Source organism: Canis lupus, chromosome 3, assembly GCF_003254725.2.
Source record: "Canis lupus dingo isolate Sandy chromosome 3, ASM325472v2, whole genome shotgun sequence".
Lineage (NCBI taxonomy): Eukaryota > Metazoa > Chordata > Mammalia > Carnivora > Canidae > Canis > Canis lupus.
In genome coordinates, this window is record NC_064245.1 from 30,607,246 (window position 1) to 30,674,983 (window position 67,738).

Consider the following 67,738-nt stretch of genomic DNA (forward strand, 5'->3'; position numbering starts at 1 on the left):
ATGCAATGCAATGTTATTTTAAGAAGATAATGTGTCAGCATTGTGAAGCGTGAGTTGTAGAAAGAAGAAGCGTGAGTTGTAGAAAGAAGAAATGAAAACATGCAACTATAGAAACAATCCAAGCCAAATTCACCAACAGCCAAATCTAAAACAGTGATGATTAAAAGAAGATGAAAGATTATTAGAGCAGAGGTTCAGAATTTAGGGCACCTAAAGGCCCGGAAAGGTCTCCATATCGTTAAACTCATTAGCCACTTCACTAGCATTTTACTGAAGCCTCTCCAGGTTCTCCTCCCACTTCTCTGGCCTCTCCTTCTCAGTCTCTTTTGCTGCTTCTCCATTGACATGTAAGGATACCAGCCCTTAACCAGTAGCTGACTCCAGGGTTTGGTTCTGAACCCTCTTCTCTACTCAGCCTACTCTCCCCAACCCCTGCTTCCCCCAGGGCTGTCTCATCTAGTTCCTTAGCTTTAAATTGCATCTTATCAGTTCTCTCTTATGAGTTAATCTACATAACAAACCACCCAAAACACAGTGGCTTTAGACAATCAACATTCACTGAGTTCATGGCTCTGGAAGTTTACCTGGTGGTCTTACCATTTTTTATTGGACTTTCACCCCTGTCTGAATGTCAGTAGGCTACAGACTGATCTGGGATGGCCTCCACCAGGATGACAAGGCACCTCAAGTCTAATACACATGTCTTTCATCTTCCAGCTGGCTAGTCTAGGCATGTCCCCATGATCAAAAAAGAGGGCAAGAATAAGCCAAGTCAATCACACAAGTGCCTTTAAAGCCTCTGCCTCCACCACGTTTGTTAAATCCCATTGGCCATTAATGAGAGGGCATGGCAAAGGACATTGATACGGGAGATATGAAGAACTGGAGCCTTTTTGGAGTCCTCCACATATCTATATCCAAAGCATACCCCCCCTTTTTTTTTTTATGAGTCCAGATCTCTTTTCTGGGCTCAAGACATGTATGTCAAATGGCCTAAAGGACAGTGCACTGGGCTATCTCTAGGCATTCCAGATAGCATATTTAAAACTGAACTTTTGGACAGCCCCAGTGGTGCAGCGGTTTAGCGCCGCCTGCAGCCCAGGGCATGATCCTGGAGACCCAGGATGGAGTCCCACGTCGGGCTCCCTGCATGGAGCCTGCTTCTCCTCTGCCTGTGTCTCTGCCTCTCTCTCTCGCTCTGTGTCTCTCACGAATAAATAAAATAAAATCTTTAAATAAAAAAATAAAACTGAACTTTTCCATCTGACTCTCTGTAATGCCTTCATCTTCTTCCCTATATCTCTCTCTCCAAAAGGACACTAGTTTTGGATAGGCCCTACTCCAATCCAAAATGACCTCATTTTAACTCGATTATATTTGCAAAGACCCTATTCTCAAGTAAGATCATATTCACAAGTACAAGGGGTTAGGACTTAAATATCGTTTTTTGGAGGACACCATCCAATACATAACTGACATGCAGTTCCCAACAGAGCATACTGAATGATAAGAACATGGACTTGGAGTCTGGACTGCCTCCATTTGAACACCAATTCTGTTCTTATTGGCTGTGTGATCCTAGGCAAGCCACATAAACTCTGTGAGCTTCAGTTTTCATATCTTTAAAACAAGGATGGGTACAGCATCTATATCATAGAGATAATCTGAGAATTAAATGAGTTAATGAATATAATGCCCAGAACATAGTAACATATGTGTCTTTATTAATAAAATAAGTTCTTTACGTGTTCATCTTCAGGTCTCAGCTTAAATAAACTTTCTCAGTCAGGCATTTCCTGCTATCCCTTCTCTTCAAACATAATTCATAATTTTTTATTCACATGTGTGGGGTTTTTTGTTCCTCTTTGATGTGTCCTTTTTCCCAAGAGGGCAGACTGTGTCTATTTTGTTCACCACTCTATTCCTAGCACCAACAAAATGTTTTACATCTGATGAATGTTAGATTATTATTTGTTGAATGAATAATTATGAAGGTTCAAGCTGGCAATTTAATTATGAATTTGCAGGTGTTTGATTCTCTCTTTCTCCATCTCTCCCCCTCTCCCCTTCTCTCAGAATCTTGGGAAAAGAATCAGTTTTAAATTCCTGATATCCATATTAGGTTTGGTCTCTTTCTCTCTGTACCCTCACAGAAGAATGGAGATGATCTACCCAATGTTTTTCTATGAAAATCTACCCCCCAGGACAGAGAAGACAGAGAAGAGCAACATGGGGCCAAGAGGCAGGAGAGAAAGGGGGAAGTCCAGCAGTAAAAATTACAGTGTATGGAGTCATTAGTTGCATTTCAATTCAAAAACATATTTCAACCAGGTATGAATTCATATGCATTAGTAGGAATTTGTTCTATTTATGATAACCACGGGAGAGGGCGGGGGAGAGGAACACAAGCATAGCTCATGCCAAAGAAACTGCTGGCTCCTCTGACTTCATTGTTTGTACACGTAGAAGTCTGGCTCTGCCAACGGGAAGGTAGACGGGGCCCAGGTTATGCCATTTCTATCTACAGAAACTAACAAAACGCAGACACCTCATCCTCCCGTAACAAAGGGAGCCTGAGAACAGCCAGAGCTCATTACTTGGTCCCCAGATGGGGCTCCCCCTTTGCAACCTGGATCCTAATGTGGGCAGCATTACCCAAGGTGGCAGTGAATAGCTGGTAGGGCCAGGATACAATTATGACCCGATTATTCTAAGGTTCATAGTCACTTCGCCAGAAGGGCCTGACCTGAGGTCATTAGTAACACGCCGTCCAGCAGTTTCTTACAGTGTGGTCCGCTGACTCTTCCACCAGAATCACTGGTAGTCCTCGTTAAAAATTCTGATTCCCTGGCGCTAAGACGGAAGGAATTAAGCAGAGGGGTGGGTGTCAGGAATCCGTACTTTTAAAAAGCACCTCCAACGATCCTGTGGCAGGGCATTACGGACAAGAGGATTCTTATGCACAAGGGCCAGCACGGGCTTTGGGGGTCATCGGAGGTCATCAGCGCAGCTGGGCGCCCTCTCACCCAGCCGGGCCCAGGGCCGAGCCGAGAGAGCCCGCGGCTCAGGTCCGCGGGTCCTCATCCGCCCACGGCCCCGCCCCCTGCTGCCGCCGGCGCCGGGGGCGGGGCTCTCCCTCCAGAACCCCGCCCCGCCGGGTGCGTCCCCGGCGGCCAGGGCCCCGCCCCCGAGGCTGCGGCCAATCAAGCGGCAGGTTGCTGAAGCTCGGGGCCAATGAACAGCGCCGTCCTTTGTTCCTGTGGCTGCAACTGTCGGGCTGCTGCCGGGAGCCGCTGCTCGGCTGCTGTGGCGGCGGCTGCCGCGGGACGAGACGCGGAGTGGAGCGTCCGGCTTCGCGGAGAGCCGCGCCGGTGGGTGGCGGAGGCCGTGCGGGGCTGGGGGTGCCGCGGCCCGCGTGTGTTTGCGCCGGGGCTCCTACGCCGCGGAGCCGGCGGTACCGGGGCGGCGGGGGGGCGGTTCCGGCCCGTGAAGACGCAGGGGAGAGGCCCCCGTGGCCGACGCTTTCTTCAGGGAGTGTGATCCGGCCAGGGCCGGTGGAGCCCCCCGCGCGTCCTCCCCGCCCCCTGCCCCTGCCGCCCCCCCGCGCCTGGTCCCCTGGATGCGGCGGACGCGCGGGGCGGGGGGCGGACGCGTCCCGAGCCGGGGCCTGACCTCCCTGCTCTGCGCTTTCCACCTCGATGTCCTGGTCTCATTTATGTTTCAGGCTGCTGTGATGGACACCTGCTTCATCTTCCGCCGAAATTACTTAGATAGACGTCAGCTACTTCCTTCCATGTTCAGGAGCCCCCAGTTTTCATCTTTCTTCATAAAAACTTGAAGGGCGAGGTGTTCCCCAAGTTTCTATGATGCTTTTCTTTCTGATAATTCTACCACTCTGACTTCCTTTTCTTTCAAATATTTTATTTATTCATGAAAGAGCGAGAAAGGCAGAGACCCAGGCAGAGGGAGAAGCAGGCTCCACGCAGGGAGCCCGACGCGGGACTCGATCCCGGGACTCTGGGATCACGCCCTGAGCCGAAGGCTGCGCTAAACCGCTGAACCATCCGAGCTTCCCCTGACTTCCTTTCCTGTCTTTGCCTTTAAATGTTCCTGTTTCTAGTTTTTTTTTTTTTTTTTTTTTTTTTCTGTGCGTGTGTTTCTAGTTTTTAATCTCATTACAGTAGTAGGCCTTTAACTTGATTAGGGCTATAGGCCCCTCTGAACACATTTGAAGCTGAGGATCCTCTTACTAGATGAATACACATGTGCATTTATACTAAAAATACTGCATAATAAGTTGGGTGAATGGACCTCAGAATAAGAACTCTTTCTCACACTCCTCTTCTTGGGTGATCTTTTCCCCCTCCCTTTTTCAGCACTTCCCATTATGCTGCTGATTCCTCTTACTGTACCTCCAGGGCAGAAGAGCTCCCTCATTGCTTAACTCCAGAAAGCAGCATTCACATCGTGGACATAGTCCTTGTTGTGCACTGTAAAGGGTGTATACACAGCTTTACTGCAGTGCCTCACACCCAGCTGGTCTGATTTTGAACCCATTGTCTGCCCTCCCAACCTGCTTATCTTCCTAGGATTCTCACCTTGGTGAGTGGCACTACTATCCGTCTGATTGCCCAAGCTAGAAACCTGGAGGCTTTACAAGAAGAGGCTGAGCATGTCATGACTTGTTTGAAACATTTCAATAACTTCTCTAGAGGGAAGCCCACATTTTTTGACTTGACACAATGATCTTCCATACTCTAGCAGCTCCTTACCTTGCCTGTTGCATCCTTAGCCAAGCCTCGCTTTGCACCCTTTGCTTCAGCCATGCAAACTCCTTATGTTCCTGGCCGGCGCACATGCCCCTCTGTGTCTTTGCTTCTGCTGCTCTAATGCCTAGCGTGTCCTTACATCTATCTCTCTTTCAGATCTCAATACCCGGTTCATCTTAATTAAAACATTCTCTGACTCCATTCCCATTTCTTCACCCTCATAATCCCACCCCATGAAAAATAGTTACTCCTTACTCCCTGCTTTGTACTGCTGTTGTTTTGGGGTCTACTAGCTTTTTTTTTTTTTTTTTCCATTTTGTCATTCATATTCTATGTGTGTCTGGCTATCTCTGCAGATTCTAAAGTTTGTGAGGACAGAACTTCATCTTAATTCCTCACCACTGTTTTATATGTAACTCCTGTTCAGGGAATTTGAATAGTCACTACTTGTCTTTTTTTTTTTTTTAAGATTTATTTATTTTAGAGAGTGAGTGCATGTGTGTGCAAACAGATAGCGGGAGGGGCAGAAAGAAGGGGGGGGGGAGAGAATCTCTAGCAGACTCCACACTGAGCGCAGAGCCCACATGGGGCTTAGTCCCAGGACATGAGATCATGACCTGGGCCAAAATCAAAAATCAGATGCCCAACTGACTGAGCCTCCCGGGCTCCCTACTACTTGCCCTTTAAATTTATTTACTTGTTATTAAAAATACTTGTTTTATTTTTTTGGTTAAGACTTTTAACAATTTTTCTATGGTGTATAAGAATCTTTCGTTCTGTATAGTCTTGCTTTTCTTAAAATAATATTCCCAAATGGTAAGTTTCCTTAAGCAGAGAATTTGCCTACATTGTTCATTCTCTCTCGGTTCAGTATCTTATAGGACAACGAACAGCATACAGGTTGCCACACATTGCTGAGGAACATTGGTCGCAGTCTATTCTCAACAGACCCCATTGTGGATGTGTCTGAGGAGCTTCCATTTCTCTTTAACGTTTCATGTATTTGTGTCATCTCCTTGACTACATTAAAAACTCACTGATGCTGAGAATTGAGTCTTTTACTATTTCCTTCCTTGCCTACTTATTTTGTCCGTGGGTGCTCAATATGTTGAAGGATTTTAACAGGATTATTGTTTACAGGTTAGGATGTATGTATATAGAAAACTAAAATGTTTAAATATCAAGGGAAGAAAATTGAAGTGAGTTTTTATTGTTTTATAGTGTTTGTGCAGAATGTCATCAGATGAAGAGAAATGCTCACTTCCCGTTATGCAGAAAGACTCTGACCAGCACAGTTCTGTCTCTTCAGATCTTCAGGTAGGAAGACATGTCTAAGTTTGTCATGATTTATTTTATTTTGGTTTTTAACGATTTTATTTATTTATTCATAAGGCAGAGACCCAGGCAGAGGGAGAAGCAGGCTCCCTGCGGGGAACCTGATGTGAGACTGGATCCTGGATCCTGGGGTCACAACCTGAGCCGAAGGCAGATGCTCAACCACTGAGTCACCCAGGCGTCCCTGTTGTGATTTATTTTAAACAAGTGACAATATGAGGGAAAACTAGGAATACATTTTTCACTTATTCACGCCACGTACATTTTATAATTACGTTTTGTTCATAGCATATGATGTAGGTCAAATTATAATAAAATCAAACTTCGAGAATTATTGCACAAACTTTGGGACATACATGCCTTACATTGTTTGAACCTTTCAGAAAACAGTCATGAGCTCTTCAAATACTCTGCAAAAGCTTCAAACAGCATAACAAGTGAAGCTGGAAATCCCAAGAAACATTTTTTTCCTTGAGATTTTCTCATTGTAGCCATCGCTGCTGAATGTTGCTTTCACTTTAATGCAAATTAATACGCTGTCAAACCGCCCAGAGTTCTGGGGCCCTAGATTCCCTAAAGTTCTACTCTAGATTCTAGTCCCTGTTGCTACAACGTTCAGCACATTCTGCTGCCCAGGACCTGGATGGTGACAGATAGATGGTGTGGTTTTTGCATGAACTGTTTTAAATTTCTTTTATTGCTATATGTTTTATTATCAGAAATATGGATTCAGATTTCTAGAGTAGATTTTAAATGAGAGAGTCTGACATGGTATGTCTTGAGTTTTAGAATTGTACCACTTAAGAGGGGGAAAAGCTGGACATTATGTTTATGCCTAAATAGAGTAAGTTGTTTTTGAAAGTGTATAATATGAGAAGAACTTTAGGAAGATATTTTATGAAACATATGTTTTCCTTTAATTGAAATTACAGATTTAGAAATTGGGAAGCTATTGGGGAAATACTGTGAATATTTACTAGGATAAAGATAGTGTGGAATTGTGACATAGATGTTTCCTCCTTGCTCTAGCTTTGGATGTACTTCTACCTTGTGCCGTCTTTGAAGGCAGCAGGGCTTTCCTGCATTTTTTATCTCAGCCTTTTTCAAACTTGCTTCAGGAGAGAACTGATTAATTTATACTTGTGATATTGCAATTTATAATAAGAAATATATTTCGATCTTCATCCCCATTTTGTGTACATGGTTTCAAAAGCCTTTGAAATTTCCTAAATAATGAGAGTGATAAATGTGTTTGTTATGCTAGCAAGGTGGCTTTTGGACCCCACCTAAGGATTGGGGCTGGTTGCTGAAGAGCTAGCCACAGGTTTAGAAGGTTGGAACTTTCCATCCCACCCACCCTGAGCTCCTGGAAGGGGAGAGGGGCTGGAGATTGAGTTCTGCCACCAGGAGCCAATGATTTAATCAGGCTTGCCTGTGTCATGAAGCCTCCGTAAACACCCAGTGGGAGGGGGTTCCGAGAGCTTCCAGCTTGGTGGCTGTATAGAGGTGCTGGGTGACTGGCTTTCAGGAGAGGGCATGGAAGCTCTTCCCCTCTACCCTATACCTTGTCCTGTGTCTCTTGCATCCTTCTATTATATAAACTGATGATCTGGTAAGGAAAATGTTTCTCTGAGTTCTGTGAACTGCTCTAGCAAATTCATCAGACCTGGGGAGAGGGATTTTTGGAACCTCCAGTCTGTGTAGCTGGTTAGTCATAAGCTCAGGGGGTAACTTGGACTTGGTCCTGGTGTCTGAGTTTTGGGCTGGGGGAGGTGAAGTCTTAGAGGACTGAGCCCTTGCTTTGTGGAACCTGATGCTGTCTCCAGTAGATAGTGTCAGAATTGAGTTGAATTGCAGGACACTCAGCTAGTGCCTAAGAATAGCTTGTTGCTGGTGAGGGAATCAAAACCCCACACATTGTCATTGTTGGGTTCAGATCCTTTTAATATTAAAATGTAAACACCTTGTAAGATCTCAAGTTGTCATTTTGCCTGGAGACCAAGCTTTATATCAAAAAAATAAATCTCCAGAGTAGAATTGGAGAGAAACATGCCAGAAATAATTTTGTGTTACTGGTTACCTGCTTAGAATGTCAGCCCACCTGAGATTCTGTTTATTAGTAACCCTCAGCTTACGACCCTATTGGTTCTTGATGACAGTTGAAAACTTGGCTATATTTCCATTCCTGGAAACATTTCAAAATATGAATACTAAAACATGTTAAAAATAAAACAACTATATGCTTTTACGTAGATAACAAATATGTAAAACTAAACATTTAATATAAGAGCCCCTTACAAGTCAGTACTCCTTCTAAGGGAGTTTTCTTCACTGTCTCAATTGTGTGAATGATTCCTAAAACTTCGTTGATGAATGCTGTGGGATGGGCAGCATCCGTGGTGCTTACTGACTGGTAACTCCCTCCAAGCACAACTCCAAACTGCCAGCCAGCTGCCCTGACCTTACATGGTATGTATGGGTTCACCTGTAGTTCAGGGTCACACCAGTCCAGCTTTTGTTGGTGGGGAGCAAAATTACAAGTTTTGGTTGTTAGTTCAGGATTCTTATTTACCTGAAGACAGGTTATTTTTAATAATTAAGAAACACAATATTATTTATTTTGATCCTTAAATTTAAAATAGCCCATTTGGCCTGTATCTACATATATGAAAGTATGATAATTATTTAAATAACTAATATTTTAGTCTTACCTAAGATAAATTAACATATGTTCATAGAATACTGTTAATATACACCTACTTACCTCTGCTCTAAGTCATAGTGCTTGTTGTGGGGACTTTGAAATACATGTCTGGCTCTTTTTTTCCCCCCCTTTTCTGATCCAGAGCAGAAGTCAGATTAGAGAGGCTACAAGTTAAAGCCACTGACTTCTAATTCCCCTCCTGTTATAGGCTAGAAGTTGTAATAAATTAAGTCTGATTGAGCAATGCTGATTTGGCTAAATGTAGTTGTAATTGTCACCAATTAAAAAGTTAATTGACATCAAAATATAAGTACAAGATAGCCAACTGTATTAGTTGGATTGGGCTGTCATAACAAAACACCGTAGACTGGGTGGCTTAAACAACTGAAATTTATTTTCTCATAGTTCTGAATGCTGGATGTACCAAAGCAAGGTCTGGCAGGGTCTGTTTCTGGTGAGCTCTCTCCTCTTGGCCTGCAGACAGCTGCCTTCTCACTGAGTCCTCAACATGGCTTTTCCTCAGTGCGTGTGCATGGGCAGACAGAGAATTTTCTGCGCTCCTTAAAAGGACACTAATCCTGACTTATCAGCACCCCACCCTTGTGACCTTAGGTAACTTTAATTACTGTAGAGGCCCCATCTCCAAATACAGCTGCTCTGGAGATTCCGGTTATCAATATATGAATTTGAGGAGGACACTGACATTCAATCTGTAACAGCCACATTTTTATGTGTTCTTAGTCGAAGTCAAAAGTTTATTTTGGCTGTTTGGGAAGTATAATAGGGTATTATTTTGGCCACTTTAACAGGAACCAAGTAAAAATTGTTAAGTAAATTATTTAAAAGCTTGAGTGAGTCGTGCCTGGGTGGTTCAGTCAGTTAAGCATCTGCCTTCTGCTCAGGTCATGATCTCAGGGTCCTGGGATCAAGCCCTGCAGGGCATCGGGCTACTTGCTCAGCAGGGAGCCTGCTTCTCCCTCTCCCTCTGCCTGCTGGCCCACCAGCTTGTGCTCCTTCTCTCTCTCTCTCTCTCTCTCTCTCTATATATATATATATATACTAAATAAATAAAATCTTAAAAAAAAAAAAAAGCGTGAGCTGATACATAGTCTCTTGTAAGTCAGAGCTGGTAGGGAGTCCTGAGGTCACCTAAAGACTCTGGCTCTTCTCTCCTGTGGCTGTGCCATGCCCTAGGGTGTTGACGAGGTTCGCATCATTGGGTGCTAGCTCACTGCCGTCTCTAACCCATGGGAAGAGCGAGTAGGAGCAAGCAGCTTCCTTTCCAAGGACGTGCCCTGAGGTTGTACACGCCATTTCCATAGACCAGGTCTCTTGGCCATACCTGTGAAAGGGAGGTTGAGAAATGTTGCTGGGGGGTCATTTGCCCAGGTCAGACCCTGAGGTCTTAGAAACTTAAAGGAATAAAGGGAAAACAGATACTGCTGGACTGTTAGCCTTTTCTGTCATAGAGAGTATTACCCTTGAAATTTTATATATGTTGTTAGGACTGACTCATACATTCGAGTATATAGAAACCAGTGGATTATCTTGTATAGGGCTTCAATTTATCAAACTCTCTGGATATTTCCTTTTATTGTAATAACTGGAAAACTGATGTGATTCAGGAATTTATTTTTTAAATTTAAGAATATTTAAATTTAAAGAATTGTAGTTATTTTTGTCAACATAAAAATGAAATGTATCTGAAATTCTAAGTTACTTTTTCTCTAATAAGAGCCTCCTGCCTCAGTAATAACCATAATGTGAAATATTTTTATTTTCTGTCAGGAAATGTAAGTTTAAAATTCAGACATGGGGATCCCTGGGTAGCTCAGAGGTTTACCGCCACCTTCAGCCCAGGGCTTGATCCTGGAGTCCAGGGATCGAGTCCTGCATCGGGCTCCCTGCATGGAGCCCGCTTCTCCCTCTGCCTGTGTCTCTGCCTCTCTCTCTCTCTTTTTCTCTCTCTGTCTCTCATGAATAAAGTCTTTAAAAAAATAAATAAAAAGCAGACATGTGTTTATTATCATAAAGGGGATATATCTAAGGAGTTGACTATAGCCATATGAAAGGTTCTTTTTTTTAATATTTATTTTAGAGAGGGTGGGGGAGGGAGGGACAAAAGGAGAGGGAGAGGGAAATCTTAAGCAAACACTGCCATGAGCAGAGTCCTACTCGGGCTTGATCTCACTATCCCAAGATCATGACCTGAGCAGAAACCAAGAATTGGATGCTTAATCAGCTGAGTCACCCAGGTGCCCCAAAATCTGATGATTAAGTTTTCTTTCTAATGATTCTCCCTTTGGAGTATCTCTTTCTCTTCTGCAATTAGCCTTGACATGTAAAAATTTGAGCTTGCTGTAACTAAATTTACTGTATATAAGTAATCTATATTAAATATGCAGATCAAGGCTGAAACTAAAACCAAGTCACTTTTTTACATTTAATTACCCTAAAGACCAGCAGCTTTCAAACAGCTACCAGCATAAACCCTGTTTTCAAACAATTTTGCTTCAAATTCCAATAGGAAAAGGTTAAAGCAGAAATATAATTGTGTAGATTTATGTTATAAATTCCAAATTTGTGACATTTACTTCTCACAAAGTTAGCAAAAACAATGAGGCTGCCTTTATAAATGCAGATTTGACATTGATGAATGATAGAAGACCAGCATAGTTTGATAAGCCTAAGTGACCTTTTTGCATCTGTATTTTATTTGGGCTACATGATATTAAGAAAATTCTGATTCTTAACATAAATGGTTGAAAATGGTAGCTTTTTTGTTTTTTTGAGTATAGTTGACACACAGAGTTACATTAGTTTCAGGTGTATACCATAGTGATTCAATTTCTCTGTGCATTATGAAAAATTGGTAGCTTTCTTTGGGACGCCTGGGTGGTTAAGTGGGAACGTCTGCCTGTGGCTCAGGGCATGATCCCAGGGTCCTGGGATCAAGTCCCACATCGGGCTCCTTGCCTGTTGTTCTTTTCCCTCTGCCTGTGTCTCTGCCTCTCTCTGTGTGTCTCTCATGAAAAAAAATAAAAATCTTTTAAAAGAAAGAAAAAAAAATTGGTAGGTTCTTAAAAATGTATCTCCTCTTCAAATAAACTGATCAAAACCATAAAAAAAATTTATAGAAAATTTTTGATTCAGTGTGGAATCACCAACAAAATTGGTTGCTTCTTCAGACTTTTCGTAATATAAAAATCATGCAAGAAACACCTGAAAGATTCAAGCTTGGAATAAGTGCTAAGACTCTGTAATATGATAAGCATGTAACATGATCTGAAGTCATTTGCTGCTGCACAGCTTCTCACTCTCATAGGGAGGGACTGGTTTCCTTTGGGAAACATGAAGACACTTACTTCAGCTAACTGTGATACAACCATGGCTGGAAACTTGGGTGTGGTGGGCAGTTAAATATTCTTACTCATAGAAAATCATAGGGAAAGAGTAAAAATTGCTAATTTCCAATACATATACCATATAATGATTTTATTAAAGATAATTCATTGATTTCGACAATTCACTCAGTTCGCTTCAGCAGGTCTTGACTATGACCCTTCAAAGAGGTAGTTTTGAGCATCGGTTATCTTCATACTGAAGATGAATCCAGATAATAAGACAATTAGGACTATTGAGAAGATAGTTCTGTATCTGAACTAAACTTCTTATGGAGAAAAACTAACACAGAATAATCCCATGGAATAATAACATTTAACATTCTTGAAAATCTTCCCCCCAATTTTTTTAATGCAAAGATATTCTGTGGGTCCATGCCATACTCTTAAAAGTAACTGCTTCTTAGGAGGAATATTGATTACATCATACCAATACCTTGTGAATAGAGACTAAATTCCAGTATACTTTTTTACTTCACAAATAACATTTTTTGATTTGGCTAAAGAAATAGCTAAGTATTTGCGCTAGGAAATTCTTTTTTTTATTTTTTATTTTTTTTAAGCCTGAGGAATTTCTGTAAGGTCTACACTTCGTAACCTCTTTTTTATCGCTCCTTTCTCATGTGCTATGAAGGTGCCAGCAGATAGAGTGAAACAGGTTTACATTCATGGTCTCTTTATCGTCAATATTTGTCCTTTTCCAGTATTTCCCTTATACTCTTTTCATACTGTGAAGAGAGACCCAGAGTTGTTGCTGAGTGGCTGTTGTTGGATGGTGGCTGTCAGTAAGCAGTGTCAAAACTACTTTTCATCCCTAGACTATCCTATTGTGGAGTCTTTGGGAGCAACATCTTCAAACTAAGTTTCAGAAAAGCAGAGAAGTGGCTAATGGTGTCTCTGCCGGCCTGCAAGCAGCTGCTAGTTGAGGGAGGGCTCTTCTGTCTTGTAGCTGTTGGTTGGCTTCAGGCAGCTACACTAGGTAATTGGTGTCACCACTGCTAAATTGACAGACACGCCGAAGGAATTTGTGTACTAAGGTACTATCACTGGAAGAAACTTGGATTGGTTTATTTGTTGGATTTTATTGTTTTTAAGGAATACACATTGCTTATGACATGGGAATGCTATTTTGAGAATTGAAGTAGAGAACATGTTTAACTGTGTCTTTGTTGTTCTTTGCCTGAACGTGTTAAAATAAATATATTCTTTGTTATTGGCTTCTCATAGGAAGAATATGAAGAACTGCTTCGTTATGCCATTGTGACTCCAAACATTGAATCAGATGCTTCACAGCCATGTCATTCTAAGGGAGAAGTGGTACCAGATGTTAGGGTTCCTACTGTAATTGATGATATTCTTCATAATCAAGGTTATGTATATTTTTTAAGATATCTCTTAATTTAAGATGTTACTGAGCTCATTAATGCTATTGACCTATGATTGTGAAAATGTTTCGCCAGTGATTCTTCTCAGTCAGTCCTGTGTATCACTATCATCTGGAGGAACTTTTTCCATTTCATGTGTTTCTCTCTCTTACGTGACAGCTGGATTTTTATGTGAATTTTGTTTGAGTGCTACTTATATGAAAAATAATAATTAAAGCAACACAGTAGTCATTGTACATTCCTCAGTGGAGTATACTGCACCTCTGCTTGTTCCAATCGTTAGATACCAGGATTACCTTGGAAACTAAATGTCCAAGGCCCCAAATTAAAGGTGGTCCATAAGTAGCCCTCAGAACTTTTTAAGTTGTGCTCGGCTTTGGCAGCACATATACTAAAATTGGAACCATACAGAGATTAGCATGGCCCCTGCGCAAGGATGACACGCAAATTCGTGAAGCGTTCCATATTTTTGGCAAATCGAACTCCAATAAAAAATATACAAAAAAAAACCTCTAAGAAGAGATCCTTAGAGTTATGCCTATTGTTGATACCTGCCCTTTGCTGGGGCATGGTTGGTAGCATTTCTGTGAGTATGGAAGACTGTTTGAAATCACCACAAAGGTGAACCCATTTTGGACTATGTCAGTGACAGTACTGAAAGCTAACACAAACCAGAATGTATATTGATAGATGAATGAAAGCTGGAGAAAGGAGGGTAAAACTCCTTCCACCTATCCATTCCTTATTCACTAAAGTGCAAGATTCCAAACAGCTCACTAAGTAAATATTACTTAAAAGGGCACAGAAAGGTCCCCTAAGATGGCCCTGGCAATGGGCGGTTGTCAACAATAGGCATAACTCTGAGGATCTCTCCTTGAAGGCACATGATGCAGCCTAATCGGAGTCAGCAGGCTCTTGGGTTTCTGAGAAATTGCAGCCCTGATATTTGGTTCCTTTCCCTCTGTAGACCTGGAGTTTTCATTGCTCGTCTGTCCTCCGCCTACTGCAGTGGATCAAGGGCAGAACATGCCACTGAAACATTCTAACACTGAATATTTTCTGCCTAAATTTTAGTTGATCCTCAAGAGATAGGACACTGGGATTTGTTCATTTTACATCGTGATCTTGACCATGATCCTGACCTCAGCCTGTAGTTCCTACTGAGCAAACCCAAAGTGCTGCGTACTCTTATAAAATATGTAAATAGTCAATCCATGTGTTCACCCTCTGTGCCTCTACCAAAAGCTTGTTTCCTTTTCCACTGGCTGCAGTCCTACTGTATTGTTGTTCCCAGAGACACAAAGTGGGAGTCCTTTCCTTGCCCCGGCTTGCCAGCCTTTCAGGGACATCAATTGGAATTTAAAACCCTTGTTCTGGACAGCCTGGATGGCTCAGCGGTTTAGCGCCGCCTTCAGCCCAGGGTGTGATCCTGAAGACCCGGGATCGAGTCCCACGTCAGGCTCCCTGCATGGAGCTTGCTTCTCCCTCTGCCTGTGTCTCTGCCTCTCTCTCTCTCTCTCTCTGTCTCTCATGAATAAATAAATAAAATCTTAAAAAAATAAAACCCTTGTTCTTCTGTAGCATGCAAGTTAGTATTCATTCATTCATACTCTGCCTTTTCCACAAAGAGTTCGAGATCTAAGCTCACAGCAGGCAGTGAATTTACATATCCCAATTCACACATAGCCATGGTTGGAATATATGCATTTATCATCCCATTTGCTGTTACTTGGTATAAGCAGGGTGTATTTTGAAGTTGGCAGAGTATTTGTAAGCCTCCAGCACAGCCATTCTAGTGAAGTTTTCCTCTGTTTTTTTTTCTGCCGTGTATTGACTAAGTCCCTGTTCTGGGGGAACCAGTGTCACTTTAGTTTGATTGCAGCTAGTGAAAAGCCCCAGGCCCCTGGAAACAACCAGTGTTGTTAGTGTAGCTCCTAAGTTCTAATGCCAGTCATCCACTTAGTCTCTTAGCGTGGACTAAATGCTGCAGTAGGCTGCATTCTCTTTCAGCTCTGTTTGGTGGGTCAATTTGAGCTTAACTAGTGATACAGTAAGACTTTTTCTAGTCTCAGACTTTTTCTTTCTTCTTGTTCTTTGTCTTGGTGTCCCTGTATCCCCAGCAGTTGTATTTTGCTTGCTCTAAAGTTGTAGACACTGTTACCTTCTTAAATTAGCTATGTGTCATTAGACCTTTGATATGAGTAGTTTGGTTTAATTAAAAAAATTTTTTTAATTCTTTTCAGCAGGAAATAGCCCTGTAGTAAGAGAAACAAGGATGGAAGTTGGGAAAGGATGTGATTTGAATATTTCAAGTCATTCAAAGACAGATGGTATGCCTTTGCCTTACTTTGTTTTTATTAATATATAACATTGTATGGTTTGGTGAATATTATTTGTGTAGTAAGAGGAATAATTTCACCATATTATTTATTGGCAGGAGTCTTTAATGTTGCTGTTGCTAATCTATTAACTAATCTTATTTAAAGTAATTTCATAAAATTCCAAAATAGTACAATTAAGACAGGTTAGTGTATTATAGTGTATGGCATCCTTTCTTAAAACTGCTAGGTTAGCAGGCAAATACTTTAAAAGAATTAATGGAATGTCAGAGAGCTTGGCCAATTTAAGTGTTTTTATGAACCAGGGCATTATTTCCCAACATTCAGGCATTTGTGTACCAACTTAATGATTTTTGTCCTATCTTTATATCACTTGTTCTATCATTTTTTGGTTTTCTTCAGATATATTTATTTTTAGCTTAAATTCATTAAAAGGAAAATTGGTGTGTGTCATTACTGATTATAGGATAAAACTAATACACCCTTTTTATAAATAGAAAACAGTCGGTAAAAAGCAACTCAGACAAAATTATTAAGTTTTGGTTGAATACTGCTAGTGGTGGTGGGTTCAGCCTGAAGTTTGCTTTTTCTTTGTTGAAAGGAGAGATTAACTTGTGTTACAGAGATTATAAAAGCAAACTAGTACCAGATTGAAACTTTTTCTTTGACATAGAATGATTGAAATAATTAAAATAGGACACTTTGCTTGCCTTGTGACTCGATGTTATATGACATATAGGCCATTTAAGCCACCACATAAAGAGTGCCTCTATCCTTTATTTCCTCACTTGTAAATAAAAGGCTTGGGCACTGTACTCCCCAAGGGATATTTCAAGTACTTCATTTAGGTCATTCTATTTTGTAAAAGGTGAATAAATGTTTAAAAATTTTTTAAAAAGCAGAGCCTCTTGCTTTTCCACAAGTGCAACTCTTGTTAGTGAAAGAGAACATTCATGTACTCAGTCACTCTACTTTATTCTTTGGGTTTATTCTTCAGAATACGTAGGTAGTGTCTCATAGTTGACTAGCCTGAACCATTTGTTGATAAATTTTTTATATAAAAATATATATTAGGGAATGATTATCCTTTTTGCAAAACATTCTTGGTTTACTTTTAAGTAAGTTCCTGTAGTAGCTTTACCTTTGTTTGACTCATCTCATTCACTAAGGAAGACAGGGGGGCCTTTTAATCTTGGTTATCAGGACTCTCCTAAGAAAAGCAAAATACGTGAGAAATGATAAACGGTCTCTAATTCCAACGTGCATTTGTGATAAAATAGTAACCTTTCCTACTTTGTGCTTTTTAAAGGTAGATGCCAGTTTTTCTGGCTCTGGCTTTCACCCCTACCTCCACCCCCCACTCTGCCACCATGTCTATGGGCAGAGGATGGGAATTATGTATATATGGATATATATAGAGATGTGTATATATTTTCACCTATATGTTGAAGGCTAACAGTGTGCCTTACAGCTGATTATCTGATACAACTAAACTACTAGTCTCTTTCTACTTATAGAGTTGAATTTTGGTGGTTTTAAAACCCATACCAGTGTTTTACGTGAAGTAATAATCACCTATATACAACCACCAGGACCTTGGTTAGTTGCCTCTTTCTGCACCTGTTTCCTCATCAGTAAAGTGGAGATAGTAATGCCTGACTCTTTTGGCAGCATATAATAGGAGAGTTCATCTTTCTTTCTTTTTTTTTTTTTTTTTAAGATTTTATTTATTTATTCACGAGAGGCACAGAGAGAGAGAGGCAGAGGGAGAAGTAGGCTCCATGCAGGGAGCCCCACGCGGGACTCGATCCCGGGTCTCCAGGATCACACCCTGGACTGAAGGTGGCGCCAGACTGCCGAGCCCCCCCCCCCCCAGCCCCCGGCTGCCCAGAGCTCATCTTTCTAACACTATTACAGGAACATAGCAAGCACTTAGTAAATGTTAATATGGTGATGCAGATGAGAATAACTTTAGCTCAGGCTGGACCTGGATATATGAAGTATCTTTGTTTGGGATAGAGGTCCTTTTTTGTGGGGAGGGAGTATAGGAGGCACCTTGTGCTGGTTAGTCCTGAATCAGTGACAATACTGAAATTACAGTATTAATTTCAGACTGTGCTCAGTTCAATTTAAAAGTACACTATAACGGGATGCCTGGATGGCTCAGTGGTTGAGCGTCTGCCTTTGGCTCAGGTTGTGATCCCAGGTCCAGGGATTGAGTCCCACATCGGGCTCCCTGCCAGGAGCCTGCTTCTCCCTCTGCCTGTGTCTCTGTTTCTCTCTCTGTGTGTCTCTCATGAATAAAATTTTAAAATCTTTAAAAAGTACACTAAAAGGTCATTTCTCTGCATTTTGCTCCACCTCTGTAGGTAACTGACATCTTACCCTCTATTAGAACTCCTTACATTTGGGTTATCTTTTCTCCAGCCTGACCACCACACCTTTCCCTCCTCTCCAGGGTCATCACCAGTGTCATCACCAAGGAAGCCCTCACACCCAGTCATGGATTTTTTCAGTTCTAACCTCTTAGGTGACTCTTCCTCACCAGGGTCTATTTCTAGTCATGCAGACGTCCATGAGATCGTTGTGAGCGATTTTCTTATTTCTGATGAAAACCTTCAGAAGATGGAAAATGTACTTGATCTTTGGAGTTCAGGACTTAAGGTATTATGCTTATTCAATTACAGTTTAATATGTAGTATAACAGTTTTGCTCTTGATCCCACTATCGTTCTTTTCTTTGAATCAAAAGATTTTGTGAAAAAAGTCTTTAGTTTCCTGAGAAGATTAGTCCGGTGTTTTAAATCTTACAATTCTCAGTCTGTAATGTCCATACAAATCATCTGGGGATCCTGTTAAGCTACAGCTTGTCCTTGTTGGTCTTGACCAGGGCCTGAGGTTATGCACTTCTAACAGGCTCTGACACTGCTAGTTCAGGACCCATACTTTGAATAGCATACTTTTCAACAGTTGCTGGAATAGTTCTGCAGGTTCCACTGAATTTCTCTCATGTTTTTAAAGACTCAGCCTATGTGTAGCAGAGACCCTTATCGAACCCTTACCATATCATGTCTCTTTTTGTCTGAAACACAGCATCCAGTTTTAGCAACATATATTCATTTTATAGCTGCTTATTAAAGCAACCATAGTGTGTAACTGAGAAGTCTATAAAAACTGATTATTTTGGTGATATTATTGGCCTCTAAATAAAACAGTATTATAGAAATGGCAGGGGTGTTTTGCTATTTAATATATAATGGAGAAGATGACAGTGTTTCTGAGACACAGTTTGAGAAAACTGATTTCACCTTCACAGTGAAATTACTCTAATGAGAGTTCTGTGGCATTTATATTTCTCTATTATTTGAAACCATAAATTCTAGAAATAATACTTTAGTATAATTTTTACCATTTCTTCCATTGGAACAGGTTTCATGCTTCCAGTCATGGTGTAAGTCCATTGGAGTAGCCAGTCATCTAATTTGTTCTACGTTCAGTTAATCATATTGTCACCCAGTTTCTTTGATAACATGATGATTTGGTATTTTTACTTAAGGTAGTTAGTAGGGTGAAAAGGGACCACACTTAACAGTTTGTTGTAAGGTGGCCTTTGTGATAAATAATGTGGGGGAGGAAAGCATCAATCCCCATGGTTTCCATTGTCCGCCTCTATCTAAATAACTTCCTGTCCTATGGCTGAGCCTAGGCCATAACCCTTGCATTTCTTCTTTCCATCTTAATATGGACATTAAAGTCCTGAATAAATAAAGTATCTGTTTACTGGTGGAGGAGACTTGAATTTTTTTTTAAAGGACAACCAGGTTTCATAGAGAGTAACTTAAAATAGGAAAAAAATTCATTTCCCTAGTATGGCAAATATGAACTGAGAAGAGCCGTGACGGTTGAACTTACAAAGGTTCTCATTAGTGGTTTTTATAAATAGCTCTTAATGTGATTGCTTGTTCTGATTATTTTTAATATTTCTTAATTTCAGTGTAATTTTAAGAAGCAATATTAAACTGCTTAATTGCTGGTATATTTATTTTTTAGACAAATATCATATCTGAACTAAGCAAATGGAGACTTAATTTTATTGACTGGCACAGAATGGAAATGAAAAAAGAGAAAGAAAAACACGCAGCACACTTAAAACAACTGTGCAACCAGATCAACAGCTTGAAGGAGCTGCAGAAAGCCTATGAAGTCTCCATTGGGAGAAAAGATGAGGTCTTCACTTTTATATTTCTTTTTAAGTGAGATGCAGTAAAAATCTTGCTAGGTAATAAATGCCAAGTAATACTTAAATGTATTCAAGTCATACATGATACAAAGGGAAGTTTGCTTCAGAAACTGGAAAAAAAAAAGTAGATGCACAGAAATAAGACATATTTGTCCTATTAAACATTCCAGGGTCATGTCATTTCATCTTTGTCATCAGCTTCAATGTGCTTGAAGTTTTAAAGGTGCATACTACAGGCACCTGGGTGGCCCAGTTGGTTAAGCATCTTCCCTCAGCTCAGGTCATGATCCTGGGGTCCTGGGATGTTCTCTCTCTTGCTCACTTTCTCTCAAATAAATAAGTAAAATATTTTTTAAAAATTAAAAAATAAAAATAAAAGTGCATGCTAAATGTCAGAACACTTAATTTTTCCTTCCGTCTTTTTTCCTGAACTGCTCTTAAGAGAACATCATGGAACCAGCATTACCCACATTTTAAACCGTGTTTTTAGGGGCCATTTTAAGTATCTCATATTTTATCTGTGATATGTCTTTATTCATTGATGAAGTCTTTTTAATTTTATTATAGACACAGAGCATTTGTTTTTTGAGAGAGAGAGAGAGAGAGCATGCACACAGGTGAAGGGGAGGAGGGGCAGAGAGAGAGGGAGAGAGAATCTCAAGCAGGCTCCATGCCCAGTGAGGAGCCCAACTCTGGGCTTGATGTCACCACTCTGAGATCATGACTTGAGCTGAAATCAAGAGTCAAGACGCTTAACAGACTGAGCCACCCAGGAGCCCCACACAGAGAATACTTTTTATTTCATTTTCTGTTAGCCTCTTAAGAATGAGAGGGTAAGGTTCAGATCTGTGCTAATTTTGTGCCTCCCAACAGCACCTTCAAGAAAGCAGAATGGGCAATATATCCACTGCTTCCGCTTCCTACCCTAACCCCACCCCGGAGGATGGTACCTTGTCTGCTGATGTAGCATTCACTGTTTTAATGAACTAAATAAAGATAATATATCTTTTAAAATATGTATTTATTGAAGTGCTGGGTGGCTCAGTCGGTTGAATGTCTGCCTTTAGCTCAGGTCATGATCCCAGGGTCCTAGGAATAAGCCCTGCATCAGGCTTCTTGCTTAGTGGGGAGTCCATTTCTCCCTCTGCCTCTGAGGCATTTCTTTTAATGTTCAGGGTATCCTATAAAATCAAACATTTTATATAGTTCTCTTTTTTGAAGCAGTAGATACTAAATGTCAGTCATTTTCTCTGTTCCCCTCAAAATTCTGTTGTAAGATTTTAAAATATTTTAAATGTATGTTTTTTAATTTCAAAGTATCACACACAAGAGTATACATGTGTCCAATTTTTGAAAATAGATAAGATGAACAGCTGTGTGCCACCATAGAGCTCGAGAAATAGAATATTACTAATGTCTTAGAATGTGTGCCCTTTTCCACTTTTGACAATAATTTAAAGAAAAGCCAGAATAGGGACGCCTGGGTGGCTCAGCAGTTGGGTGTCTGCCTTTGGGTGTGGTCCCAGGGTTCCAGGATCAAGTTCCACATTGGGCTCCCTGCAGGGAGCCTGCTTCTCTCTCTGCCTGTGTCTCTTATGAATAAATAAATTTAAAAATCTTAAAAAAAAAATAAAGTAAATATGCCCAATTTACTAAATTTTGCTTTAAGGTGGCCAATTTAAAATATATATTTCAGTTATTCAGTTCTTTTTAAGGGAAGATACAAGATATCTTAGGATTTAAACACCTTTGTAGGTTTTTTTTTTTTAAAGAACAAGAAGACCTGAGAAAGAACATTATAGGATAACTATTGTTTGCTTTAATGAATTTGTTGAATCCAGAAAATCCTTAAACAGTTATTGAACAACTTCTAATCCAAGGTACCAAAGGTATTTAGAGACCAGAAAGATGTTTAAAACCTGGTCCTACCCTCAAGTCTAGTGAACAAAGACTTTCTGTATACGTAGCAAAATATTCAAATGTGTAGTTATCTTTCTTGAATTAAATGTCAATGACCATATTAATTTTCATATATGTGAACTTTTTGAGGATTACCATGATACACATAATGAAGATTTCTCTTACTGTTCTCTTTTGTTCCCCTTCATTCATTGATACATAGTACATTCATGTGGTCAAGTTTTTTGGTCTTTTTACAGATAATAATGAGGTTAACTGGATGAATAGACTAGTGACATATAGGAATTCTCTAGGGCATTTTTTTGATATATAAGCAAGTTACTTTACCAATTACTGTTATTATAACATCGCAATAATTGGGTTAATTGCTGTTTTCAGGTGATTTCTAGCTTGTCGCATGCCATAGGCAAACAAAAGGAAAGGATAGAGTTGATGAGAACATTCTTCCACTGGCGAATTGGCCATGTTAAATCCAGACAGGATGTAAGTATAAAAACAAAATGATAACTGATAGATATTAGACTTCTGAACTCAAAACAGTTGAGGATCACATTTTAGCGCTCTTATTAAAGTCAAAGGGAGATTTGTTTTCTAATAAATCAAAATGAATTTATAATTTAATATTGCTCTTATTTCAAGGGAATTTGATTTTGGTATAGTTTTGGGGGAAAAAACCCTCATATTTTATAGACTGATTTATATGGTTTCCTTCTTAATAAAGTTAGTAAGGATCATACCTGACTTACAGATGCCCTCGTCATGGAACCCCTTCAACAAATTTAATGTCAGATGTGGAGAAAGAATTTATAATCTTTAACATATATACTTCTTATTTGTTGTTATTTCAGAAATGCCTGAATATATCCTTTTCATAAAGAGGAAGTACTATATTGATATATTATAAAATTGTGTAAATGTCTATTGTAGACTTGCCTCAGAGAACCAAAAAAGCCATATCTGTATAGCTTTTTAAAAATTATCTTTAGTTTGTTTATAATTTACACTTGAACATCTTATTTTAATTAAATCAGAGCTAAATCAGTGTAGCAGAGCAAATATGAACTAAGAAGAATAAATTACTGTATCAGAAGTGGAAAAGTGAGAATCCATGTATATCCAACAAGAATACAAAGTATGGAGACTCAAGAGTGTACAGAATGGATGTGTGTGTGTGTGTGTGTGTTTTATTTGATGCTCATGTGAGCCATGGAGTGAGCTCTGTGAGTTTACTTCTAAGAGATTAATACTTAAGGAAAAGGCTACTACTATCATGGAATAGGATTTCTCTTTGAAGGATACTTTCTAGTGCTTTCTTTCTTTTTTTTTTTTTATTAATCCCAGTAGATTAATTTATGCTAATCATATTGAAAAGAATTACTTAAATGAGCATGCCATATTTTGAAAGTTATTTACCAAGTGAAATAATGAGAATATATTATGTTTAAATATTAGTTGAAATAGTTGCGGCTGCCATCAGTTTTTTGAATAGCTTTTTAAATTTAAGAAAATTGAAATTGGAACTACTTTTTCCAAAGACTTTAACTTCATTGATAAAAGAAGGCTGGCATAGGTTTCTATTTGGATCTATTTGGTGCTATATATGATGGCAAAGTGTGTAAATTAAATTAGCCTTTCTTCTAGTGGTGGCCACCTGAAGCCACAGCCACCACCGTCTCTGCCTTGCAGCCATTCTCTGTTGTTCGCCTAGACCTGCCTTCAAGTAAAAGTTGCTATACATTCCTACCTCCAGTGGGCAAGTTACTAGTTTTCCTTCATTTGTTTTTGTTTTGTTTTTTTTACTCCTAACTTGATTGGTGGCATATAGGATGATATAAGGATGAGAGCTTGGGTTCTGAAGTGAGACAAGGCTGGCTTTTCCATTTCTACTTGTGTGACCTGGGCAGGTTATTTAACCTCTCTAAGCCTGTCCTCCTGTCTGCAGATGAGAATAATGTGATTACACAGGATTAGATGATAACATATGTACACTGCTTAGCACAGTGTTACATTATGGTTTTTAACGTCACTGCCAATATATTTACCAGACCACTGTGTTTTTGAGGTTGCGTATTACTTTCATTTAGGTCTACGAAGGTAAACTGGCTGACCAGTACTTCCAGAGAACTTTACTGAAGAAAGTCTGGAAGGGCTGGCGATCCATAGTACAGAAGCAGTGGAAAGATGTGGTGGAAAGAGCTTGTCAGGCAAGAGCGGAAGAAGTTTGTGTCCAGCTTTCCAATGATTATGAAACCAGAGTTGCTGTGGTAAACTTTTTCTCATACTTTCACTTTCTTTTAATAAAAATTAAAAAGATAAAAACCCGTTAGTTTATGGTTCAGCAGAGTAACCCATTTCTCCAGTTCCATTTAATGCCCTACAGATTCAAACAAGACTTCCTGGCAAAGAACGCTAGTAAGTTGGACCCTCAGACATAATTCTCTGAACTCCATACTTCTGTTGGATCTCTAGCATATCCATTTCCCTTGGAAATGTAAATCACCTATAGAATCCTATGTTTCTAAGAAAGCATGCTTTCCTTTGCTGCTTCATTTGGCTTTTATTGAGCTGTAAGTAAAGACCCAAAACAAAAATGTATATCCTTATGTTAATTTAAGTAAATTATGTTCTGATAAGGTTGATATAAAGCAGTTGCATATAAATTAAAATTATTTTCCCATTGACTTTTATTAATAAACATTGTTTCCAAGGGAAAATACTTGAGACCCAAAATGAAATAAAAACCATAGTGAAGAATGCAGTAGGTCTCTGGAAGTCAAATATTAAAAGAAAAACCTTTTTCCATTATAGAACTAAGTTCTTAACGCTAAAAATAAGATTTACTGTACAAATTTTTGCAATTCAAAATGACATGCAAAAGAAATGCAGTCTCTTCTAATTTGGTCTATGGGAAAGAGTGTTGTGCTTGATGTCCCTCTGCACTTTGAATTCTATGGATAACAGTTTTTTAAAAAAGGAAGAAAAATTCTGTTAATAGTGCACTTAGGTATTTTTTTTCTGAAGAGATGAGATCGGTATTTTAATATTCTCTATGAAAGTTTTATGTTGGGATCCCTGGGTGGCACAGCGGTTTAGCGCCTGCCTTTGGCCCAGGGAGCGATCCCGGAGACCCGGGATCGAATCCCAAGTCGGGCTCCCGGTGCATGGAGCCTGCTTCTCCCTCTGCCTGTGTCTCTGCCTCTCTCTCTCTCTCTCTCTCTCTCTCTCTCTCTCTCTCTCTCTGTGTGTGTGACTATCATAATAAATAAAAATTTAAAAAAAAAGGTTTTATGTTAAGAAATGACATGTCTGTTTGTATAATTAAAACACATCAGCAACCTTTGGTGGGACTGGTATGAAATTCCCCTTGTTTGAACCTTGATTTTATGGTTAGGAATGAAAACGGTTTGTTGATGGAGACAGTAAAAATAAGATGCATCTTTTAAAATAAACTGAGATACAGAGCAGAAGAGGTAAAGTGTTTTTAGTATGTCACATAAAAATAACTTCACAGCTTGACAAGATGGCCACACCAGCAGCACCAGCAAATACTCCTGCCACCACTCCAGCTGCAGCCCTGGCCTCAGCTCCCACTCTGGCGCTGGTTCCAACTCCAATGCTGCCTCCAGCCTCATCTGTAGACCCCATGGCAAAGCTGCTAGGACCGTGACTCTGGTCTAGGCCCCACTCCTGCTCTCCCAGGCATCCTTGCCCCTTGCCTATCCCTTCCCCCTGCAGCTGTGTGGTCTGGCTGCACTTGGGCCATTTTGGCCTCCCATCATGGACAGCCACCATGCAACGAGGGTGCTGCCCGTTATTAGGACCCTGCTGAGAACCGCTGACAAGCATTCAGTGGAAATCACTAATAGCTGCTTTTCAGTGCCTCACAAGGAGTCAAAAGATGAGGTATCTGTTGACATTAAATTCGCTGAGAGTATGTATGAATTAAACAGTCTCTCCAGAAGAGCTCATCCTGTGCTGGTACCCGACAGGCCATGACATTATAGAGTACCCTGTGCTGATCCAGGGGTACTACGGCAGGAAAGTCCCTGTCCCTATTCACCCCACTGTGGACAGGAGCCTCCAGAACGGCCACATGAGCACCAAAGCCTACGTCAGCACTTTAATTGGTGTCCCTGGGAGTACCATGGGGGTGATGTTCACACCTTGACAGTGGAATATGCATATTATGACACTGAACACATTGGAGTTGACCTGATCCTGAAGACCTGTTTTAGCCCCAACCAAGTGTACAGACTGTCAATCAATTTGCAGCAGGTAGGACGGGCATCAGTTCACATCTAGGATGTCCTAAGCACAGCGTTGCAGTATACAGATGATGTGCTGTTGGGAAAGGCATCCACTGACAATATCTCCTGCTGCTTGATGAGTCTGGTTAACCAAGTACACAAGATAATCCCCAGTGATGTTGAGACCATGCTCAATAGCTACTTGGCCAATCACATAGTCACAGATTGCCCTCACTGAGAAACTAAACTTGTGAATGGGCTCCAAGCAGCATGCCTGTTAGTCGGGGCCATCCTAGGACTCAGAATGGAGTGAAGTAGAATGCTTTCATTGTGTTTGGAGTCATTTTGAGTCAGTTAACTGCTTGTGACTCTAAATAAAAACACAGCCTGCCTTTTATTAAAAAAAATAATAACATCACAGAGTAAGTCTATTTTTTTAATAATTAACATCCTTCCTTGTGTCCCATATCTTTTTAAAAATTCTTATTTAGTTATCTGGAGCTTTGGAAAATGCAAAAGCTGAGATCCAAAGAATGCAGCATGAAAAAGAGCATTTTGAAGATTCCATGAAGAAAGCCTTCATGAGGGGAGTTTGTGCATTAAATCTCGAAGCCATGACTATATTTCAAAACAGAGGTGATACAGGTTAGTATTTTATTTAAGGTTCTCTGCCTACTTTCAAAAAGGATTTGAGGAGATTTCAGTGATTATTATGGTCTGTGGTACTAATTTTCTGCAGTGACTGTGTCTTATCCGGGTACAGTTCTTACTTGATGGTGTCATCTCCAATTCAATTCTGCCATGAAAAGTCACTCCATTTTGGTTACTTATGGTATCTTAGATTTGATCAAGTAAACTCTCAATTCTTAAGTGTTTAGGCTCAATGTTAAAATGATGTTTTGAATGTAAAACAATTTAAAGCTCTTTCAACTAATAATTTCAATGCCTTCAAGTACAAATTAATTAATTAATTAATTTGCCAAGTGCCTTGGGCTATTTTGTTTATTAAAGATTTATCTAGTCATGGCTTCCCATTTTAAAAATTGCTTGTCTCCAATGTAAGAGAGGCCTCAACTAAAATTAATTTATTTTAAGAAGAGAAGTCCATGTATTAGCTGGGATCTGTGTGGTTTATGTGGGTGTTTGTTCAGCAGGGCTTAGATTATTAGCACGTGGCTAGAATCTTTGCCAGTAATGTGCACCAAGGCCTATTTTCCTTATTGGGTTTTAGTTTTCTTCTCTGAACAAAGAAGACAATGTAAATCTTTCTTACCTGCTTCACAGAGGGTTCTTGTGGAAATGCAGTGAAATATAATCGGAAGCTCTTTAAAAGACAAAAAAATACTTTGATATGTAAGATGATAGTAATGATATTAATGATAGTAATGATATTAGCCGATTTTATGTAAATACATGATCATTTTTTACAGTATATCCTCATAATTAAATCGTATTTGAGACTCACAGTTATCAATGAGTCGGTTTCATTTTGTAACACCATTAACATTCCAATCCAGTGAATAACTTCTGTGGTTGTTGTACCTTCATTTTAAAACATCTTCAAACGTTATTATTTAAATTGTATGTGTTGTGGATGGTAGCCGTTAAGGCAAGGAACTTTTGTCTGAAGCAACCATGGTGTGTGGTCCACATGCAGGTTAGAAACTTAGAATCCTAGAATCTCAGAGCAGACTAGTTTATCCTGCTAATACCCAAAGAAGTGCTTGATTTCTCCAATCAATGGTCTTTTAATTGTCAACACTGCTTTATATTGAATTAGTCCCTCTCATCAAAGGATTTCAAAGGATCTATGCGTTATAGTCCCTCATTAAACTTTGTTAATGAGGTACTATTACTCTGTTTTATGTAAAGGTAGCCTGAGAGAAGGACTTACACAGAAGCCCAAATTTCCAATGGGAAGAGACCATTTGAATGTAGGGCTGTATAACACCCTCTGTTCAGACATTCTGAAACGTTTCAGTGACTGAATCTCCAAACCCTCACCCTGGTGTCAGGTGCCACATAGGTGTAGTCTTAAGTGGGAATTTTAACCAAATTCTAAAACTGGGGGTTTTAGAATTCAAATCTAAATTCAAATCTTCAAATCTAAATTCTTCAAATCTAAAATTTGAAGAAACCCTTTGCTCCAACATCTGGAAGCCGATGTTACTCACTCTGATCTAAGGGTAAGGTTCAGTTATGAGAGAAGGTTACTATATAGTGTGTCACTGAAGTCAGTTAAGTATGCAAATATACCTTACTTTGTGCTTTATATTTTACAGTGTTAAAGGTAAAAATTTTAGGGTTACATACTGATTTATTATGGTTTGCTGAAAAATCAAGTTTAAAATACATTGATTTTGTTTGAATAGGAGCATTAGATGGAAATGAGAGGGTATAGTGATAGCAGAAAAGAATTCTACAGATCTAAATACCAGACCATTGATCAGGACAGTTGTATGAAATGATGTAAAAGAACATAAATCCTTAGACTTAATGTGACCAAATTATTATAATGACTTAATCAGTTAATAATGACAAACTATATTAGCTAAACATTGTATGCAGTACGTGATAAGTTTCTACATTTTCTTTAGAACCAAATTTTAGCTATTATGTAGTTTCATTGTTGGGGGACATAAGACTAACCTTAGCTTGGAAGAATTTTGATGAATTTGTAATTTGTAGGGATAGACTTCACAAATAATAAAAAGGAAGAGTATGGCCCTGGCATTCAAGGAAAAGAACATTCTGCTCATTTGGATCCTCTGGCCCCTCCGATGCCCTCAGTAGTTGCACAGCCACCGTCCCCACCGCCAGCAGCCATGGGAGCAGCCAGCGCTGCTGCTTTTCCCTCTGCTGCTTCCATCTCTTCTGCTGGGCCTGCTTCCGCTTCCTCTACTCACCCTCCCGTTTCTGCAGCTCTTGGCGCTGGACCTACAGCTACTGCTGCACCAGAAGAAATGGTTAGTACAGTTAATACAGGTGCCCTCATGGGGAAAGGGGCTCAAACTTTGCTTGTATATTGGGTATTTTTTAACTTAGAATATATTTTCTCATGGAGGAAAAGTCTTAATGATATTTAGACCAAGCTACAGAAAATATTTAATATGTGAAGTGGCTAAAACAATTTAAAATGAAAATAATATTTGAAAGTTCAAATATAGTAGTGATAATTAAACAGAAATAACTTTCTCATTTCCCATTTTCAAGAACTATTCAGGAAAAATAAATTTGAGAAAGAGTTGATGATGGACTTTTTTATTAAGGGAACCCTAGTGGGTATTTTCAAGGGCTTAGAAGATTAATGGCTCTTTTGTACATTTTGTATTCAATTACAACTTTCCCTTTTCCTGGATGCAGATCTATCATTAACACAACTCTGTAATTACTCCATCTTGATTTGGTTAGGTTTTCATTTGGAAAAACATTAGAATAAAGATGGGAGTAGTTTTTCCTAGTCACTGAGCTACTTTCAAGAGAAGTACGTAGAGCTAGAAGATTGAATGGGGACGGAGTATCTGTGTGAGAACTTGCCTGAAGGGGAATTCATCAAGCTAATTTAGAAGAGTTATAGACAAAGCATGTCAGGGTTCTGACTCCTGGGCTTCTTGTTAATCCTGTATTCTTCAAACCATGGTTCTCAAGCAAAGGGAGTAAGGATTCAGTCCAAACTTACCTACCGGGCTCACTTCTGCAGGGCTGTTTTTTAACAACACTGTAACCTTCCCTGCTCTGGCTTGGCTTAGGCACAAAGGCACGTGTAGTTTCATAAAGCTCCTGAGAGGATTGGGATTTGCTTGTGTCCCTCTCCTCCCCAACCCCAACCACTGAGAGGACAGAGGATGGCGGAATGGGTTCTGTGTCTTACGGTTTCCCTGGCTGACCGTCACCAGGTGCCACTGCCCCGGGCCACTCTCTGCAGCGAAAGAAGGCACTGAGTCAGCCAGACAACTGGTCATCCTGGGTGTTCCAGCTCACGTGAATATCTGCCTTTTGAAAGCTACTAACTTCAGGGAGAAATATGTTGAGATCTACTATTTATCATTTTTGCTCTTGATTCAAAGAGGTTAAAAGAATAAAGCTGTTAAGGGAAATTTGAGTATGTGAAGGAGTTTTGACTTTGAAATAAGACACTAAAATTCAACTCCGCATATGTTCAACTGTGTTAATTTTTCATGATTACACATTTTCAAGTGTGATCCTATACAGATGATCTCATTTAAGTAAACACAGTGAGTGTTTGTTTAAATTTCTGGTTTGTCTTTTGTTGCATATTCAGATAAAATACATAGACCTAGATCTTTCAGAATTCCCTTCAAATACGACTACACCATTTGTACATCTGTACATTTATATATAAACCTGAACATGCACAGAAGAACAGAATGCATGAATATGCTTAACACCTACTTGTTCTTTTTTTGTGTGTTTTTTTTTTTTTTAAGATTTCATCCATTCATTCATGAGATACACAGAGAGGGAGAGAGAGGCAGAGATACAGGCAGAGGGAGAAGCAGGCTCCGTGCAGGGAGCCCGATGTGGAACCCAATCCCAGGTCTCCAGGATCACGCCCTGGGCCGAAGGCAGGTGCTAAACTGCTGAGCCACCCAGGGATCCCCTCTACTTGTTATTTCTTGAAACAATTTGATCATCTGAGATAATTTTGAAGTCTTTGAAACCTGAAAAATACAATATTGTATAGAGAGTCCTTCCAGCCTTCCTTCTTCATTAATAGATACACATTCAATTTTTGTTCCATAAATACAGCCTTTACAGTTAGGAGGAGAAGAAAATCAGAAGTAAATCACTCTGTCAGTGTAATGCTGGTGTTCTTCCTTCCGTATATAAATACAGAACTCAGATTCCGATTCACCTCAAATGTGTCTTGTTTCCTACTTTTGTTATTATGGTTCTTTTTAAAAACAAGTACATTAGTTGGATAAGTTACCTAATGTGAAACCATGAGTGTTGGAAGTGGGAAAGGAGAGATCTATGAGCTAGGCCTGCTTATCTTTCTTATCATTTTAATCACAGAGTCTTCCTATGAATGTTCAAAAAACTTTTTCCAGACTTAGTAGGAGGTGTGTACAGAGAATAAACCACAGAGCCTGGGAAACAACTGGAGAAAGGAGTATAAGATAATCCTAGTAATCCTAGTAAAATAACCCCTTCACCTATAAAATTCTTTCCTTTCTGCAGATACCCTCACTCTTAAATAAAATACCAGAATTTCATGGTAGGAAAGCACTCTTCAAAGAAAACATCAGGCAGTTATACAAGCAAATACATTGCAGTTCACAAGGTTGGACAGTAGGTGACACTTTATTCTTTTGACACTTCAACAATTGAGAGTTGGATTTTTAAGCTCTTCAGTAAAGATTCCCTCTTAACTTTCCTGTTCATCTGAATGGAAAGTGAGAGGGTATCATTAGGCACCTAGGACAGCTTTCCTCATTTTATAAATGGAAACTGAGGTTTAGAGAGAGGGAGTGAGTAACTTGCCTGTGGATATAAGAAGTAATAGAACTGGTATTCAGACTTTTGACCGTTTGGTCACAGTGCCCTGTTTCTTAACCAATAATCAGGTTTTGTCTCTGTCAAATATTAAGATACAAATATTGAGTTTTAAAAATATGTCATTTCCCTTTTCTTTCTGAATCCTTTTGTTGTTTTTATTGATAGGGTATAAAAAGCTAGAATTTCCGTTTTTATAGCATTTTTTCGAAGTCAATTAAGCTGATAAATTTAATGAGATTCAACATGACTGGGACCAGTAAGTGGTCATTTAGTCAAAAAGTCAGTTAAAAAGTCATGGTAAAGCAGGAAATTTTTAAAAATTATATATATCTTACACATTATTTTATGCTCAAACAAAAGTGTGTATTAATTTGCTACTTTTTAATGTGGAGCCAAATTGAGTATGGGTTTACAGGTTGTAATTAAGCCTTCTCTTATATAAGCTACACTCAGTGGATTATTTTTCTGTAATTTCCCATTTCAGTCTTTGTCAAGTAAAGCAAGAATCTAACAAAACTTGCAATGCAATCTGATGATAGAATATACCATTTGAAAACCAAAAGAGGACTTGATAAACATGCAAGTCAATTTAAGACAACTCTTTAATTCAGAGAAATATATAAAGGTTTCTTTTTAAAGTCTTTTTTTTTTCTTTACTGGAGTATGTATTTTCATCTTACTGAAGGCATTTTATTTTATTTAAAAAATATTTTATTTATTTGAGACAGAATGAGAGAGAAAGAGAGCTGAGAGGGGGAGGAGGGGCAGAGGTAGAGGGAGAAGTAGACTCCCCACTGAGTGGAGAGCCCCATGTGGAGCTGCGTCCCAGAACCTTGGGATCTTGACCCGAGCCAAAGACAGAGGCTTAACTGACCACCCAGGCGCCCCTTACTGAAGGCATTTTATTTTATTTTTTTTAAAGATTTTATTTATTTATGATAGTCACAGAGAGAGAGAGAGAGAGGCAGAGACACAGGCAGAGGGAGAAGCAGGCTCCATGCAGGGAGCCCAACGTGGGATTCGATCCCGGGTCTCCAAGATGGCGCCCTGGGCCAAAGGCAGGCGCCAAACCACTGCACCACCCAGGGATCCCTTGAAGGCATTTTAAAGCAGTTCTCAACTGGCTGAGTGAAGGTTTCAGCCATGAGCATTTTCCCAGCTACTCTAAATTTTCTTATTCCACACATCTCCTAGTCAAAACTTACTTAGTTTTTCTTTCACTCTTTCATCCTCCAAGTAAGAACAGCTGTTATGGTTGGGAGTGTTTATACCCCTCAAATGTGACTGGGCAGAAATAAGGTTACCAGCTCAATTGTACTTCAGTTTTTAATTTTTCATAAAAATACTCTTACCAGCAATTAATTTTATATTTTACATTTTAAAATGTTTTTTAAGGCTCTTCGGCAGTTTATAAAATCTTTTTTTATACTTTATATTTAATAAGAAATAGAATAAAGTTTCCCGAAGGTCAGAAGCATGAATTCAGTCTACAAATATATATTTGTAAATATCTTAGGATCTGCATTTTGGTTCCTTAAATTCATAAGATCCATAAAAATGTAGTTTAAATAGCCAAATAATTTCTACAAGTATTATAGTGAGAAACAGTCCTCCAAATCCCTTTCCTTAAATTCTATTAGCTGTTTTTTCTATTCACCTTTTTTCCCTAAATATGCTCATATCATTATATCCACATGCATCAATTTCAGACATTATCTGTTTCCTGTTATGGATGAAAGAATTTGGCCTTTTGATACCACCTGATTCCTTCCCCTCCCCCATCCACTGTGTGTGTGTGTGTGTGTGTGTGTGTGTGTGTGTGTGAGAGAGAGAGAGAGAGAGCTCACGGGCAGGAGGAGAGGGAGAGAGATAATCTTAAGCAGGCCCACGCTCAGCACAAAACCCTACATGGCAATCCATCTCGTGACCCTGAGATCATGACCAGGGCCAAAATCAAGAGTCAGACATTTAACCGATTGAGCCACCCAGGTGCTCCTGCACTTTACATATTTAGATACAGATATTCCATATTTGCATTAAGTTAAATTTATGATATGTAAATATAGCTAAGCTACAAATGTATACTATGCCTACATTTCCTTTCTGGTACAACTTTTTTTTTTTTCTTGGAATTGATTCCTTTATTTTTGTCTCTGCTTGATTTTCTGTGCAACTATAATTAAGTCTCAAATCCAAACTCTAAGGATTTACAAAACCTCACTGAGCGCTGTTTTCCTAGAGTCCTCCCAACACATCAATATTCTATCATTTTAATTTTCCCAGAGACATTTCTTATGGAACCCATTATCATCATCCTTCAGTATATAGCTGATGACTATCTGTAGCTAGATGCAGATATGTAAAGAACTCAATGATACCTCAGATGGACAAAGATCACTATTTCATAATGATTTTGGAAAAATTATGGTTAGAGGGAAAATTAGATTCATAATTCACACTGAAATTTAAATGTTTTAATAAATTAAACCCAAATAAATAAACGTTAGAAGAGTATAATTATCCCAGCTGTCCAAAGCAGGCTGGTTGATTCAATTATGGAAGAAATTAATGACAAAATTAACGATAATTTTTTAAATTTATGTGCATGAAAAATAAATAAAACGAAATAGGAAAAATACTATGAGATGAGTATCTGTATCAGGAGCCCTTAAACATTCATTAGGAGCCATTGAACATTTTTGAGAGTAATACCCATTCCTGGCAAGTAATTAAAGAACATGGATAGTTGACAAAATGAACTGTAAGTATGAAACATTAATAAGAAACCACAAATTAAATCAAATATATATGTTATTCCTGATAGGAACTTTCTGGAATATTATCCAGCAGTAACAAAAGCTGTAAAAGCTGACATTACCTTTTGATACAGTCATCTCATTTTTGCGAAATATTCTACAGAAATAGCTCTCAAAAGAAAAGGAATCTTCATTTACAAAAATTCGTTTCCTATAATAGGAAAAGAACTGAGTTAGATAAACTGTACTTTATTGGTATTAAAACCTCTCATTAAAAATTATAGCAGGTCTCTGTATTCATGAGAAAATATATTAATGGGCAGCCCGGGTGCCTCAGCGGCTGCCTTCAACCTGAGGTGTGATCCTGGAGACCCGGGATCAAGTCCCACGCCGGGCTCCCTGCATGGAGCCTGCTTCTCCCTCTGCCTGCGTCTCTGCCTCTCTCTCTGTGTCTCTCATGAATAAATAAAATCTTAAAAAAATTTAACAAAGCAATAGGAAAAAAGAGCACACAAGCATATGTCTAATGAAAAGCATGTGTATAATATTAATTATACATAAGGATCAAAAGTGTTCATAAAACAGAATAATGGTTGCCAAGGTTAGGGGCAGTTGAGGAAGGGAAATGGATATGATTCTAAAGGGTCACAAGAGGGGGACCTTTGTGGTGCTAGAATAGTTCTGTGTCTTGATTACAGTGATAGTTACAGGAATGTAGATGTGTTCAAATGACATAGATCTGTTAGCCAAGGCATTGTACACATGATGGCTTTGACATCATAATTCTGTACTTAGATAAGATGTAATCATGGCAGGAAACCAGGTGAGGAATACAAAGGACCTCTCTGTATTATCTTTGCAACTTACTATGAATCTGTATTTATTTCAAAATAAAGAGTTTTTTAAAAGTTTATAAAATGGTGGGTACACCCAAGATTAAGGGGGTGTTTTGGGGTGCTTGGTTTTATGTTTGGCTTTTTGTCTCATTTATTTTTTTCCGTGTTAAAGTTGATTAAATATACAATTTTTATTTTTAAAGATATTATTTATTTATTCATGAGAGAGAGAGAGAGACAGAGGGAAAAGCAGGCGCCCCACAGGGACGAGTCCCGATTCAGGACTTGATCCCGGGACCCCGGGGTCACGCCCTGGGCCAAAGGCAGATGCCCAACCACTGAGCCACCCAGGTGTCCCTACAATTAGTTTTTAATGCCTGTATATTTTCCTCATAAGTTACAGAAGCAACAGTACTATATGTTTTGCCATGGATTTTCTACCAGCTGGTTATTTCTTTGGTTTTTTAGTATGTGCCCAGAGTTGTGACATCTGCACAACAGAAAGCTGGAAGAACAATTACAGCCCGGATCACAGGGAGATGTGATTTTGCCTCAAAAAACAGAATTAGCAGCGGCTTAGCTATAATGGGAGTTTCTCCTCCCATGAGCTCAGTTGTTGTGGAGAAACATCATCCAGTCACAGTGGTGAGTACATATTTGATGACATTTGTCAAAAAATCTTTTTCCTCAGAGTTCATAGACTAATAAACAAATTACATGTTGAGGAGAAGATGAAAATTTATGATGATTCTTAGTCTACCTTTTACTATGATCATCTTTATAAAACTTCTGCTTTGCCAAACCTGCTCTAAATCTACCTTTGCTCTTTTAGGAAATTGATTTCAGAAACATTTCTTCTCAACAGTGTAAAAATTATCAACCCAAAAAGTAATCCACTATGTTGGTGACCAAAACAAACCTATACATGATTTCTCATTAATTTAAAGAGACAAAAACTGTTTACTCATTATCTGCTACTTATGCAGCAGGTATTTAATTACAAGAAATACTTCCCTATAGTTTTATAGTCTTTAATTTTTGCTCTTTTTAAGTCTTCTTCCCCTTTTTTCAGTACAACTGTCAGCATATTTGTAGTTTGGGAAAAAAGAAATTCAGGTTGTAATTAATTCACGTGAAATAAGAGAAAATGCCTGGAATTTAAGCAAAAATAAAAAAGCCTGAGTTAGTGCCTCAGTTTTGCTATTTACTGCCTTTGTGATTATATACAAATCAAGTAAAAGATTTGAGCTTCCATTTCCTCTTGCGTAAAATGGGAATGTTAAGAGTACTTCGCTCCTACAGTTATTTTCTGGATTCAGGATTAAATGAGATAATGTAAAAATTGAATGAGATATAGATTTTTTTAAAAGGTATTTTATAAATTGTAACATCATAAGCATATTGAACTTGAAAATTACTAGAGTAAGGTACATGGGATACTGCTGTATTATTTCTTAACAGTGCATATGAATCAACAATTTTCTCAAAAAGTTTTTTTTTTGAAAGTTATAAGATCACATCCTTAAAGAGAAACAAGAATTGATTTTAAAAGAGAATGCTCCGTACATAAATTTTCAATGTTAGACAACATTCCTGTCTACTTACTGTGTCAAAATATTAGCAAAAATATATGTGAAATGATTTTGCATCCTTTTCTTTCTGGGCACTAGATGGTTGCTAGATGATTAAGAGAAGCTGGAGAGATTGTTTAAACTTAGCCTCCGGTAAAGAATGGCCATAGGAAAGGAAAGTGGAAGACGGACACAGAGGCACCAAGTCCAGATGGATATGGAAGGTGGAGGAGTATCAGCCTTCAGAGGTTGCAGAGACTCTGAAGTCCTTAGGTGACTTCTCGACATATGTTTGAATATGTGAGATTAGTTATCAGAAATAAGAAATGAACTAATTTCTATTTTTGCCAGCACATATGTGTATAGAGAAGGGACTATCCATTTATAAGATAATGAAGGCATAAAGAGACCATACATATATGCTTACTTTTAATTTAGGCAGCCTTTTGTTTTTGTACTAATGATAGGAATTTGTATTCTACGAGGAAAAAAAACCAAAGAAATAAAAGACAACTCCTCTGAGGCTTCCCTCCCCAGCTGCCCTTTGCTGATTGTCTATAACACTTCTCCAGCAACTGGTTGTGAACAAGACAGCCGTCAACTGCTTCCGTTATTCCCTAAGTGGGACTATATGACAGACAGCTAGAGCAGTCCTCTGTACTCTCCCTCTATCCCCAGAATTGGGAGCTGTAACTACTGGAAACAGCTGTTCCTAACAAACCATGGATTTCTGACACATTAGCCCCATCTGCTGGATAATTGCTTGTTCCCTGTGCTCCCTCATTCTAGGTCATATTTTTGTAGATCATGAAAGCAGTGGTAGGGTGAATCTGTTTCTCCATTTCCTGTAGCCCAGGTCCCCAAGGAGAAATCGCTCTCTGAACAGGGTCGGATTAGGTGGTTGGCAACTAGTTTCTTACTAGTTGGAAGATCTCCCCACCTGTAATGCTTATCCAGTTACTTACGTACAGTGAAATAGTTCTGTAAAATACCTTACAGTCAGGAAATTATTTTTCTGTTTCTTTAAGGAGGAACTCTTAAAGCGGAATGTCACAAACAGCTTTAAGAGTTTTCATTCATTATTTTTTTAAGAAAAGGTTTTTTTAAAATACATAGTGAATGTTGTGGTCAGATATATATCATTTTACTTCAAGTACTTTAAAGAGGACTCCTCTAAGTGGAAGACTCTACTAGGAATGTGCCTGCACCACTCAGTGCCGTGGCCTGCCGACTGGATAATGAGTTCCACTGCTGCCTACTGGAAGTTGTAGCCCCAGAGTATAGGGAATCCTTGTACTGGTACGTCTCATGCGTGTGTATGCATGTAATGTGTACTTAGAAAATCTGTACTTGCACATATTACATGTGTAGGTGAAACACATGTGTAGGTTGTACCCTGACTGAGTCTTCGATGCTCACGTCCCAGATGTTCCCCAGAGCTCTGACGTGGCATGGGTATCCTCCTCTCAGTGTGTGTCCCTAGCATCCAGTTATTTGTATAGAAAGTTGTAATCCATGCTGAGGAGCACCAGGCTGCTGGAAATACCTTCGCTTGTATGATCATAAAAGGTTTAGTCAGCTCCCAGGTGAGCCAGGCTGAGGTAGGAGACATGTGCTCTTTTCTGAAGCAAGGACCAGGCAGGATTCCTCAGAGCTTCCCCCTTGTTCCCTGAGGTTGAACCCCGTGTGTTCACAGATACAGGGAGGAGAAAACTGACCAGAATGGAGGGAGGGCTTGGGGCTGACCCTTCTTCCAGACACCATAAAGTCCCTTTCTGTACTTGGCCTCTGTGGACATTTCAGGATTCCCCTGGAATCCTCTCTGTGGAGTGACTCCCACGGCTCCTTATGTGACCCTCTGCAAGGTAGGTCTATACTGAGTATTGAGCATGAGTCTAACTTACGGATTAAGGACCACAGCTTAATTGTTCTCATGGCTGCCTCCCTAGCTTACTGCCTCTGTCTACTGGATGCTTAACAAATGTTTGTTTGGTTAAATTATATATAATGAAATGGCACTTAATGTGTGTAATCTTACGGGATTGTTAAAGTAGACTTTTAACTTTTTCAGCAAACCATTCCTCAAGCTGCTGCAGCAAAATATCCCCGGACGATTCATCCTGAAAGTAGTACCTCAGCTTCTCGGTCCCTCGGAACCAGGTCAACTCACACCCAGTCTCTCACAAGCATTCACTCCATAAAAGTGGTTGACTAAAATGAATATGCACATTGAGATCTTTTAATTCTTCTGGTTTTACCAAGGATTTGAAGTCTCTAGCTTTTAAAATTTCATCTTCTTAGAACACCATGGATACATCATGTTCATCTTTTCAAAATTACAAGAGACTCTTTCAAGTCATACCATCCTTTGTAACTATATGTAGGCTTATTTTAATGTTATTTTTTAATTTAAGCAATTAAGTAAAACTTTTTTAAAAAGCGACTTAATTTGTTTAATAAGTTCAGCCTGTCCCTGATTATACCATAAAAGTGTATAAATCCTGTTTTCTCAATGTTATTTCCAAAAGGCTAAATCATTTCCAGTGTTATTAAATAAATTTTGAGAACTTTATTAAAAAAATTATTTTAAACAGATTTAAGGTATTTTTATTTTAAAAATAAAGAGTAATAATGATACTGTATCACAAAGTCTTTGTGATTATTATTAATATATTAATATTAGTTTTCATTTTCCTAAGACTGTTAAAATTAAAAATGAGAATTGGTGAGACCTATGAATAATGTTAATGTTAAATGGGGGTGGGTATAGCACTGGGCAACTCAGCAAACCTTCTGGGCCTGGCAGAGACTTTTCAGAGGCTGGCCAATAGGAGGAAGCCAGCTGGGTAAAAGTGACTGAGGAAAGCAGGACCAGGCTTCTCATGGTTTTATTGCTAGCTGACTGGGTTATCTTGGGCCAAACATTTAATTTCATGAATAATAGGATCCCATCTGTGAAACAGTGACATCTACCTTCCCCTCCTATCTCACCCAGTACTCTGGGTTACATAAAAACAAATTCTAAAGGATTTATCCGGAGCCTCAATTTTCATATCTTTAGCAGAACTAGATGGACTTAATTAGAAGCCTCTTTGACTTTGAACGTGATCTATGCTCTAACTTTATTATAGGAAATAGTTTTTCTTACTGCGTTCTGTTGTAATAGAACAGAGAATAAATGTGAGATAGACATCCCATTTTCTGGAGGGCACACTAAGGCTTTTCTGAAGTAAAGAATGAGAGAATTAGCGTATTAGATCCTTATTCTGAATTGCCCAGCTACCACCGTGGCAAACAGCTCCTCATCAGTTTCAACAAACGCAAACCAACAGCACTTCTTGTGCTACCCATCCACAGCCACACTCTTCTCTATGACTGCACCATGCACTCTGTGAGACGCACAGGAGACTGTAGGCTCCACTTGGCACCTACTCCTACGCAGCCCAGAATTAACACCCAGTTGTGGTAACAGATCAGTCCTTTCTTTCTTCCCTGTATGAACTGCCCTGAAGTGTCCATTGCCTCTGTCAGAATAGAGTACCCTGAAAGTCATATAATCAGTTATGCTTAACACCAAATGGTTGCCAGTTTGGTATTTTACCCCAGTCTGGGCTCTCCCTGTTTCCTCAACTCACTCTTGCTTCCTTGGATTTGCACCCCTAAAAAAAGAGCTACTCATAGACTTTAATCTCAGGCTCTGCTTTTTGAGGAACCTAGATGACAACTGAGAGTGGTTTTCAGTATCTAAGCCATAACTATATGGACAAATGAAAGGGCATATTATGAATATTGTAATTAAGAGTATCATAGGCATCTTTTTAAGCTTTAAGTATATTGTCCAAGGCAGAACCAAATAGTGTTAACCTAAGTTAAACTCCACAGTTAAAACACTCCTACAGGAAGAGTATGTATTTTATTTGTTAAGAGGAAGTAAGTAGCATGGTCAGTGGAAACCAGCCATATTCATATTGAAAAACAGATGGGGACTAGACTTTTCACTGAATACTTTTCTTAAAAACGTTTTCTTTTTTTTTTTTAAGATTCTATTTCTTTATTCACGAGAGACACAGAAAGAGAGGCAGAGACACAGGCAGAGGGAGAAGCAGGCCCCACACAGGGAGCCTGATGTGGGACTCGATCCTGGGACCCCAGGATCCCACCCTGGGCTGAGGGCAGGCGCTCAACCGCTGGGCCACCCGGGCGTCCCTCTAAAAACTTTTTGGACTCGTGTGAACATACTACTTATTTTAAACATTCATAAATGTAAGGGGGCCATTTACATGAGACAGAGATGTAAAACTAAATTTATGATAGAATAACTGGACTCCTATTGCTCAAGACTTTTATCTCTGGCCTTATAGAATTAGAGTCAGAATTTGAGAATGGAGAGCCTTAAATTATAATGAATAGGTGTACAGAAACTGATATACATTGATACTTGATATCATGTTTATTTCACAACTTTCTCAGATTATAAACATACTGCATGCTGATTGTCAAAAAAAAACCCTGGAAAGTACCAAAAAGTACAAAGAAAATAAAAATCACCTGTAATTACATAACCAAGAGATTAAAAAGAAACAACATTGGTATACACTTCTGGTCTTATCTAAGCAATATACTACTTATAGGTGTTATTTAAAGCCAAGAGTAACTATACATTTCCAAAGGTACTTCTCTCACTGGAGGGAAATAATGAACAGTGGATGATTTCAATACTCTGGGCTCTGGGCATGAGAGTAGGCATTTCCCAGGCACTCAACCTTCATCTCCGCTCCTGTGGGAGAGACACTCCTCTGTAAGGAAGGAAATTGAAGATCTGAGAGCTTGAATATTAGTATGCCCAAAGGCTCACAGTTAATAAGTGGCAAAACCATGAGTAAAACCATGTCTATGTATTCTAAATCCCTTGGTTTTTTCATATCCTAGGATGCTGCTCCTACCATCATTAAAAAAAAACAACAAACAGTATAAAACCTAGATTATGCTATCACATATGTTGCATCAAATGGCAGAAATGCAGAGATCCCTGGGTGGCACAGCGGTTTGGCACCTGACTTTGGCCCAGGGCGCGATCCTGTAGACCCGGAATCGAATCCCACGTCGGGCTCCGGGTGCATGGAGCCTGCTTCTCCCTCTGCCTATGTCTCTGCCTCTCTCTCTCTCTCTCTCTCTCTCTCTCTCTGTGACTATCATAAATAAATTAAAAAAAAATTTTAAAAACCTTATAAAAAATGGCAGAAATGCAAAAATCATACCATTGGCTGTAAGTCAAAAAAAAATTGACCTTCCATTTCAGTAATTGGCAAATACTAATACGGTCTTTCCATCTGGTAGAGCTTCCGTCATCATCATCTTCATAGTTGGGAGTCCACACTACTACTGGAATTTTACGGCATTAATGAACTGAATTTTAAAAGACAGTGCAGAGTGGAAAATCAAATACAATTTCTTTATGCGTTTATGAAACTGCACATTTCTTGGACCTCGAGTCCGTTTCGTTTTTGAATTGACAGATCTTTTCTGGAAAAAATAGGATAACATTTATTATTAATAGGTAACATTTATTAAGCGCTTGCTATGTGCCAGGTACTATGACTCACGTAATGCTACAACAACTCTTCGACGTAGACCATTTTCTAGTTCGTAAAGTAGAGCACCGGCCCAGTGAGGCTAGCGCCGGCGTTGAGGCCCAGGCCTACGGTCTTCGCCCAAGCACATCCTGCACCACTTCGGGGGGCTGCCACTTAGTCTCCCCTGAGAATTCTTACTCTTTTCTAGAAACCAGGAAATTTAAAGTTGAGGGAACAATCCCGGTGCTCGAGGACAAGGTCGTGGGAGGAGATGTCATCCCTGTACCTACCACGCCTGACAGTCTTGCGGAGTGTAATTCAGGCAACAGCAGATGTGCCTACACTCTGCTTGAATGGCCATCCTTACAGGAGCGTTCCCCAGCCCTAATCTATCGATAGGTCTTGAAAGCACCTTCCCTGGCGATGCAGTCCTTGGCAAGCAGTTCTTAGCAGAAACCCAAGCTGCCGGAGTAAAAGCCTGTCTGGTCTTTTCTCTTCACCTAGAGATCCTGCTTTTGAATACCCTGACTGGCAGGTTTCCCCAGCAGGGGAAACGGCATTGTGAGCAGGACCTGCAGGACCGCGCTTAGTTGTGGAAACTCTCCTAGAACCTTGAGATTCCTGCGCTCTCTGCTTCCCCACGCCCCACACAACCCTTCCACCCCCTGCCTCGAATACACAGCAACAGAAATGCTCCTCCACTTTGTCAAACGCCCAATAGGAGAGTGACGCCGAGAACACGGAGGCTCACCCAGGATCACCATCTACTGATAATCCCTCCCCAGAGGAGCATCTACTGATAATCCCTCCCCAGAGGAGCGTCTACTGATAATCCCAGAGGAGCATCTACTGATAATCCTCCCCAGAGGAGCATCTACTGATAATCCCTCCCCCAGGAGCATCTACTGATAATCCCAGAGGAGCATCTACTGATAATCCCTCCCCAGAGGAGCATCTACTGATAATCCCAGAGGAGCATCTACTGATAATCCTCCCCAGAGGAGCATCTACTGATAATCCCAGAGGAGCATCTACTGATAATCCCTCCCCAGAGGAGCATCTACTGATAATCCCAGAGGAGCATCTACTGATAATCCTCCCCAGAGGAGCATCTACTGATAATCCCAGAGGAGCATCTACTGATAATCCCTGCCCAGAGGAGCATCTACTGGTAATCCCTGCCCAGAGGAGCATCTACTGATAATCCTCCCTGGAGGAGCATCCACTGATAATCCCTCCCCAGGAGCTGCATATTCTTCAGGAGCAGTAGGTCTCCCCAAACTGGGCTGTTGCTGTTAATGGACAATATTGTTCTGCTCACTGTCTTCCCACCATTTTGAGGGAGAAGGAGCTTCTATTTTGAAACTAACTCACCGGGTAGTTCTGGGAAATGTGCGTGGACCAGCTCTTCATACAGAAGCTTGGCTGGAGCGGCCGGTGTCATCAGGGTCCCGTGCAGCCAGATGAGCAGAGCCCTGGGCCGTGTTCACAGAAACTTCACTTTCCTGTGCCAAGTACATACAGTCAGAGGTGAGACACCACGTGCTGAGGTCTCTTTTATTGTGATCTTAATTCTAACTGAATTTTCTGTATGACTGTGGTTGCGATTCATTCTTCTTCTGAGGGCCGTTGGACAGGAAGCCCAGCGAATGAAAGCCCTTCCAGTTCCCCTCCCTGGAAGTTCTCTAGGGTGACCAGAGTTTGGATTCCCTCCAGCACGTGCCGTGCACCTTCTGTGCTTCACACAGACCAGAGGCTCAGATAAGGCATCAAGCAAGGGGTCCCTGCCCAACAGTAGGGAACAACCGCTGAGGTGTGCAACTCTCCTCCACGGCTCAAGCGGCCCCGCTGTGCCGTGTCCCGCACGGCAGATGCGTGTTTCAACTGGGGATCCTGTTCCAGTGCGAGTCCCACTCAGTCTGGGATTGGGATCTGCGCTTCTCATACACACCCAGCTGCTGCTGCTGCTGTCTGTCAACCACACTACGAGCAGCGAACGTGTGCCATCTCGCCCCTCCAGTTTCTGTTGGAAGTTCGCATCCCAGGGCCAGGATTCTTCTCTGGGCAAATACTCGCTGGATCCCTAACCCCTGAGAGATGTCGGGCGGAAGTGCTGAGATGGGTCTCTGGCAACAGGAGTTCACATTTACAAACAGAACAGTCTCCTACTTTCATTTTTTTTTTAATTTTTATTTATTTATGATAGTCACACACAGAGAGAGAGAGGCAGAGACACAGGCAGAGGGAGAAGCAGGCTCCATGCACCGGGAGCCCGACGTGGGATTCGATCCCGGGTCTCCAGGATCGTGCCCTGGGCCAAAGGCAGGCACCAAACTGCTGCGCCACCCAGGGACCCCCAGGCTCCTACTTTCAGCCAAGGTGTGTGGGAGCAGGGGGGTGCCACAAAAGGAGGGCCCCAGCTCTGGGGACGGAGCCTGGTGGACAGACTGTTAGAGAAGCAGGTGTTTCAGGGAGCGCAAACCGTCCCCATGAAGAATGTACCTGTAGGTGAATCCTGGCCTTTCCTGATCTTGCCCTTGCCAAGCTGATTCTTCACCATCACCATCCACGTGTCACTCCTCGCTTAAAAAGCCCACGGGGCTTGGTTCCTTAGTGCCAGCACCGGTACCCTGGATTGTGTTTGGATTGTGAGTGTTGCTGTCGTCACGCCAACCCGATTATAAATTCCACCAAATACGCACCGGGGCTTCTCGAGTGGATGCAGGACCTGAATCCTGGCGCCAGCCTACTGGCCCCCCAGCCAGGATGCAAGGACGCCGAGTGGAAGCTGAGGGGCCGCCGGGGACGCAGGTCCCGCCCGAGGGGAGGAGGCGGCCTCGGGCCTCGCGCCAAGAGGACGGGCCTCGGGGAACGTCCCACGGACCCCAGGCCCGGGCCCCTTTGTCCCACCCGCACGTGGATCCACCGTCGCAGCCGCGCGCCCTTGGCATCGGGGTCGTGGGAGCAGAAACGGTGCCTCCTCTTGACGACACGGCGGGGCGAGCCTGTGCCAGGCCCTGGGCCCGGACGGCGAGGGGCTGGGGTCCCGCGGATCCCGGCTCGCACCGGCCCGGGGGGCTCCGTACCCGCGTGGGGGCCAACGCAGGTCGGAGAGCACGTGGGGGAACTGGGACGCGAGAGGGCACGACGGGGCCTGGGAGGGGGGGCTCGGGGGGGGAGTCCCCGCGGGAAGATCATGGGTGACGTCACCGGGCCAGAGGTCAAGGACGGGGGTGCAGGGGTGGTCCCCGCGGGGACACCATGGGTGGCATCGCCGCCTTAGCATCCCGGTGCCCCAGGCTGCCCGCGGTGGGCGGGCGTCCCTGCCTGTGGTGCGGTTAAGGCCCGCACGTGGAGGACGGCAAAGCCTCCTCTGCCTCCAGCCCACGACGTGAGGCGCGCGAGCCCGACCCAGGACCAGGCGCGGGGCGCGGGCCGCGGGGGCACCAGGGGGTCGCCGAGAACCGGGCTGTGCTGCAGCCCCGGAGCCCGCCACCCGGGCGGGGCCCCCCGCCCCCGGGAAGGCACCCAGGCGGGCCCGCCGCAGCAGGTGCCTGCAATGAGCAGGGGTGCAAGGCACCCAGGGCCCGCCCCCAGATGCCAGGGCGACCCCGTGGGCCCCATGCGGCTGCCCGCGGGTAAGCGGCGGTGAGAGCAGCCAGGCACCAAGGCCCGACCTGCAGGACGGCGCGAGGGGCTGCGCACCGAGGGGGAAGCCGGGGCCTTCGGAGCCTCGGTTTTGCAAGCCGGGAAAAGTCCTGGAAACTGGTTGCAGAACAGTGTGAAGGGACTTAACACCACCGGGCTGTACACTTAAAAATGGTTAAGATGATAAATTTTGTGTTTATTTTACAATTGAAGAATTTTTTTTTTTCAATTGAAGAATTTTTAAGTCAGAACAAGCTCAGACACATTTATGTTTGTTCACTGCAGCTCTGTTCATAATAGCAAAACCTTGGAACAATTTCAGCGCCTACTGGCTGAGAACTAAACAAATGAGGATAGGTCCATACCACAGCCCACGTGCAACCATATAAAAAGGAATGAGGAAACTCCTTGAACTAATATGGAACAATTTCCACTCTATATACTTAAAGGAAAAAAAGCAAAATGCAGGGCAGTAATTATAAGGAATGTAATAAGAATATATTTATGTTCGCTTGTTTATGCGTAAAGAAACTGGAAAGAACAGAGAAATTTATGACAATAGATCCACATGGCAAGAGTAGTGTAGGAACCAGACAAATAGGGTCAGAGGTGGGTGGGACATTTTTACTGTAGAACTTTTACTGATTATGTTTTTTAGTTTTGGGATCAAGTGAATTTATAATCTTTCCCAAAGATTAAGAAGTAATTCTAATTTTAAAAATACATATTTGAGGGGCAGCCCGGGTGGCTCAGTGGTTTAGCGCCGCCTTCGGCCCAGGGCCTGATCCTGGAGACCTGGGATCGGTCCCACGTCAGGCTCCCTGCATGGAGCCTGCTTCTCCCTCTGCCTGTGTCTCTGCCTCTCTCTCTCTCTCTCTTTCTGTGTCTCTCATGAATAAATAAAATCTTTAAAAACATACATATTTGATCATTTAGAGTAAAATACCTACATACCTCGGCCAAAATCAGGATGTTTTACTGACTGCCAGGACCCGAGGTTTCTCTAGCGTGTGTCCATCTCCCAAGGGGCCCGCGAGGGCTCCTGCTCCAGGCTCACAGCCCACGGGGAGTGCCTCACAGCCGCTCAGCCGAACACAGTGAAGCCCACGAACTGACCTTATCAACGACCTTCAGGTCACAGCCTGTCTTCACAAGATTTCCACCAGTTCCACGTTGCCAAGACCAGCAGCAACATGCAAAGGAGTCTGCTGCCTCTGCCATGAAAAATTTCAAAAATTTAATCTAGGGCCGCCTGGGCGGCTCAGCAGTTGAGCGTCTGCCTTCGGCCTAGGGGGTGACCCCCGAGCCCCGGGATCCAGTCCTGCCTCGGGCTCCCCGCAGGGCGCCTGCTTCTCCCTCTGCCTGGGTCCCTGTCTCTCTGTGTGTCTCTCATGAATAAATAAATAAAATCCTTTTTAAAAATGTAATCTAAGCACATTAAGGAGGGGACAACACTTGCATAATGAAAAGACACAGGGAAAGTTAAGGTGTCCCATATGGGCATAAGGGAAAATAGACTAAGATCACTTTTTTAAAAATTCATTTTGTTTTTTAAAAATATTTTGTTTATTCATTTGAGAGAGAGAAAAAGAGAGAGCATATGGGTGGGGAGAGGGGCAGAGGGAGAGGGAGAAACAGGCTCCCTCCGCTGGGTAGGGAGCTTGATAAGGGGCTCGATCCACACCCCTGGGATCATGGCCTCAGCCACAGGCAGAGTGCTTAACTGACTAAACCACCCAGTGCCCCAAGATCACATTTTTGAATAGGTACAGGGGACATGCACCGCAATGGTATTTTTAACAGTGAAAAGCTGAAAGGAGGTTACATGCTTCACAAAGAGACTCATTTGATAAATCATGATAGGGATCCCTGGGTGGCGCAGCGGTTTGGCGCCTGCCGTTGGCCCAGGGCGCGATCCTGGAGACCCGGGATCGAATCCCACGTCGGGCTCCCGGTGCATGGAGCCTGCTTCTCCCTCTGCCTCTGTGTGTGTGACGATCATAAATAAATGAAAATTTTTAAAAATCATGATATATTCATATGTTGGCTTAGTCGGCAACCATTAAAAATGATTTTTTTTTTCTTTTTCAGGTAAAAATGATTTTTAATAGAGGTAGCAGAGTACTCAGGTCCACAGACACAGGAAGTAGAGTGGTGGTTCCCAGGAGCTGCGGGGAGGGGAGAATGAGGAGTTGGTGTCTGGTGAGTACACACTTGGAGTTTAGAAAGATGGACAAGTTCTGGAGATGAATGGTGACCACGGTTGCAGGGCGATGGGGATGGACTTAATGCCGCTGAACTGTACATTGAAAATGGTTAAATTCCTTTCCGGGGTAAGAATTTCTTATCAAGAGGGCCACAGTGTTTCAAAGAAATATGTCGTTTATGGTCTGACCCAAGCCACCAAGTCTTGAACCAGACACAGGAGGCGACTTGCCCAGGGTCACAGGAGCGGCCGCGAGGAGCCCGGCGCTGTCCCCGCGGAGCAGGGCCGGCCTGCGCGGGCCGCGGGCCCAAGGACTCGGGAGCCGCCGCCGCCTCCTGCGAAACCTCACGCCGCCCTAAGATTCCACCGACCCGGGCGTTGGGAGCCTCGAGGGCCGGGAACGAACAAAAATGTCAACAAGAGTGTCTTTCTCAGGGGCCATCACAAACAAAGGTACGTTTTTAGCTTATTGATGTTTTCCTTCGGTTACACGCTGGGCGCCGGCAAGACGCCAGGAAGCTGAGGTGAGCGAGCCTGCACCTGTGCGCACCTGTGAGCCCCTATGAGCCCCTGTGGGCCCCTGTGGGCCCTGTGAGCACCTGTGGGCACCTGTGAGCACCTGTGAGCCCCTGTGGGCACCTGTGGGCACCTGTGAGCTCCTGTGGGCCCTGTGAGCACCTGTGGGCCCCTGTGGGCCCTGTGAGCACCTGTGGGCACCTGTGAGCACCTGTGAGCCCCTGTGGGCACCTGTGGGCACCTGACAGCACCTGTGGGCCCCTGTGAGCACCTGTGGGCACCTGTGAGCCCCTGTGAGCCCCTGTGGGCACCTGTGGGCACCTGTGAGCCCCTGTGAGCCCCTGTGGGCACCTGTGGGCCCCTGTGAGCACCTGCGGGCACCTGTGAGCCCCTGTGGGCACCTGCGGGCACCTGTGAGCCCCTGTGGGCACCTGTGGGCACCTGCGGGCACCTGTGAGCCCCTGTGGGCACCTGTGGGCCCCTGTGGGCACCTGTGAGCCCCTGTGAGCAGGGGGCGGTCTAACAATCTCCCCGGGGGATCCAGCCCCTTCTGGTGATGAAATCATCCGTGAGTTCTGGGCGTGAAGCAAAGGTTGTGCCCATGAGGAAATACCTGGGGTGTTAAAACACTCGGACACACACGTGTCCGCCAGCGCAGGGTGTCCCCGTGCCCTGAGTGTGGAGGCCGGGAGGCCGCAGGAGTCTCCGATCTGCCGGCACCGAGGGGCTGCGGGGGCCCAGGCGCGCCCGGCTCCCCAGGGATGGAAACTGGGGCCCGGGGCGCCGCAGGGCCCGTCCGGCAGAGGCTCCGGGGGGGCTCCCGCAGCAGCGTGTCCCCCTTGTCCCTCCCCCGGCCCAGAGCGGGCTGTGATCCCCGCGCCCCCGCCCCAGCGCGCCCGCGGTTTGCCTTCACGGGGCCCTCACTCCGCTCAGGGATTGGATTCGTGGGCGATTCTTTTTTTTTTTTTTTTTTTTGATCCAAGAGGTCTCTTGCCTTTGGGTAAAGGGAAGACACATGTGCAGTCTCCAGTGGAGAAACCGAGCTTCCTGCTGCAGCAAAGGGGCCACCAGCCACTGCATGGCACGCTGAGGGCATGGCCCCGGGCGCAGGGCCCTGCAGGCCCTGGAGCGCTGCTCCTCTATGGGAGCTGCTGGGCCTGCTCAAGGCGAGCGGGTCAACAATGCGCTAGCGGAGCCCCAGGTGTGTGTCTGAACCGCATGCGTGTGTGGGACCCAGGAAATTTAACAAAAATCCCCTACCCCTGGACAAGCAGAGCAGGACTGATTCCATTTTGTGCTACACCTGCCACCTCCCGTATGACCCCCACATGACCTGCTTATTGCTTAAGGCGCTGCCCCCCCCCCAGTCAAGCCGCTGGGCACACCCTAATCGGAAATTGGCTCATAACAATGTAACCCTGCTTTGTGCCCACAGTTTTGGCGCCAAACTGCGTGCCAATTCTGACCAAAGTAATAGGCCAGCTCAAATGGATACTATAGGGTAAGATGTAATTCAATTGGCCACCTGCGTGTGGACCGACATGACTGTGCAACTTTCTGTGTATCCCATGGGCCACTGGCCCTTATAAAGCTGCTACACCTCTTAGTCTCGGGGTCCAAGTCCCTGCTCTGCTGGGTGGGGTATACTTGGACCCAAGCTCAAGCTTGTAAATAAACCCCCTTGTGTTTGCATAGGTGTCGGCTCCTCGGTGGTTTCTGGGATTCACAATCTTGGGCACAACAGTGTGTACGAGTGGGAGTGGGGGTCCCAGAAGAAAAAGAGTAAGGAAAATACGTGCGTTCCGCCTGGAAATTTTTAGGGCAACTTGAACTTGTTCAGAACCACCCCTAATCCCATCGTGCGCTGAACTGTAAGGAAGTACATCCAGTTCCCAGGTACCCGGCTCAGCTGATGCTGGGCACCCAAGGGGCTTCCCACCGAGATGCGGTCGCTGCCAATGGCGAAGGCGACAAGGGCCTCCTCTGCTGCAGAAAAACATTTTCTTTTCTTTTTAAAAAAGATTTTATTTATTCATGAGAAACACACACACAGAGAGAGAGAGAGGCAGAGGGAGAAGCAGGCTCCATGCAGGGAGCCCGACGTGTGACTCGATCCTGGGACTCCAGGATCATGCCCCGGGCTGAAGGCAGGCGCTAAACCCACTGAGCCACCCAGGGATCCCAAGAAACAGTTTCAAATCCAAAAGATTCTGACTTCATCATTCACAGCAAGGGCGGCTCCTTCGGCAGACGTGCCCTGCTGAGCTGCTCCTACGGGGCCCATCGCAGGTGTTCCCGTTGTCTCCACCCCAAGGTCGTGCAGCAAACCTGCTCTCCAGCAGTCGGGTCCCACCCGTCCCCCTCACGTGTTCCTGAACTACACGCCGAACACCTGCTGGGGGCGGGCCCTTTTCAGGAGGTGGGGATTCGGTGGCAAACACGGCCCATTCTCAGGAATCTTCAAAACGAGTGGGGTAAGGAGATACTGATTTTTTTTTTTTAAATCACAATATAAATATACAAATTGTGAGGAGAGCTCTGGAGGAAAAAGTGGTTCAAAGCACATGCGGGATGTGGAGAGGGCGGCGCTTCCCGAGGAAAGCAGAGGACTCGGCGGAGGGGCAGCGAGCGCTCCGCCTGCGGAGCCGCGTGGGCCCTCCCCGGACCCTCGTGCGCGGCGGGGCACCCGCGCACCCCAGCGGGCCCGCCGCGGCAGGCCTCGGCATTTAAACACAAAGAAGTCATTTAGTTCAGGGACTTTAATGACTTTCTAAAACTCATCCCTTAGGTTTTATTTCTCAAAATTAGACTCAGTCTCCAAAAGCAGAAAGGGCTCCTCCCGCGTGAACTCCGCGCGCAGGGCCCATGGGGACCCCGCCCCCCCGTGGCCAGCCCCACGGCACCAGGGTCGAAGCCCCCGGCGCTCGGCTTTCCGGGAGGAGTCACGGCTCCGGGGGCGGCGGACGGACAGACGGGCGGACGGGCGGAGCCACGGCCCCGGGGGCGGCGGACGGACAGACGGGCGGACGGGCGGAGCCACGGCCCCGGGGGTGGCGGACGGACGGACCGGCGGAGCCACGGCCCCGGGGGCGGCGGACGGACGGACGGGCGGACCGAGCCATGGCCCCGGGGGCGGCGGACGGACGGACGGACGGGTGGAGCCACGGCCCCGGGGGCGGGGTCCGTGCGGCCACCCTGGGGGCCGCGCGCCAGAAGCTGCGCGGAGCCGCGGGAGGCGGGCGGGGGCCCCATCACCCGGCAGCGAATGCGGTGACGGAGGAGAACTATTTAGAAAGGAAAACCCAGGGATCCCTGGGGGGCGCAGCGGTTTGGCGCCTGCCTTTGGCCCAGGGCGCGATCCTGGAGACCCGGGATCGAATCCCACATCGGGCTCCCGGTGCATGGAGCCTGCTTCTCCCTCTGCCCCTCTCTCTCTCTCTCTCTCTCTCTCTCTCTCTCTCTCTCTCTCTCTCTCTCTCTCTCTCTCTCTCTCTGTGACTATCATAAATAATTAATTAAAAAAAAAGAAAAGAAAATCCAACACGTTTTGGGTTATTTTGAGAGCCTCCTGGTTACTTCCCGTAAGAGTAGAGTCGTGGGTAACACACGCCTCAGGCAAACCCGAGGCACCTCCCTGTTTCCTGTTTCTAAGAAGCACGAGGCCGACCCGCCGAGGCTCCCCCCGCACCCCGCGCCCCCGCCCGGCCGAGGCTCCCCCCGCACCCCGCAAGTCCCCCCGCGGGCCGCGTCCCCATCCCCGCCGCAGGACCCCGCCTCTCCGGCCGTGCGCACCGCGCCCTCCGCTCCGGGGCGCCGGCGGGGTCTGGAGGAGAGCGCCCCGGCCAGGCCGCCTCTGCGCGGCCCGTGAACCCGGGCGGGCGGGCCCGAGGCACACCCAGCGCGTTGGAGCTTTCAAATGACCGAAGTCCCGGCTGACGTCCGACTGCGACCCCTAACAGACCCGGAGGGGACCCTCGTAGCCGAGCCCAAGCCCCAGAGCCGCGAACGACAGCAGCCCGCCGCGGTCCCAGCCACGCACGGAGTGGGCAGGCCCGGGAGCAACGCTAAGAGGCCGACAGGACCAGTACACGCGACCACCCGGACGCCAGCTTGAGCTGCTACCAAATGTCTACGACCCTGGGTAAGTGGCCTCTCAAGTACGGGCTTCTTGGTCTTCATCGGTACAAAAGGATGTAACTCCCTGTATTAGTCTTTATTGCTGCTGATAACAAATTGCTACAAGCTCAGAGGCTTAAATGATACGCATGAATTATGTTACAATTCTAGAAGTCTGAAGTCTGAACTGCATCTCACCCGTCTAAAATAAAGGCCTTTCTGGAGGCTCTTGGGAAAATCCACTTCTTTGACCTTTCCGGGTTGTGGAAGCTGCTCACACCCTGTGGCTCATGGCCAGTAAGGGTGCGCTAAGGCCTTCTCACCTTGCATCACTCTGACCTCCTCACCTGCCTTCCTCTTCCACTTTGAAACACCCTTGTAATGACATTGGGTCCAACTGGATAATTGAGGACAATCTCATCTTAAGGTCAGATGATTAGCAACCTGAATACTGTGTGCAAGCTAAATCCTGGTCTGCCCTGTAACATCACTTACCCACAGGTTCCAAGGATTAGGATGTGGACATCCTTGGAGTGAGGGGGCTTTATTCTGTTGACTGTACCCTCCTACCTCTTTTCCTCAAGCCATTGTAATATTGAGAGGATAAATGAGCTAGTAAATGAGCTAGTAAATACAGTAATCAATTATCATGTTACTCACTTCACACACACACAAAAATTGAGCACTTATTATGTGCCAGGCACTATTTTAGATAGCGGGTAGCTATGATGGTAAACAAGATCTCCCATATTACACTGCAGTAGACGTGACCATCGGTTGACCTATAGCTTGGCAGACAGATGAGTAAATCTGTAGACTGAGAATAAATCCATTTACTAGAACTAGATGTTAGTAGAGGAATAGCTAGTACCAAGTGCAACAACACAAAGTAAATCAGGAGAACTGGATGGCTACTTTCTGATGAGTGATCAAGAAAATCCTCTGGGATAGGGTGACATTGGGACTGAGATCAGAATGGTAACAAGTGCCCCCAGTGAGAAAAATCTGAATCAGAAACAAGCTTGTGTAGAATCCAAAGCCAAGAAGTAGTACGAAGAGCTGTGGGACTCTGGCATTTTACCCAGAGGCATTATAGGCATTATGTGTAGGGCTACAGAATTTTTTAAGAGCCAAAGAAATGTTTAAAACCTTTAAACATTTTTTTTTAATGTTTTAAACCTTTAAACCTTGGCTCTTGGTTAAGAGCCAAGAAATGTTTAAAACCTTTACCAGGGCAGTTCCCTCCCGGTGGCTCAGCGGTTGAGCGTCATTGAGCGTTGAGCCTTAGGCCCAGGGTGTGATCCTAGAGACCAGGGATCGAGTCCCACGTCGGGCTCCCTGCATGGAGCCTGCTTCTCCCTCTGCCTGTGTCTCTGCTTCTCTCTCTCTCTCTCTCTCTCTCTCTCTCTCTGTGTCGCTCATGAATAAATAAATAAAATCTTAAAAAAAAAAAAACCTTTACCAAAAAAAATTATTGATTCCAAGATACCAAAAGAAAACAGTGAAATTTAAGTGAATGTTTAATTGACATATTCATATCTCATTGGTTGTTAAATGTAATAGTCATAAAATATTCATTACATTTGTAAACAATTTGTAGGTTAAATTTTTTCGCCTTTTCAAATTCTCAAGTATACGCAGAGTTCTAAGAAACCAGAGTTCATCATATATTAGGAGACTTTATCATGGCCAAATGATTATCAAAGCACTAATAAAAAACCTTTAAAAATAATTTACAGCAAAAAAAAATTTTTTTTAATATTGGGGCATTTAAATATGTTTGATAAGATGTAAGGGCAGGGCCTCCAAAAATAAGTTGTTGGGCATACAAAAGTCTTCACTGGAGCAGGAGCATTTAGTATGACCCTGAAGGAAACCTACTGCCCAAACTCCAGGCAGCATAACATCCAACACAAATGGTGGAAGCCTCTGCTGTCAGCTAAATCCATAATCTCCAATTACCTTCCCAGAAATGGCCCAGTCCTTTACCCCTTCCCTTTGTGTGCATTGGGGCACAAAACCAATCTCCTAGGCAGAAAGACTAATCACTGTCAAGAGGTGAAGCATTTCTGAGATCAAATACAGCAGTCACCTACAGATGGAAGAGCACAATAAGCCTAACACTTCCCCACAGTAACATGTCCATACTGCTGGCTTCTTGTTGCACACTCCCTGTTCCCCCCAGGTCTTCACCGGGTTAGGCGGAGACAGGTATGAACAATCAGTGGGAGCTGAGGCTATTGATCCAGGAAGTGTGCTGATGAATGCAGGGGAAAACTCAAGAAAATGTAAAAGCTGGAAAATGGACTCAGGACAATTTCCAGGCTGCCTAGATGAGGCCGAGGCTGTAAGGATAAGGACAACGCAGTGTCTGCAGTCCTAGTTGGGTGGGGAGATTATGAGCATGTGAAAGCCATCACGAACCAAAACCTCTCTGGAGGCTAAAGAGAATGGTACAGAAGGGGGGAGTGTGTATAGAACAACGGAGTTAGCCGAAGGAGTGAGGCCAGCAGGACCCTGAAAATGAGGGAGGCTTTGCAGGAACTCCAGGCTGGCTGTAGACTGGGGGCAGGGAGGCACCTGTGAACACTTGAAAACCAGCACAGCTCTCTATACCGGAGTATTTCGTGGGCCCCATGAATTCTTAACGTGGTGTTCATTTACTGCATAAATAAGCTGCAACTCCAGCGGGAATCAACTCACCAGTATCTTTATTTTCTACTCTCTCTCACAATCTTGTCCATGCGTATATAAGTTTTAGACAGTGAAGATGTGCATACAAATAGTTTTTTTCTGTTACTATTCCATCATGAACATGTTTATATTGCAGTATATTTAGTATTTATCAGTAATATTTTTAATGGCTATATAATTTTTTTAAGAAAAAGGTACACCAAACTTTTATTTGGCTTTCTCCTAGAATTCATGGCACGGATAGGTTGTATTTGCTATTGGAAGTAACTTGATTATCTATCCTAATCCATGTAGATTTTTCCCTTTTTAAGAGTATTCCCTTAACAGAATTTTTTCAAGCCTGGGTGAAAGGAAAGGGACAAATTGCTTTTCAAAAGCATTGTACAAATGTACACTTCCATCAGCAGAATACAAGAGTATAAAACATTACCAGTTTGGGACTTTATTACCGATCCTAGTGTTTACCTTTGTACCTTTTGAAAATGGATTGTTTCTACAGACATACCTTGTTTTATTGATTTGCTTTATTGCACTGCACAGATCTTACATATATATATATATATATATATATATATATTTTTTTTTTTTTTTTTTTTTTAACAAGGTGAAGGCACAAGACTTCAGTGGAGGAAGTAACTGCAGATGTGGTGGAAATAGTAAGAGAAATAGAATGAGAAGTGGAGCCTGACAATGGACCTAATAGTTGCCATATTGTGATAAAACTAAGAGATGGGGAGTTGCTTCTTACAGATGAGCAAAGAAAGTGGCTTCTTGAGATGGAAACTACTCCCGGTGAAGCTGCTATAAAGATTACTGAAACAAAACAAAACAAAACAAAAGATTACTGAAACAACAACAAAGGACTTCGAATACTGAATAAATTTAGTTGATAAAGTAGGGGCAGGGTTTGAGAAGACTGATTCCAATTTTTTTTTTTTACATATTTTATTTATTTATTCATGAGAGAGAGAGAGAGCGAGAGGCAGAGACACAGGCAGAGGGAGAAGCAGGCTCCATGCAGGGAGCCCGACGTGGGACTCGATCTCCGGTCTCCAGGATCACACCCTGGGCCTAAGGCAGACGCTCAACCACTGAGCCACCCAGGCGTCCCTGATTCCAATTTTTAATTAAGTTCTACTGTGAGTTAAAATGCCAACCAGCATCCATACTACAGAGAAATGGTTCACAAAAGGAAGAGTCAATCAAGGCAACAAACTTCACTGCTGCCTCGTTTTAAGAAACTGTGACAACCACCTCAACCTTCAGCAACCATCATCCTGACCAGTTGGCAGCCACCATCAAGGCCTGACCCTCTGCCAGTGAAAAGATTATGACTTTCTGAAAGCTCAGAGGATGCTTAGCCTTTTTCAGCAATAAAGTTTTTCTTAATTAAGGTATGTACATTGTTTTATTTTTTGGGGGGGGAGGGAGCATAATGCTATTGCATACTTAACAGACCACAATATGGTGTAAACATAACTTTTATATGCCCTGGGAAACCAAAAAATTAATTTTACTTTATTTCAATACTCTTTACAATGGTCTGGAACCAAACCCACAATATCTTTAAGGTTTGCCTGTACATGGTGCTGATACGGAGAAAGCTCTAAGATATACTGGCACTTACAAAACAAACAAAAAACCCCACCAAGGTGTAGAGCAGCAGGTCCATGTAGTTAGTGTGCTACCATTTATGTGGTGTCAGTACTTACCCATGTGTGTGCTTCACACTGTCCATATAAATGCATGGAAAATTCCTGTTAGATTAAATCAACTATTAATCACATTAGTTCTGAGGAGGTGAAATTAAGATATGTAGTTGGAATATACCCTTTGGTGCTATTCACATTTTTTGGTATTTTCACAGTAATTTAAAATTATTCAGAAAAATAGAAAAAGAAAGTAAAACCACCTGAAAGGCAAGACCATCACAATGGTCTGAATCCTTACCATTGCTACTGACTAGTCGGATAAACCTGAATGAGTTCTTTAACTTTTCTAAATATGCTTCCTCAAGAAATGAAGATAAGGGATAAAACACCTTAGCACCATGTCTAAACACAAAAGCATTCTATATTTATTAGAACACACCATCGTGTCTTCTTCAAGCCCCAGACTGATCTCTTGGGTTTTTACACAATAATGCTTTTTTTCAGCATTTACTGTGTATAAGCCAGGCATGGACGGTTGTTAGGGAGAAAACAAGGTAGAATGAGAATGTCTCTGTATGTGAGAAGTAATAACAACTATCTGATCCTTTTGCCCTTGTTTTCAATTATTCCTTCCCCAATAAATAGGAAGAAGGGCAATGCTTTCAAGGAGACAATACTTAGGGGAATTTCAGAGGTAAATCATTAATTCTTACCTCAAATAAAGCAAATTATGAATATTAATCCTACAAAAGGTTAGTGAGTGGATCAGTTCAGGACCAGATTGCCCAAAGAACATTCTGAGTCCGCCTCCACTATGTGAGCGAACACGCCATGGGCCACATACTTTATTTGGAATGTTGACATCACTTCCTGCTGCCAGAAGCACTTTGCTGCACTGTTTATGGCCTCCTTTAACAGCCAGAAAGAACAGTGTTTCTCCATTCTAAAAAAAAGGGGAAAAAATTTAAATGAATTGCCCTTTGGCATAGAATGAAATTACTTGAGAAACAGCATACTTTCTCTATACCTTTTATGCATTACCCTTAATGGATAGCATTTATTGAGCATCTCTATGCCAACTTATATTGCCAAGACTATATGCCGTAGCATAGTTAAATGCACAACTCTGTGAGGTCAGGATTAATATTACCCCATTTTACAGATAAGGAAGCTAAGGCTTACCTGAAAAGTGACAAAGCCGGGATGCAAATTCAGCTGTTTGGCTCCAAAGCCTGCACCCTTACCTATCCTGTCATGCTGCCTCATTTCAGGCTTTCCAGCCACCATTTATATTCCTAATCTTTATTAATTTATCCAGTAAACATTTATTAGACTCTGATTGCCTGTTGGGCAAAGGCATTGGGATTGAAAAGATGAATAGTACAAACTCTGCCCACAAGAAGGGAACAACCTAGTGAGCAAGACAATCACAAAATACTCATAATGCAGTACAAAATATACAAAAACATACACAGATACAAATGGTACACATTTATACCAAGTACAGCTTTCATGTTTAAAACTGATTTAAGCTGATGTGTGTCATTTAAAAAAAAAAACAGTAATAAAAACAGTAATTAGGTTTCCTGAAACTCATTATGACAAATGCTAGTAGGACAAAGTAAGAGCTTAGTTTAGGCCAAAACACAAAAAGAAAAAACTGGTATCATACAATATGTGACGAACTCTCCCTCCTCATGAAAACTCTTTCCTAAAAATACTGGGAAGAAATGCAGAATTCCCTCCCATCCCTAACCATTTCCGCCCCCTTGGGCATTATTCTACTTAACAAATGCATTAGGTTAAGTTCAGAAGGTTTTACTTGTAGTTAATTAGATATGAACAATCATGTTAAGAGGAATGCAAAAACATGGAACCAATGTTTCCATCCCAATGAGCCGGAAAAACGGTTTCCAGGCTGCTTTACCTGAGTGCCTGGGACAGCCGTCTGTTACAGAGGAATTTATCCTCATAATATGCCTTCTCGTTTTCCAGGAAAAGAGATGCCAAATGGCAAACCACAGTGGGAAAAGCATTAGCAAAAATATGTGAAGGAAAAAATGCACATCTTTAAAATATCAGGAGTCTAACACACATTTATACCTTTGACCCAACAATCCTACTTCTAGGAATATACCCAAAGGAAATAGTGAGGAATTCAGACTACAGTTTTTATACAAAAGGTTCATGACAGCATTACTTCTAAGAAAAGAAAAATGAAATAAAGGAAATAAATTTCCAAGAGCTGAAAAATAGTCAAATGAACTCTGAGCAGCCAATAAAAATATATATTCATAGGACCACAAAGAAAATTATATCTCCAAAATAATCATTTCAGTGTGGAAAAAATACAAGAACTACTATTTATATTTATTTTTTACCTTGAATTTTTAAAATGTATATTTCTGGTATATGTTTTGTAATGTATTAATTAAATCATAAGTGTACATGTGACAGATGCACGCCCAAACCTTCTTTACTGATAGAGGAGTTTGCTTCCAAGACTGCTTAGAGACAACTCCTCTATAGTATCTTCATAGGGGTCATTCCAACTAGTCTGGCAACAGCTTACAACAGGAAACAGGGCAGCCCAAGGCCGTATGAGTATCATGGGCCTTATCCAGAAGGCTAATATTGTTGCTAGTCATTATTTTGTGCAGATGAAATTTCACATAATCTGCAACTACAGTTTGTTGGACCTTATGAGATCTCTCCAATGTGCCCTAACTCAAAAATAGCTAAAAGGTGGGTGAAATCCAAGTGCACAAATTCCAGTAGTAAAGTATTAGAACAGAATATGACTAAGACTTCAATAAATCCTGTTTCTATAGGACTCGATCTCTATATTGGTTTGTGAAGGACAATCACAACTAGGATTTACCATAGGTAATTCATGTTGTTGTTTTAGTTTTCACACATCACTCATAGCTTTTATTCAAAAAGACCAAAGTCCTGAGATCTTCTTTAACTAGGTTTAAACCAATTAAACCTGATCATCATTATGCCAGATGGACAGAAAAGATTGAATGCCACAAAAGTAAACAAATGAAGGCTCTATTTTTATCCATGATCCTCAAGTGAAAGTTTGGCTTAACTTCTCCCAGAAACTTGAAGAGAATAAAACAAGGATACAATATACACCACTGATATGAAAGATAACCATGAATTCATATACTGCACCAGATCACACCAATGATTAACAACAGATGCCATATGTTGCACGCTTACCGTGTGCCAGGCACTGTTCTCGGTGCTAAGTGTGTGATACGGCCACCCCATTTAAACCTCACTATGGGGGTACTGGGTGACTCAGCTGGTTAAGTGGCTGCCTTCAGCTCAGGTCATGATCTCAGGGTTCTGAGATCAGGCCCAGCGTTGGGCTCCCTGCTCAGCAGGGAGCCTTGCTCCTCCCTCTCCCTCTATGCACTCACTCTTTCTGTCTCTGTCTTGTGCATGCTTGCTCTCTCTCGCACTCTTTCTCTCTCCCTCAAGGAAGTAAGTAAATAATAAATAAAATAAACCTCACTGTGGCCTTATGAAGCTATGTGACAGATGAGGAAACTAAGGCTAAGAGGGGCTAAGGACTGAACCCAGGATCACCTATCTAGATGAGTTATGGAGCCAGGACCTGACCCACACAGTTAGGGACCGGCTTTTCATCTCTGGGTGCACAGGTCCAGGGACTAGCCCAGTGGGCTTCTCTGCTCCAAAGGGAACACCGACTTGGCCCAGGCATCACAGAGGCTCACTTTCATATCTTTACATTTTCATTATGTTGTCTGCAGTTGCTACTTTTGGTCTTAAGCCACCAATTCTAACTCCCGTCTTGTTTTAACACATCTGAGATCAGGATGCACCTCATAATCTCAGTCAGCCAGGGAGCAGATGTGATACCATTGTCACTGCTTGCAGTGTGCATTGAATTAGAAAGGGTGTAGGCTTAGAAGAAAATCTCAGAAACCACAGTGGGGTACCCTTTAAAAATGCTTGCTCATGTATTTATCTCCAACGTTCACCAAAAATCAACAGGAGTACTCTTGAGAATAGATTGATATGAAATGGAATGGAAAAATTAGGCAACATCCAGAGAACTTAGCTTAAGAAGGATGCTTAGGTGTGATTTGTTGGGAAGGAAAGTTCAAATGTAGAATTTTCTGTCATTTCTTCAGTTCCTCACACTACCATTAGAGGCTCCATTTGCAATAGCCAAAATGTCATCAAGAAAATTGAAAGACTCACAGAAGACTTCATTTTCTAACCCCAGATATTTTTTTAAAATGTTATTTATTTATATTGAGAGAGAGGGTGCACACTCCCATGCATGCACAAGCAGGGGAAGGGGCAGAGGGGGAGGGAGAGAAAGAGAATCTCAAGCAGACTCTGTGCTGAGCATGTAGCCCTACTCATGGCTCAAGGCAGGGTTGATCTGATGACCCTGAGATCATGACCTGAGCTGAAACCAAGAGTCAGACACTTACCTGACTGAGCCACCAGGCACCCCTCTAACTCCAGATATTTAAAAGAAGGAAAAGGAAGTTGGGTGGCAAAACGGAGGCAAAAGTATTTTCTTTAAAGAAAACACAAATTGGCTTGGATGGTTATTAACCAAAAGCTTAGCAAGATGTTTGAAATGTGGAAAACAAGATGCAAGCCTTTTTTAAAGAAGGTTCCTAAATCTGAGATTTGCTATCTGATCTCTTGGTAATGAAAAGATCATGGAGACTGTTAACTTGAGACAATAGGACATGATTCCCCATCACCTGGGGAAAAAAGCAAGGAAAAATGCTGAAATAATAAATGGCAAAAAAAAAAAAAATGTCTACAAGGATCAGCCCTGTGAAACTCTATACTAATGCATATATGGAAGCTAGAGAAACAAAGTAATACAAGAAGTTCGCCTAATTCATTATTCTTGAGCCAGACAGGTTTGCCAATGAGTCCTATGTCCCTACCCTTCAACCCTGAAAGGCCTAGCTCTTCATCGTCATGAATTCACTAAGGAAAGGCAAAGAGAGGGGGAGACTGCTTAGGCCACCAGTTTTCCGATTACCTGCAAGTTATTAGACATTAATTGAAAAACAATTTAGTTTTGAGCCATGAACAACACTTTGGAAATGACAGACCAAAAATTATTGTGCCTGTTTTTTTTTTTTTTAAGATATTATTTATTTATTCATGAGAAACCCACAGAGGGAGGCAGAGACACAGGCAGGGGGAGAAGCAGGCTCCTTGCAGGGAGGAGCCCAATGTGGGACTTGATCCCGGGACTCCAGGATCACACCCTGAGCCAAAGGCAGATGCTTAACCACTGAGCCACCCAGGCATCCCTTGTGTTTGGTTTATACAAATATCTACAAATGGTGATAATGGCTAAAGGTTCATATTTTTTAAAAAATCACAAAAAAGAAGTGTGGGAGACACGATTATATACTATATGAAAACATTTAGTCGCATATCCTTATAAATTATTTATTTATGCAAGAATCATTGACCATCAATGATTGATGCAGATATTATGCTCAGCAACAGAAGACCAAGGTGAACAATACACTGTCTCATCCTCAAGAAGCTCAGAGTCCAAAAAAGAAGATGGACACATGAGTAAATAATTATAATGAAATGCAGCAAATGAGTGCTGGTAATATGCAGGGGTGTATGAATGTGTGTTTGTGGTCAGGAGGCAGGCGACAAGAAATGGTGGAGGAAGGCCTTTTAAGTTTGCTGATGCACTGGAATGGGAGAAAAAAGCACTGGTGGTGACATTTCCTGCCCACCATCTTTTCCACAGGGGATCCCGTGCCCCATTTTTACAGAACTGTTAATCCCACTTCTTTCACCCTGTTTGGTTCAGGGATGTTCACATGCCACGCCAGGCCAATCAGAGTCAACTGCGGGTTATTTTTCTGGTATATTCTATTTGTACTCTAAAGTCACCAACTAAGCTGTCATCAGCCCTCTTTGTCACCTGACAAGGAGAACCCGCCTAAGAATGAATCAAGCACAGACAGTGTCAAGCACAGATGAAAACCAGAAAAAGAGACAAGAGCCCTGCTGACATCACATGCACAGCTGGATTCAGACATGCCTGAGGGTACCTGTGCATGAAGTTTTTACCTGAATGAGTCAATAAATTCCTTTTTTTTTTTTTTTTCTAAAAGTAGTTGGAGTTGAGCTTCTGTCACCTTTTGCTAGCAGGGCTTCCTTAAACCAACTGCTCTATCTCAAAGAATTATGAGGGTGACTTCAAAGCCCACCAAGAAGGTCTCTTTGGCTTCAACTAAACATTTGAGAATCACAGAATTCTCACAGGCCACACCTGACACCAGTATACTCCGAAGATGGAGGACACAAACCAGAGCCTGCCAACGTCGGCAATTCCTCTTCATACCACATCCCACTCAGCTGTACAGGGGCTGTTGGCTTTGACCCCCCCAGGGGACAGCTCAGTGGCAAGGTGACAAATCCACACTGGGCAGGTATTGGAGCCACCCTGGCTCTAAGGCTGGTGCCCCACAGGAACAACTATCTCCTGTGACAACCCCTCAAGTATAGCTTCCAGGTCCTGCAAGGGACAGAACCAGTCAGTTACAAGAGTCACTACCCTCAGAGAAGCCCAAAGTATGGCTTCCCCTTCTGGTGTTTATAGGTCATCTGTAGTTCCTCCAAGTCCACATGCAACTTGCTTAGAAGGGGTCATTTTATCATGAGCAATGCTTATCTTGTTTGCAGTGACACAGTCAGAAAGCTTACCGAAGCTTAAGTTCTCATGTAGAAGGAAAAGAGGTTTTGTTAGCCCTTTACCCACAGAGACCATACCTGAGGGTGGTGGGGCCTAGAGTAGACGTCTGCTGATTTCGTCTCTATGTTTCTTTCTTCTGGCAACAGCAGCTTCGTTTTACTTAAGAGAACTTCCCTAATTACACACGTGTATACTCTACTGTTTATCCATTTAGTGCTGTCAACTGTCACATGCAGTGACCATGCTGGTCAGTGACTGCTTCAGGATTGGACAGATGATTCAGACAGGGCCAAACAGAATTGTTCCTGAGATTTATATATGAATGTTTGATGAGAGGAATTTGCTTTCTTATGAATCAAAATACATAAGAATATCCATAAGAGGGGTGCCTGAGTGGCTCAAGTTAGTTAAGCATCTGACCCTTAGTTTTGGCTCAGGCCATGATCTCAGGGTCTTGAGATCAAACCCGGTGTCTTAAACTTTTTTTTTTTAATTTTTTATTTATTTATGATAGGCACACAGTGAGAGAGAGAGAGGCAGAGACATAGGCAGAGGGAGAAGCAGGCTCCATGCACCGGGAGCCCGATGTGGGATTCAATCCCGGATCTCCAGGATCATGCCCTGGGCCAAAGGCAGGCGCTAAACTGCTGTGCCACCCAGGGATCCCCGGTGTCTTAAACTTAAAAGGCCTAGCTCTTCATCGTCATGAATTCACTAAGGAAGGGCAAAGAGAGGGGGAGACTGCTTAGGCCACCAGTTTTCTGATTACCTGGCAAGTTATCATTCCACAGGGAGTCTGCTTGAGATTCTTTCCCTCTTCCAATGCCCCCCACCCTGCTCACGCACAAGTGCCTGTGCTCTCTCTCAAACAAACAAAACAAACTCTTTTAAAAAACAAATTTCCATAAGAATATCTTGAAACTACTAGCAGCCAGCTTTCCCACCAAGTGGAGATTATATCTATCTATACCAATTCAGAGACAAGAGAGAGAAGAAAAATAAAGCTGGATCCAACCATGCCTGAAGCCATTCAGATATACCTTGAAACTCTTTAGTTATCAATAAATAAATTAATTACCTCTATTGTGGGATGCCTGAGTGGCTCAGCAGTTGAGCATCTGCCTTTGGCTCAGGGCGTGATCCGAGTCCTGGATTGAAACCCGCATTGCATCCCCATAGGGAGCCTGCTCCTCCCTCTGCCTGTGTCTTTGCCTCTCTCTGTGTGTCTCTCATGAATAAATAAATAAAATCTTTAAAAGAAATTACCTCTATTGCTTAATCTAGGTTAAACTGGATTTTTATCACTCATAACAGAAAACAATTTTAATAAATACTAGTTAGCAGTTTGGGGACCAAGCGCCAGGGGTCTGTTCAACTTCAAAATGGCTTTACTCTTGGGGCCACTTGGATGGCTCAGTTGGTTAAGCATCTGCTTTTGGCTCAGGTCATGATCCAGGGTCCTGGGATCCAGCCCTGTATCAAGCTACCCACTGAGTGAGGAGTCTGCTTCTCCCTCTGCCCCTCCTCCTGCTCCTGTACTCGCATTCTCTCTCTCTCTCTCTAATAAAAAAATAAAATCTTTAAACAATAATATGGCCTTACTGTTACCATTGGCTGCTACAAAGACTTGCATTTCTGCATGGCTAAACCAAAGTGACAGAGGACCCACCCCCAAAGACAGCCTCGGGTGGTAAGAAATGGGAGGTTATCACAGGTGAAATATCTTTCTTCCTCAACAAGAAAACAGTATTACTTTAAACTTTGGATGGCCTTTAAAAATGTTATCATCAAGAAAAAAAAAAAAAGGTGAAAGCCAAATTACACAAAATAAGAGCATTTAAAGTAACCCATATCTTAGAAACATATCAGAAGGTAGCACAAAGATGAAGTGACAATAAAATGAGACATAAATTTTTTCTCCCATCTTGGTACATGTTATTCGGAAAAATAACAAGAATTTAAAAAATACATGGTTTCTTAAAAAAATATAGTTTCTTATCGTGTCTTTTTTTAAGAGATTTTATTTATTTATTTGAGAGAGCGATTGAGCAGAGCAAGAGAGAGAGCATGAGCAGTGGGGGGAGCAGCAGAGGGAGAGGGAGAAGCTGACTCCCCGCTGAGCAGGGAGCCCAACTCGGGGCTTGATCCCAGGACCCTACGATCATGAACCAAGCTTCAGCTTGGCACTTAATTGACTGAGCTATCCAGGTGCCCTTCTTACCATGTCTCATTTCCTTTTTTAACCACCAAACCCTTGTAAAATGCTATTCAAGTTGGCCTTTGTCCAGTGCAGTCCCCCAGGACTGATTTCCAACATGCAAGGCATAGAAGACTTCCAGGCCGGACAAGGGAACCTAGTGTCAGAGCTCCGGTTTCAGAGAAACCACGTTGCCCTCCCAGCTCAGGATCCCCATTCCCTCTCCTAATTAATGAAAGCAAGGAGGGGCCAGAACTTTTTATCCTTTTTCCTTTATTAACACATTGTCTATTTAACATGTTTTAATTCAATGCATTTCAATTGTTTGCATGTGAATAAGTCTGAAGGGTTACAACTGTTTATGAGAAATTATTTTTCATTTTTAAGTTGACTACCAGGGTTATCAAATTTGACAGGTTAACCTGTCAAATTCAGCAAGTTTCATGAACAGCTATTCAATAGCCACCCAAAGTCCAAACAGACCATCCTTTCCCACAGGGATCCCAGAGATGGTGCGAGGAGGCCAAGGAGAACCCAGCACAAAGCCCTCCAGTGCCCTGTGTACAGGTCTATCACCCAAAACATTTCCTTTTTTTTTTTTTAAGATTTTTATTTATTTATTCATGAGAGACACAGAGAGAGGGAGAGACAGAGACACCAGCAGAGGGAGAAACAGGCTCCATGCAGGGAGCCCGTTGCGGGACTCGATCCTCGGCCCTGGGCTGCAGGTGGTGCTAAACCGCTGAGCTACCCGGGCTGCCCAAGACATTTCCCTTTACCTTCGGACCCTCGAAATAGAACCCCAGCATAAGGGGAAAACCAGCAGGCTCCTTAATAATTAAAAAATTGAGAGGGGAAAAGAACGTTGCCATGAATTAAAGAGTGCTGAAGAAGCAGAGTGTTAAATACGCAGGCATGGAACCAGGGTAGGCGGGGTGAGTTCTCCCCTTGCACACTGGAGCCCTTAAATACTAGCCTCAGGTCCATATAAAAAGGTACATCTTCCTAAATCCCTTCATGCTCATTATTCTCAACCCTCCAAAAAAGGAAGCTTCTTTACATTTTAATCTCTAAAGTCTTCTATAAAGATTCTTTTGAACCTGTGGAAGTTCCCATAAGTCTGCAGCTGAAACCAACCTAACGGTGCACCACCAAACTCTTATAAACATTCGACGAGTACGCACATACTCTACGGCCTTCCCTGTCTCTGCCCCAGCTCCACCCCAAACATTTTACTTTGAGTACTTATTTTTGACCATTAGATGGAAGTTTACATGTAGATTCAAATTATCTACACTATTTTACCCATAACTTCTCCGGGCTGCTCTCATCTTTCTCCTCTGGAGATGCCACAGAGCTGGAAGAAACCTCAAGG

General features: G+C 42.5%; 1 protein-coding gene, 1 long non-coding RNA gene, 1 other non-coding gene and 1 pseudogene across 7 annotated transcripts; all 4 read left to right on the forward strand.

The window, feature by feature from the left end:
* The first annotated feature begins 2,657 nt into the window (after window positions 1–2,657).
* POC5 (POC5 centriolar protein) lies at window positions 2,658–39,671 on the forward strand. Of its 5 annotated transcripts, none has more exons than XM_025437246.2 (12): window positions 2,658–2,677; window positions 5,991–6,086; window positions 13,437–13,578; window positions 15,838–15,924; window positions 18,392–18,597; window positions 19,983–20,159; window positions 22,471–22,575; window positions 24,177–24,356; window positions 26,831–26,984; window positions 29,028–29,305; window positions 35,920–36,096; window positions 39,094–39,671. In XM_025437246.2, the coding sequence occupies exons 2-12, from the start codon at window positions 6,003–6,005 to the stop codon at window positions 39,235–39,237; spliced, it is 1,734 nt and encodes a 577-aa protein (XP_025293031.1). In that variant the 5' UTR covers window positions 2,658–2,677; window positions 5,991–6,002; the 3' UTR covers window positions 39,238–39,671. The 5 variants fall into 5 exon arrangements, with proteins under 5 accessions (XP_025293031.1, XP_025293032.1, XP_025293035.1 ...); XM_025437247.3 differs by lacking the exon at window positions 2,658–2,677 and adding an exon at window positions 3,212–3,371 and having other exon boundaries at window positions 15,841–15,924; XM_025437250.3 differs by lacking the exon at window positions 2,658–2,677 and adding an exon at window positions 3,212–3,371 and having other exon boundaries at window positions 15,841–15,924; window positions 18,482–18,597.
* Window positions 13,961–14,065, forward strand: LOC112654244 (U6 spliceosomal RNA). The gene has a single exon (XR_003132893.1). It is a non-coding gene; the product is annotated as a U6 spliceosomal RNA (small nuclear RNA).
* On the forward strand, window positions 24,363–26,824 carry LOC112653263 (eukaryotic translation initiation factor 3 subunit F-like; annotated as a pseudogene).
* An 11,421-nt stretch (window positions 39,672–51,092) lies between the features above and the next one.
* On the forward strand, window positions 51,093–57,172 carry LOC118354225 (uncharacterized). Its single transcript, XR_004814327.2, has 3 exons — window positions 51,093–51,439; window positions 52,925–53,106; window positions 56,380–57,172. It is a non-coding gene; the product is annotated as an uncharacterized LOC118354225 (long non-coding RNA).
* The last annotated feature ends 10,566 nt before the right edge of the window (window positions 57,173–67,738 follow it).

Excerpts from the sequence above, each read along its gene's own strand:
- POC5 (XM_025437246.2), top strand. The coding sequence starts at position 6,003 with ATGTCATCAGATGAAGAGAAATGCTCACTTCCCGTTATGCAGAAAGAC. Across the intron at positions 20,160-22,470 it reads CCATTGGGAGAAAAGATGAG|GTGATTTCTAGCTTGTCGCA; the intron begins GTCTTCACTTTT and ends TGCTGTTTTCAG. Across the intron at positions 36,097-39,093 it reads AACATCATCCAGTCACAGTG|CAAACCATTCCTCAAGCTGC; the intron begins GTGAGTACATAT and ends TAACTTTTTCAG.